The 72,089-nt window shown below is 42.3% G+C and overlaps 1 protein-coding gene across 7 annotated transcripts; it reads left to right on the top strand.

The window, feature by feature from the left end:
* The first annotated feature begins 21,745 nt into the window (after positions 1–21,745).
* On the top strand, positions 21,746–66,528 carry LOC139386005 (kelch-like protein 25). 7 transcript variants are annotated; one of them, XR_011629001.1, is made up of 4 exons: positions 21,746–21,974; positions 25,990–27,844; positions 59,063–59,141; positions 59,480–61,171. XR_011629001.1 is itself a non-coding variant. In XM_071131724.1 (3 exons), the coding sequence occupies exon 2, from the start codon at positions 26,037–26,039 to the stop codon at positions 27,804–27,806; it is 1,770 nt and encodes a 589-aa protein (XP_070987825.1). In that variant the 5' UTR covers positions 21,746–21,978; positions 25,990–26,036; the 3' UTR covers positions 27,807–27,844; positions 49,808–49,842. The 7 variants fall into 7 exon arrangements, 4 of the variants coding, with proteins under 4 accessions (XP_070987825.1, XP_070987748.1, XP_070987599.1 ...); XR_011629010.1 differs by lacking the exons at positions 59,063–59,141; positions 59,480–61,171 and adding exons at positions 53,020–53,253; positions 53,358–54,142 and having other exon boundaries at positions 21,746–21,978; XR_011628998.1 differs by having other exon boundaries at positions 21,747–21,978.
* The last annotated feature ends 5,561 nt before the right edge of the window (positions 66,529–72,089 follow it).

The raw sequence follows: 72,089 nt of genomic DNA, 5'->3' as shown, positions 1-72,089 counted from the left end.
GAGGCTGGGGATATCTGGTCCCTTATTTGTGATATTCCTACTGATATTTGGAGTAACCCTAGGACTTTCACATGGTTAATTGAACAACTATTTCACCCTGCCACATCACGTACACCAACCCCTACACATGTCCCTAACTCCTTTCCTGATATCACTCCCTCCAATCACTCCCGTCCCAAACGTAGCACTACACCTACAGACCCACCATGCAAACCAGACAAGGTTAGGAGCACCACCTTATGTATACCCACGATTGCAACCGCCACCTTTCTGCTATAGTTTTCACGTCTAATAGACGTGAAGAGAGGGATTTGTTATATAAGTATTCATACACATAGCTCATATAAACAAAGACATTCCGTCGTAAGAACACATACACCCAGCCACAAGACTGACCCCCTCTATTGGTCGGATGCTCAGGATAAGGCTCTGCTGTGCACCAATGGGGCTTCTGCTCTGGCTAGAGCAAGGCCCGCCTCCAACCCTCCGACCAGTCAAGAAGACCGAAACGACAAGACTCCACCTACTTTATTCTATGTATAAAAATGAATGTAACCGTTGTATAGGCTCTCTTTTTCACCTGGCTCCTTGCCGAGTTATGTGAACTAGGTCCGTGCACGTAAAACTGCGGGACAAGATATCTCTGACTCATTAAAACTGTCTTTTGTTACAACTGAAATCCACTCTGTCCAACGTCCGTGATTTGGTCTCAACTCTCCAGTTTTTGAACACTAACACTCGTCCGGACCCGCAAAAGGCAACTAGGAAAGCTGCCATTACCGTCAATATTACTCGCCAACATGCAATCATTGGACAATAAACTAGACTAGGTACGATCACGAATATCCTAACAACGGGCCATCAAAAACTATAATATCCTATGCTTCACGGAATCGAGGCTGAATGACGACATGGATATTCAGCTAGCGGGATGCACGCTGCACCGGCAGGATAGAACAGCACACGGTAAGACGAGGGGGGGCGGTCTGTGCATATTTGTAAACAACAGCTGGTGCACGAAATCTAAGGAATTCTCTAGATTTTGCTCACCTGAAGTAGAGCATATTGTAATAAACTGCAGACCACACTACTTGCCTAGATAGAGAGTTCTCAGCTATACTTTTCGTGGATGTTTATTTACCACCACAGACAGATGCTGGCACTAAGACCGCACTCAGTCAGCTGTATAAGGAAATAAGCAAACAGGAAACCACTCACCCAGAGGCGGCACTCCTAGTGGCCGGAGACTTAATGCAGGGAAACTTGAATAAGTTCTACCGAATCTCTATCAACATGCTAAATGTGCAACCAGAGGGAAAAAAAATCTAGATCACCTGTACTCCAAACACAGAGACACGTACAAAGCTCTCCCTCACCCTCCATTTGGTAAATCCGACCACAACTCTAACCTCCTGATTCCCGCTTACAAGCAAAAATTATGCCAGCATCTGTCTGTGGTGGTAAATAAACAAACAAAGCTCCGGAGTGAAGGGCGATTCTGGCATCGCCTGGCTGACTGACGGCTCTGGCGGCTCCTGGCTGACTGACGGCTCTGGCGGCTCCTGGCTGACAGACGGCTCTGACGGCTCCTGGCTGACTGACGGCTCTGGCGGCTCCTGGCTGACTGACGGCTCTGGCGGCTCCTGGCTGACTGGCGACTCTGCCGGCTCCTGGCTGACTGGCGGCTCTTGCGGCTACTGACAGACTGGCGAATCTGGCGGCTCCTGGCTGACTGGCAGTTCTGGCGGCTCAGGACAGATTGGCGGCTCTGGCGGCTCAGGACAGACTGGCAGCTCTGGTACGTGGAGGTGGCACCGGACAGACCGGACCGTGAAGGCGCACTGAAGCTCTTAAGCACCGAGCCTGCCCAACCTTACCTGGTTGAATGCTCCCCGTAGCCAGGCCAGTGCGGCGAGGTGGAATAGCCCGCACTGGGCTGTGCTGGCGAACCGGGGACACCATGCGTAAGGCTGGTGCCATGTACACCGGCCCGAGGAGACGCACGGGAGACCAGATGCGCTGAGCCGGCTTCATGGCACCTGGCTCGATGCCCACTCTAGCCCGGCCGATACGAGGCGCTGGGATGTACCGCACCGGGCTATGCACACACACCTGCCCGGTCCCTCTCTCTCTCTGGTAAGGTCTCCTACCTGCCTTCGCCACACTCCCCGTGTGCCCCCCTGCCTCTCAGGCTTCCAGCCGCGCCGCCGTGCTGCCTCCTCACACCACCGCCTCTTGGCTTTCGCTGCCTCCAGCTCAGCCTTGGGGCGGCGATATTCTCCAGCCTGTGCCCATGGTCCCTTGCCGTCCAGAATCTCCTCCCAAGTCCATGAGTCCTGCGATCGCTGCTGCTGCCCGTTACCACGCTGCTTGGTCCTTTTGTGGTGGGTGTTTCTGTAAATAGAGATAGAGAGGAGGACCAAGGTGCCTGCGTCATCCTGGGATAAGCCGTACCATCACCTGCCTGTCTGAGAAGTACTGGTGGCACACCTTGGCTAGGGACACCAGGATTGAAGTCTCTTCCTGCTCCATCTGTGCTCAGTCAAAGACACCCACACACCTTCCTTAGGAAAGCTCCTTCCCCAGCCGGTTCCACAATGACTCTGGTCTCACCTCACGGTGGACTTTGGCACTGACCTTCCCCCTTCCCAGGGGAACACCACCGTTCTCGTCGTTGTGGACCTGTTTTCCAAAGCTTGTCGCCTCCTTCCTCTGCCTCGGCTCCCATCGGCCATGCAAACTGTGGAGGCTCTTTTTACGCATGTCTTCCGGCACTACGGGATCCCGGAGGACATTGTGTCAGAACGTGGTCCTCAGTTCACCTCACGCGTAAGGAAGGCGTGAATGGAACGCCTGGGTGTTACGGTCAGTCTTAACTCCGGGTACCATCCTCAAGCTAATGGGCAGGTGGAGAGGGTCAATCAGGAAATGGACAGGTTCCTGAGGTGTTACTGTCAAGACCGGCCGGGTAGCGGGTGGATTTTCTACCTTGGGCTGAGTACGTGCAGAATTCCCTTCCGCCACTCCTCCACTAACCTCACTCCTTTCTAGTGCATGTTGGGGTATAAGCTGGCCCTGGCACCTTGGCATTCGAGCCAGACCGAGGTCCCTGCGGTGGAGGAGTGGTTTCGGCGCGCAGAGGATACTGCTGCGCACACTCGTCTCCAGCGGGCTGTGAGTCGGCACAAGGAACTGGCCAACCGCCACTGCAGTACGGCGCCCGTTTTCTTTCCAGGCAACCAGGTCTGGCTCTCCACCCGGAACCTGCCCCCCCGCCTGCCCTGCTGGAAGCTGAGCGCAAGGTTTGTGTGGCTGTTTTAAAGTCCTGACAAGGGTTAATGAGGTAACGTACCGTTTGCAATTCCCTGCTGATTACCGCATTAACCCGACTTTTCATGTGTCTTTCCTCAGGCCAGTGGTCCCTGGTCCTGTCGCTGAGTCTGGCCGCAGTGACACCTCACCTCCTCTGGATATTGAGGGAGGTCTGGCGTACTCCGTCGCTGAAGTTCTGGATTTGAGGCGTCGGGTGGGGTGTCTCCAGTACATCATCGACTGGGAAGGGTATGGCACAGAGAAGCCGTGCTGGGTTTCTGCGGTGGACATCCTGGATGCTTCGTGACCAGGTATTTTTTACCGTCGGTGGGTGGAGGGGGTACTGTCATGCATTCCCCCGGTACTGCTGCTCATTCCGTGCACCAGTTCTGGTGTACTTTAACGGCTTAATGACCTGAATTCATTACCACTAACCCGGACTGTCTTGTCTCATGTCTGTAGTGACACCTCTTGCACTGAGATGCCTTAGACCACTGAGCCACTCGGTCATAGTAACTTGATAATGCTATTTTCATCATCTGTAATGTGTATGGTCATAACGCACATGCTCCAAATAAGACCTTTTTGCCCAATTTACCATAAAATTACAGGATTTACGCAACAAATACTTGGATTTTAACGAAACACCTGATGACTGCTGATCATTTTCCTCCTAGACTGAATCAAAGCTCTCCAAATAGCAATATCATGAGAATATTGCGCAGGGATTTCTCTGTTGATGATGGCTGATATTACTTCAAAATGGATGCAAAGGGTTATACCAGGACCAACAAAGCTATGTCACGAAAATGTAGAATAGATTTATTCCTAATTTACCCCTTTTTGTTACAATTTGTTATAGATGTAGATCATCAGTTGGCTCCCTTTTCTGATCATCATTTGATATCACTGAATTTACAAGATACTGTCACGCCCTGACCATAGTTTGCTTTGTATGTTTATATGTTTTGTTTGGTCAGGGTGTGATCTGAGTGGGCATTCTATGTTGTATGTCTAGTTTGTCTATTTCTATGTTTGGCCTGATATGGTTCACAATCAGAGGCAGGTGTTAGTCATTGTCTCTGATTGGGAACCATTTTTAGGTAGCCTGTTTTGTGTTGGGTTTTGTGGGTGGTTGTTTCCTGTCTTTTGTCTTTGTGTCTATGCACCAGATAGGTGCTGTTTCGGTTTTTCACATTTGTTGTTTTGGTATTTTGTAGTGTTCACGTTTATGGTCTTTATTTTATTTAACATGTTGAACTCTAACCACGCTGCGCTTTGGTCCGATCCTTCGTCCACAGAAGAAAACCGGTACAGCTACTAAAAAATCTAAAAGGTATTCAAGGATATTGGAAATTAAACAACACAGAAAGATCCTATTTTCATTGGCAACATCAAATCGATAGCCAAATATATTTTTGCAAGAAAAGACTTGGGTCATGGAAGGAGATGGGAATTCTTCAAATATAATGTTAGAGTTGTTGCCATTAAACGTGCCAAAGAGCTGAAGCACCTGAAGAACCTAAGAGAAAAATATTTGAGGAGAAAGCTTGACAGTTTTCTAAAGAAAGATAATCTATTCCAAGAAGAAGAGTCCGTATTTAAATCTTTACAAATAGAATTAGAACAGCTTTACTCAGATCTGGCAAAGGGTGCCTTTGTCAGATCAAGAGCATAATGGTTTTAAGAGAGTGAAAGAAACACCAGTTATTTTTATACACTTGAAAAGAGAAACTACAAAATAAAATCTGTAATGGCACTCAAAATGAATGGTGTATTACACAAAGTTCCCAGTACAATATCAACATTTTGCAATTCCTTTTACGAAAACCTTTAAAAGTCACAATTTATACAGATACAGTGGGGAGAACAAGTATTTGATACACTGCCGATTTTGCAGGTTTTCCTACTTACAAAGCATGTACAGTGGGGCAAAAAAGTATTTAGTCAGCCACCAATTATGCAAGTTCTCCTACTTAAAGATATGAGAGGCCTGTAATTTTAATCATAGGTACACTTCAACTGTGAGAGACAGAATCTAAAACAAAAATCCAGAAAATCACATTGTTTGATTTCTAAGTAATTCATTTAAGATAAGAATAAGAATTTGATCACCTACCAACCAGTAAGAATTCTGGCTCTCACAGACCTTAAGAAGCCCTCCTGTTCTCCACTCATATTACCTGTATTAACTGCACCTGTTTGAACTTGTTACCTGTATAAAAGACACCTGTCCACACACTCAATCAAACAGACTCCAACCTCTCTACAATGGCCAAGACCAGAGAGCTGTGTAAGGACATCAGGGCTAAAATTGTAGACCTGCACAAGGCTCGGATGGGCTACAGGATAATAGGCAAGCAGCTTGGTGAGAAGGCAACAACTGTTGGCGCAATTATTAGAAAATGGAAGAAGTTCAAGATGAAGGTCAATCACCCTCGGTCTGGGGCTCCATGCAAGATTTCACCTCATGGGGCATCAATGATCATGAGGAAGGTGAGGGATCAGCCCAGAAATCAAATCAAATATATTTATATAGCCCTTCGTACATCAGCTGATATCTCAAAGTACTGTACAGAAACCCAGCCTAAAACCCCAAACAGCAAGCAATACAGGTGTAGAAGCACGGTGGCTAGGAAAAACTCAATAGAAAGGCCAAAACCTAGGAAGAAACCTAGAGAGGAACCAGGCTATGTGGGGTGGCCAGTCCTCTTCTGGTTGTGCCGGGTGGAGATTATAACAGAACATGGCCAAGATGTTCAAATGTTCATAAATGAACAGCATGGTCCAATAATAATAAGGCAGAACAGTTGAAACTGGAGCAGCAGCACGTCCAGGTGGACTGGGGAGAGCAAGGAGTCATCATGTCAGGTAGTCCTGAGGCATGGTCCTAGGGCTCAGGTCCTCCGAGAGAGAGAGAGAAAGAAAGAGAGAAAGAGAGAATTAGAAAGAGCACACTTAAATTCACACAGGACACCAAATAGGACAGGAGAAGTACTCCAGATATAACAAACTGACCCTAGCCCCCCGACACATAAACTACTGCAGCATAAATACTGGAGGCTGAGACAGGAGGGGTCAGGTGACACTGCGGCTCCATCCGATGACACCCCCGGACAGGGCCAAACAGGAAGGATATAACCCCCCCCACTTTTCCAAAGCACAGTCCCCACACCACTAGAGGGATATCTTCAACCACCAACTTACCATCCTGAGACAATGCTGAGTATAGCCCACAAAGATCTCCGCCACAGCACAACCCAAGGGGGGGGGGGGGGGGTGCCAACCCAGACAGGATGATCACATCAGTGACTCAACCCACTCAGGTGACGCACCCCTCCCAAGGACGGTGTGACTCAGCCCCTGGGTTAGAGGCAGAGAATCCCAGTGGAAAGAGGGGAACCGGCCAGGCAGAGACAGCAAGGGCAGTTCGTTGCTCCAGAGCCTTTCCGTTCACCTTCCCACTCCTGGGCCAGACTACACTCAATCATATGACCCACTGAAGAGATGAGTCTTCAGTAAAGACTTAAAGGTTGAGACCGAGTTTGCGTCTCTGACATGGGTAGGCAGACCGTTCCATAAAAATGGAGCTCTATAGGAGAAAGCTCTGCCTCCAGCTGTTTGCTTAGAAATTCTAGGGACAATTAGGAGGCCTGCGTCTTGTGACCGTAGCGTACGTGTAGGTATGTACGGCAGGACCAAATCAGAGAGATAGGTAGGAGCAAGCCCATGTAATGCTTTGTAGTTTAGCAGTAAAACCTTTAAATCAGCCCTTGCTTTGACAGGAAGCCAGTGTAGGGAGGCTAGCACTGGAGTAATATGATCAATTTTTTTGGTTCTAGTCAGGATTCTAGCAGCCGTATTTAGCACTAACTGAATTTTATTTAGTGCTTTTTCCGGGTAGCCGGAAAGTAGAGCATTGCAGTAGTCTAACCTAGAAGTGACAAAAGCATGGATTAATTTTTCTGCATCATTTTTGGACAGAAAGTTTCTGATTTTTGCAATGTTACGTAGATGGAAAAAAGCTGTCCTTGAAGTCGTCTTGATATGTTCTTCAAAAGAGAGATCAGGGTCCAGAGTAACTCCGAGGTCCTTCACAGTTTTATTTGAGACAACTGTACAACCATTAAGATTAATTGTCAGATTCAACAGAAGATCTCTTTGTTTCTTGGGACCTAGAACAAGCATCTCTGTTTTGTCCGAGTTTAAAAGTAGAAAGTTTGCAGCCATCCACTTCCTTATGTCTGAAACACATGCTTCTAGCGAGGGCAATTTTGGGGTTTCACCATGTTTCATTGAAATGTACAGCTGTGTGTCGTCCGCATAGCAGTGAAAGTTAACATTATGTTTTCGAATGACATCCCCAAAAGGTAAAATATATAGTGAAAACAATAGTGGTCCTAAAACGGAACCTTGAGGAACACTGAAATTTACAGTTGATTTGTCAGAGGACAAACCATTCACAGAGACAAACTGATATCTTTCCGACAGATAAGATCTAAACCAGGCCAGAACTTGTCCGTGTAGACCAATTTGGGTTTCCAATCTCTCCAAAAGAATGTGGTGATCGATGGTATCAAAAGCAGCACTAAGGTCTAGGAGCACGAGGACAGATGCAGAGCCTCGGTCTGATGCCATTAAAAGGTCATTTACCACCTTCACAAGTGCAGTCTCAGTGCTATGATGGGGTCTAAAATCAGACTGAAGCATTTTGTATACATTGTTTGTCTTCAGGAAGGCAGTGAGTTGCTGCGCAACAGCCTTTTCAAAAAAAATTGAGAGGAATGGAAGATTCGATATTGGCCGATAGTATTTTATATTTTCTGGGTCAAGGTTTGGCTTTTTCAAGAGAGGCTTTATTACTGCCACTTTTAGTGAGTTTGGTACACATCCGGTGGATAGAGAGCCGTTTATTATGTTCAACATAGGAGGGCCAAGCACAGGAAGCAGCTCTTTCAGTAGTTTAGTTGGAACAGGGTCCAGTATGCAGCTTGAAGGTTTAGAGGCCATGATTATTTTCATCATTGTGTCAAGATATATAGTACTAAAACACTTGAGCGTCTCTCTTGATCCTAGGTCCTGGCAGAGTTGTGCAGACTCAGGGCAACTGAGCTTTGAAGGAATACGCAGATTTAAAGAGGAGTCCGTAATTTGCTTTCTAATAATCATGATCTTTTCCAAAGAAGTTCATGAATTTATTACTGCTAAAGTGAAAGCCATCCTCTCTTGGGGAATGCTGCTTTTTAGTTAGCTTTGCGACAGTATCGAAAAGGAATTTCGGATTGTTCTTATTTTCCTCAATTAAGTTAGAAAAATAGGATGATCGAGCAGCAGTAAGGGCTCTTCGGTACTGCACGGTACTGTCTTTCCAAGCTAGTCGGAAGACTTCCAGTTTGGTGTGGCGCCATTTCCGTGCCAATTTTCTGGAAGCTTGCTTCAGAGCTCGGGTATTTTCTTTGTACCAGGGAGCTAGTTTCTTATGAGAAATGTTTTTAGTTTTTAGGGGTGCAACTGCATCTAGGGTATTGCGCAAGGTTCAATTGAGTTCCTCAGTTAGGTGGTTAACTGATTTTTGTCCTCTGGCGTCCTTGGGTAGACAGAGGGAATCTGGAAGAACATCAAGGAATCTTTGTGTTGTCTGTGAATTTATGGCACAACTTTTGATGTTCCTTAGTTGGGGTCTGAGCAGATTATTTGTTGCAATTGCAAACGTAATAAAATGGTGGTCCGATTGTCCAGGATTATGAGGAAAAACATTAGGATCCACAACATTTATTCCATGGGACAAAACTAGGTCCAGAGTATGACTGTGACAGTGAGTGGGTCCAGAGACATGTTGGACAAAACCCACTGAGTCGATGATGGCTCCGAAAGCCTTTTAGAGTGGGTCTGTGGACTTTTCCATGTGAATATTAAAGTCACCAAAGATTAGAATATTATCTGCTATGTCTACAAGGTGCGATGGGAATTCAGGGAACTCAATGAGGAACGCTGTATTTTGGCCCAGGAGGCGTGTAAACAGTAGCTATAAAAAGTGATTGAGTAGGCTGCATAGATTTCATGACTAGAAGCTCAAAAGACGAAAACGTAAATTGAAATTTGCTATCGTAAATGTTAGCAACACCTCCGCCTTTGCGGGATGCACGGGGGATATGGTCACTAGTGTAGCCAGGAGGTGAGGCCTCATTTAACACAGTAAATTCATCAGGCTTAAGCCATGTTTCAGTCAGGCCAATCACATCAAGATTATGATCAGTGATTAGTTCATTGACTATAATTGCCTTTGAAGTAAGGGATCTAACATTAAGTAGCCCTATTTTGAGATGTGAGGTATCATGATCTCTTTCAATAATGACAGGAATGGAGGGGTTCTTTATTCTAGTGAGATTGCTAAGGCGAAAACCGCCATGTTTAGTTTTGCCCAACCTAGGTCGAGGCACAGACACGGTCTCAATGGTGATAGCTGAGCTGACTACACTGACTGTGCTAGTGGCAGACTCCACTATGCTGGCAGGCTGGCTAAAAGCCTGCTGCCTGGCCTACACCCTATTTCATTGTGGAGCTAGAGGAGTTAGAGCCCTGTCTATGTTGGTAGATAAGATGAGAGCACCCCACCAGCTAGGATGGAGTCCGTCGCTCCTCAGCAGGTCAGGCTTGGTCCTGTTTGTGGATGAGTCCAGAAAGAGGGCCAATTATATACAAATTCTATCTTTTGGGAGGGGCAGAAAACAGTTTTCAACCAGCGATTGAGTTGTGAGACTCTGCAGTAGAGCTTATCACTCCCCCTAACTGGGAACTACATCGTAGGACCTGGTCAATGACCTGAAGACAGCTGGGACCACAGTCTCAAAGAAAACCATTAGTAACACACTACGCCGTCATGGATTAAAATCCTGCAGCGCACGCAAGTCCCCCTGCTCAAGCCAGCACATGTCCAGGCCCGTCTAAAGTTTGCCAATGACCATCTGGATGATCCAGAGGAGGAATGGGAGAAGGTCATGTGATCTGATGAGACAAAAATAGAGCTTTTTGGTCTAAACTCCACACGCCGTGTTTGGAGGAAGAAGAAGGATGAGTACAACCCCAAGAACACCATCCCAACCGTGAAGTATGGAAGTGGAAACATCATTGTTCGGGGATGCTTTTCTGCAAAGGGGACAGGACGATTGCACCGTATTGAGGGGAGGATGGATGGGGCCATGTATCGCGAGATCTTGGCCAACAACCTCCTTCCCTCAGTAAGTGCATTGAAGATGGGTCGTGGCTGGGTCTTCCAGCATGATAACGACCAGAAACACACAGCCAGGGCAATATAATGTTGCTCATGTTAATTTCCTTTTTCAGCTTCATACCAATGCCTATTCTCAGATGTAATTTTAGCATGTATATCTTGGTGGGGCCAAACCAAAAAATAAACAATTCAGATGCATGGCAGCAAACCCACTACACAATACTAAACAATACATTAATTGCACTATAATGGTGACAAACGGTGCCCACACACTGTTAGGGACTACATAAAGCTGTCCCAACAGCATAGTCCAAACATCTTACCACTGCTACACCTGACTATCAGCTGAGCCTTGTCTGGCAGCGAAACAGTTAATTCAGCCTTATTTATTGCTTTAAAAAAACATAGCTGATATGGATAACTTGCTTAAACAAATGTGGTTCCTAATGACAATTGAGATGTAGAAACTATGGCATAAGGAGACGCCTAGCGGATAAGAGGCAATCCGTCATTTCGATAAAGACAATGAGCGAGCTAGGATGGACGTAGTCAAAATAACTATTTGTTCAGCACTTTTTAAATGTACACCAACAGAATTAAGAACATGGGCCGTTCTTACAGTATTCTACCTGTACACCAAGTCAGAACCATAGGATAAAAAAGGGGCTTATAAGCAGACAATGAAAGCTCTTACAATATTCGATGATTACACTTCTCTTAAACAGGTTATAGGCTACATGTGCACCACCAAGTCAGAACAGTAAGCAAAATTAGGTTGGGAAACGGGACCAAATTATTAGGGTGAGGCACATGGGCTACTAACAGCTTACTACACAACATACACTTAGAATTCCTTTCTTAGCTACAGTATACTGTGTTTACTGTGGAGCCCCTAGTCCCACTCAACATGCCTCAGATACCTCTTTTGTCCCATCTCCCACACATGCGGTGACTTCACCCAGCACAACTAGTGCGTCCAGAGATGCAACCTCTTATCGTCACTCAATGCCTAGGTTTACCTCCACTGTACCAATACCCTACCATACCACTGCCTGTACATTATGCCTTGAATCTATCCTACCACGGCCAGAAATCTACTCCTTTTATTCTCTGTCCCCAACGCACTAGACGACCAGTTTTGATATCCTTTAGCCGTACCCTCATCCTACTCCTCCTCTGTTCCTCGGGTGATGTAGAGGTTAACCCAGGCCATGTGTGTCCCTAGGCACTCTCATTTGTTGACTTCTGTAACCGTAAAAGCCTTCATGCATGAAGCATGTTAACATCAGAAGCCTCCTCACTAAGTTTTTTTTACTCACTGGTTTAGCACACCCCGCCAACCCTGAGGTCCTTGCCATGTCTGAATCCTGGCTTAGGAAGGCCACCAAAAATTCTGAGATTTCCATCCCCAACTACAACATTTTCCGTCAAGATAGAAATGCCAAAGGGGGAGGAAGCCTGCAAAGTTATGTCATACTTTCCAGGTCTATAGCCAAACAGTTCAAGCATCTAATTTAATTTCCCTCCAGAAACAAGTTTCCGCTTGTTATAGACCCCCTTCAGCTCCCAGCTGTGCCCTGGACACCAGATTGGAATTGATTGCCCCCCATCTATCTTCAGAGTTCATTCTGTTAGGTGGCCTAAACTGGGATATGCTTAAAACCCCGGCAGTCCTACAATCTAAGCTAGATACCCTCAATCTCACACAAATAATCAAGGAACCCACCAGGTACAACCCTAAATCCGTAAACATGAGCACCCTCAAAGATATTATCCTGACCAACTTGCCCTCCAAATACACCTCGGCTGTTTTCAATTAGGATCTCAGCGATCACTGCCTTATTGCCTGCATCCACTATGGGTCCGCGGTCAAATGACAACCCCTCATCACTGTCAAACGCTCCCTAAAACACTTCTGCAAGCAGGCCTTTCTAATCGACCTGGCCCGGGTATCCTGGAAGGATATTGATCTCATCCCGTCAGTAAAGGATGCTTGGTCGTTCTTTAAAAGTAATTTCCTCACCATCTTAAATAAGCATGCCCCTTTCAAAAAATGTAGAACTAAGAACAGAAATAGCCCTTGGTCACTAAAGTCCATGGAGAATAAGGGCACCTCCTCCCAGCTGCCCACTGCACTGAGGCTAGGAAACACTGTCACCACAGAAATCGAGAATTTCAATAAGCATTTCTCTACGGCTGGCCATTCTTTCCTCCTGGCTACCCCAACCCCGGCCAACCTCTCCATACTCCCCGCAGCTACTTTCCCAAGCCTCCTCAGCTTCTGCTTCACCCAAACAAGATAGCAGATGTCCTGAAAAAGCTGCAAAACATGGACCCATACAAATCAGCTGGGCTAGACAATCAGGGCCCTGTCGTTCTACACTTATTCACCGCCATTATTGCAACCCCTATTACCAGTCTGTTCAACCTCTCTTTCGTATCATCCTAGATTCCAAAAGATTGGAAAGCTGCCGCGGTCATCCCGCTCTTCAAAGTGGGAGACACTCTAGACCCAAACTATTACAGACCAATATCCATCCTGCCCTGCCTTTCTAAAGTTTTCGAAAGCCAAGTTAACAAACAGATCACCGACAATTTCGAATCCCACAGTACCTTCTCCGCTGTGCAATCCGGTTTCATAGCTGGTCATGGGTGCACCTCAGCCACGCTCAAGGTCCTAAATGATATCATAACCACCATCGATAAAAGACAGTACTGTGCAGCCGTCTTCATCGACCTGGCCAAGGCTTTCAAATCTGTCAATCACCGCATTCTTATCGGCAGACTCAACAGCCTTGGTTTCTCAAATGACTGCCTTACCTGGTTCACCAACTACTTCTCAGATAGAGTTCAGTGTGTCAAATCGGAGGGCCTGTTGTCCGGACCTCTGGCAGTCTCTATGGGGGTGCCAAAGGGTTAAATTCTCGGGCCGACTCTTTTCTCCGTATATATCAATGTCTCTCTTGCTGCTGGATATTCTCTGATCCACCTCTACGCAGACGGCACAACTCTGTATAGATCTGGCCCTTCTTTGGACACTGTGTTAACAAACCTCAAAATGAGCTTCAATGCCATACAACACTCCTTCTGTGATCTCCAACTGCTTTTAAATGCTGGTAAAACTAAATACAGGCTCTTCAACCGATTGCTGCCCGCATCCGCCCGCCCGACTAGCATCACTACTCTGGATGGTTCTGACTTAGAGAATGCGGACAACTACAAATACTTAGGTGTCTAGTTAGACTGTAAACTCTCCTTCCAGACTCACATTAAGCATCTCCAATCCAAAATTAAATCTAGAATCGGCTTCCTATTTTGCAACAAAGGCTCATTCAGTCATGCTGCCAAACATACCCTCGTAAAACTGACTATCCTACTGATCCTTGACTTCGGCGATGTCATTTACAAAATAGCCTCCAACAATCTACTCAGCAAACTGGTGCCATCCATTTTGTCACCATGTACTACCCACCACTGCGACCTGTATGCTCTCGTTGGCTGGCCCTCGCTATAAATTTGTCGCCAAATCCACTGGATCCAGGTCATCTATAAGTATTTGCTAGGTAAAGACCCACCTTATCTCAGCTCACTGGTCACCATAGCAAAACCCACCCGTAGCACATGCTCCAGCAGGTATATGTCACTGGTCATCCCCAAAGCCAACACCTCCTTTGGCCACCTTTCCTTCCAGTTCTCTTCTGCCAATGACTGGAACGAATTGCAAAAATCACTGAACCTGGAGACTTATATCTCCCTCTCTAACTTTAAGCATAAACTGTCAGAGCTGCTTACCGATCACTGTACCTGTACACAGCCAATCTGTAAATAGCACACTCAACTACCTCATCCCCATATTGTTATTTATCGTTTTGCTCTTTTGCACCCCAGTCTCTCTACTTGCACATCATCATCTGCACATCTATCACTCCAGTGTTAATGCTAAATTGTAATTATTTCGCCTCTATGGCCTATTTATTGTCTTTCTTCCCTAATCTTCTACATTTGCACACACTATCCATAGATTTTTCTATTGTGTTATTGACTGTACATTTGTTCATGTGTAACTCTGTGTTGTTGTTTTTGTCGCACTGCTTTGCTTTATCTTGGCCAGGTCGTAGTTGTAAATGAGTTTTGTTCTCATCTGGCCTACCTGGTTAAATAAAAGTTTAAATAAAAAAATTGCAAAAAGCATTTCATGTTTAGCACACAAAGTAACCGGTGACCTAAAGTTTAAAGTGGAACTGTCAGCGTTTTAACTACTTGACAGATCATAATATCAGACAATCATAATATCAGTAAAAAATATAAAATGTCCAGGTCATGCTACAAAACCAACTTCATACAAGGTTTTAAAAATAGGTCATATTTGACTCAATGTTGCATGACGTACACTAAGGCAATGTTGGCAGAATAGATGGATGCAATTCAATGCATGCAATTCACCAATACATTTATTGGTAGTCCAACAAATATTGCTATCAGGTTGTAAACCACAGCTGGCCTGGTACATTGTTTGCTGCCTTCATTCGGGATGCACTGGCATTTTTTCTGCCTCCATGCACAGAATTCTCCTGGAAAACCAGAACACCATTGTCAATCACAAATATGAGAATCTGCTCACAAACTATGAGCCACGCCATGAAACCATTACGCAATAAACATTGTTTTCTGAAAAAAAGGACCATTGGTGCCAAATCGGCTGTATAATATGGCAATCAACGGTGCAAATACCCCTCCCAGCTGTTCAAATCTTGCCTACTTCCATAGATGTATTTTGATAATCCATCTGGTGCCAGATCACAGGCTGTTCTCAACACATTATTCAGTTTCACTGATAGGTATCAGACATCTAAATAAAGGACTGCTGCCGAACCACAACAAGCTCAATTACCTGAAATGTTCTACTTTACTATCAGCTGTGAGAAACACCCCACTCAGCACCCTGAACCTAACCTGATCCAGTATGGCTCTTAGAAGACTGCTGGGGCCATATGAAGACCAGCAACTTACTGTACTATTTGGGAGCACACCTCGGTCTGATACTACAGCACATATCAAGCATGGTTGTGTTGCAGGGGTCAGTGTGCTGCTAACAGCTTAGCTTACTCCACTGTCCGACTGCCCCATTCTGGGCTCGAACCACTGATCTTCTGCTTTGCAACACATGTGACCGCCCTCCTTGACAACATGTAAACAAAAAGTAACTTGTGCTTGGCTGCATCAGCGGCACTTCAAGCTAGCTGTGGAGTAATGCAGTTATGTTCTTAACTCTGTTACAGTTCCTCAGCTCCCATTAGCAGTTCCATCCAGTCTGCCAACAATGAAGAGATAGGGGTCCAAGGGGAAAGGTTGGTGTCTCCATGTCCTCAAATGTATCCTCAGTCATCGCCCTCCCCCTTCTATGTTTCTTCATGCTATAATGGCCAACCATTGAGGTTTGAAAAGGGCTTGGTTGTGTCCCACTGGACACACCACATCATTTCAACATGGACATTTGGGTAATACTTCGTTGAGACGTTTATTAATGAGATTTCAACCTTTATTCACCCACTCAAAAACACAGCCAGAAGTTTGTTGAATTACCAATGTGCTATCACTATGCTTTCAACGATCTAAAAACACAACCAAATTCCCAATCAAAAACAATGTCTGATTTTTGGTTTAGTTGTCACCGCGCTTTCAACCATTTAAAAGCAAAGTTCAAATGGGAATGCAATGTCAGATATTTTGTATGGATAGAACAACTTAATGTGCTTGATTTAATAGCACAACCAAATGACCTGGATGGATTCCAGTTGAGATTACATTCAAAGTACATAGGGCAAGTGATCAATACTGTTTGAGATACTGCACAGATATTTATAGCAATTACAAAAATCTCCACAGACCTCTAACCTGCTATTTTGAACATACAGGCTTCTATGATTACATAAGAAGACATTTATAGTCACAGTAACCTCAATATGTGGCCATGGATCAGTGGAGGCTGATGACTAGAAAAAGTGAGGAGGATGGGAGACCCACGGTATACGGCGGGAACGCACAGAGATGTCAAAGTGTGTTGCAAAAATCGTCTAAGAGTAATTATTTTAACATAAAGCATTTAATAAAGACATTTATAGCACAATATTATGGGGAATGGGAATGTGAGGGCTACTTACACCGTTTTAGGAAGGGATCACAGCAGTGATTGAATGAGGGTATGAGGAATGAGTTGAGGTGTTCAGAGGCTTGACTTAAGTGCAGTACAGGACTCTGGGAAGACAAAAAACAATAACACAACACACTACACAGTTAGACAAAAGAGCTAAGAATGACTTAGTTCGAGCAAGGAGTAAAATCATTGATGTGTAATAATGTGATTGTGTATGTGATTGACTACATACAGTAATGAGAGAAAATTGATAGGGGTATTCACAGTGCTTAAAGAGGAAACATTAAATGTAACAGTGGATGATCGGGCACATGAGACGTGGCTTCAGTTCATGTCAGGAGAGAGTTGACAATGGTAGTGGATTTGAATGGTCATCACTTCTTAAATCAGGGAACAGGAGGGGACTTAGCTGGAAATACAAATACATTCTATTATGCGCCACTGTAGGGTTGAACAACAAGTTTGTCCATGAAGTTAAACAAAGACAGCGCATCTCGCCTGCCTGACACATCAAAGTAGCCCAAGAAACGTTCCTGAAAAGAGCCCTGATCATTCACATACCTGACGATAACTGACAACAGCAAGCAGACTGGTGGCACCATAGGTCCCAGAGTTGGGGGCAATTTTTTCTGTCAAGCAACCTTATATTTGGACTAGGTAAGGTGGGAGATTTCCTCTACCCAGACACAGAAACAACAACTGATAAACAATAGAACTCATGGGCCTGAGCTTGCTTTATGCATGATTGCATCATGCAGGCCTATGCAACTGTAGGCCTCATGACTATTATCTTGATTGATTCATCCCAGTTAATAATTTTGGATTGAAAACGTATAGGCAGCCTAGCCAGCCCAATTTTGAATATAAACCAAATTTGATCACATTCACATGTTCTCCTGACACACAAATTGACTATAAATACATAACGTTACCATTTAGTTACCCTGACCAAATGGACAGCAAATGGATGCATCTGCTCTTATTAGTAGCCTACAGTTGATCACACAAAAAAATGCTCTCGTTTTCATCCCATATAGCAAGTTAAATCTCAAATGTTTAGGTGTAGCCTAGGCTCCTGCAACCTTTATTTAATGAGTTTTTGCTTGTGTCTGTCTGGAGTGATCATGTGTTATCTTTTTTAAACTTTTAATGGATGATGCAATGAAACTATCAAATCATTCTGAATTGATTTCGACATCCCAGAAAAGACAGTAGAAAGTTCCATATGTTCAGCAAGTAAAGTATCGTAACGTGCAATTACCGCTACAAGCTCATTGTGGTTGCACTTGTTAGCGGAACTTTCCTACGTCGTGTCCTCTTAAAGCCAATTATTGCATGCCCAAAAACTCAGTGGTGTTGATAAACTGCTTGAGAACATCCCTGTTTCTTCTTACTTCCTCGTTGTGTTGCGCATTTTGAATACGCAAACCTTCGTCATGATCGATACAGGTTTTTCCCAGAAACTTAAATCGTATATGCTCCCTGCTTTTGCCGTTTAGCTGAACGATCGATGTTCTTCAAGTCACTGTACCCCTCTTTCGCCCAAGGCTCAGACTTTCCAAAAAGCAGGCCAGGCCAGCAAAACAGGCGGATTGATAAAAGGCTCCCTGTTAATGAGGGCCCAACGCCCTCACCTTTTCATCTTACTTCATGAAACTGTTATCAGGCAGAGGTTGACTCTCGTTTTATTTGCACCTTTTCCTGTACCCCAGAGAATGAAAGTAGTTCAACAAAAATACCCCCCATAATGCTCTGCGGCACAACCCCAATGCAACGTACTATGTAAATCCTCATCAATCTACACACAATACCCCATAATGACAAAGTGAAAACAGGTTTTTAGAAATGTTTGGATATTTGTTACTAATACAAAACAGAAATACCTTATTTACTTAAGTATTCAGACCCTTTGCTATGAGACTCAAAATTGATCTCAGGTGCATCCTGTTCCCATTGATAATGTCTCTACAACTTGATTGGAGTCCACATGTGGTAAATTCAATTGATTGGACATGATTTGTCAAGGCACACACCTGTCTATATCAGGTCCCACAGTTTACAGTGCATGTCAGAGCAAAAACCAAACCATGAGGTCGAAGGAATTGTCTGTAGAGCTCCGACACAGGATTGTGTCAAGACACAGATCTGGGGAAAGGGTACCAAAAAATGTCTGCAGCATTGAAGGTCCCCAAGAACAGAGTGGCCTCTATCATTCTTAAATGGAAGAAGTTTGGAACCACCAAGACTCTTTCTAGAGCTGTCCGCACGGCCAAACTGAGCAATCGGGGGACTAGGGCCTTGGTCAGCAAGGTGACCAAGAACCTGATGGTCACTCTGACAGAGCCCCAGAGTTCCTCTGAGAATTGAGAAGCTTCCAGAAGGACAACCATCTCTGGAGCACTCCACCAATCTGGCCTTCATGGTAGAGTGGACAGATGGAAGCCACTCATCATTAAAAGGCACATGACTGCCCGCTTGGAGTTTGCCAAAAGGCACCTAAAGACTCTCAGACAATGGGAAACAAGATTCTCTGGTCTGATGAAACCAAGATTGAACTCTTTGGCCTGAATGCCAACTGTCACATCTGGAGGAGACCTGGCACCATCACTACGGTGAAGCATGGTGGTGGCAGCATCATGCTGTGGGGATGCTTTTCAGCGACAGGGATTGGGAGACTAGTCATGATCGAGGCAAAGATGAACAGAGCAAAGTACAGAGAGATCCTTGATGAAAACCTGCTGCAGAGCGCTCAGGACCTCAAACTGTGGTGAATGTTCACCTTCCAACAGGACAACGACCCTAAGCACACAGCCAAAACAATGCAGGAGTGGCTTTAGCACAAGTCTCTGAATGTCCTTGAGTGGCCCAGCCAGAGCCTGGACTTGAACCTGATCGAACATCTCTGGAGAGACCTAAGAATAGCTGTGCAGTGACGCTCCCCATCCAACCTGACAGAGCTTGAGAGGATCTGCAGAGAAGAATGTGAGAAACTCCCCAAATACAGGTGTACCAAGCTTGTAGCGTCATACTCAAGAAGACTTGAGGCTGTAATCACTGCCAAAGGTGCTTCAACAAAGTATTGAGTAAAGGGTCTGAATACTAATGTAAATGTGATATTTCAGTTTTTTATTTTTAGTAAATTTGCAAAGATTTCTAAACCTATTTTTGCCTAATACTTATGGTATATTGTGTGTAGATTGATGAGGGGAAAAGGACTAATGAAACAAAATGTGCAAAAAGTCAAGGGGTCTGAATACTTTCCAAACACACTCTAGATACATCTCCTTCAAATGTTGACATTTGGTTGCACTGACAACCAAACACAATTCAATATCCAGTTTGTTTACAAATTAATTACTGATATGTTGGATTCACATCTTTATCTCAACCAAAAATCTAAGTTAAAGGATGGAACCACATAAAATCAAACTTTAAAGGCACTTTAAATAAAGTTAATCCTATTCTTTAACTTAGATTTTTGGTTGAGATGGCGACATAAATCCAACATATTCATTATTAACGTAAATATTCCATTTCAAATCAACCAAATCTTGAAACCCTAGGCCTATATGTATTGTCTATTTTTAGTTGAAGTTTGGATTTAATTAAAACAATAGCTGTTAATGACTTCGCAAAATATATATATATATAGACCTTGTATCATTAAACTATAAGGCACAAGGGGGGGTATATGGCCAATTTACCACGGCTAAGGGCTGTTCTTATGCACAACTCAGAGTGCCTGGAAACAGACCTTAGCCATGGTATAGTGGCCATATACCACAAACTCCCGAGGTGCCTTATTGCTTTTATAAAGTGGTTACCAATGTAAAATAAGTGTTTTGTTATACCCGTGGTATACGGTCCCCTATAACACAGTTTTAAGCCAATCAGCATTCAGAGCTCAAACCATCCAGTTTATAATTCATGTTATATGACTTATAAAGTAAAGTTACATTTCATTTGCTCTGTTAAACCTACCCTTTGAAATGACTTCGATAGCAGTGAATCTATTTATTTATTAAGGGATCTCTCAGTAATCATTCTCACGATAGCACATAGGTAGTAGTCAGTGACAAATATCAAAGCTAAGCAGAGCTGGCCTTAGTTAAAACCCTGGATGGGACACCATAATGGATAGCTGTAGATAGATTAACTATCCAGTAGGAGGTGCTGCTCATCTTATTCTCTTTTATTCTGATAGTGGATATAACATTGAAGATCTGACCTTGTTTCAAAGGTCAAAATTAAACATATTTTATACAACGTTTGTTTGTGTTGAAAAAATGTTACCTTCAAAACAACAGCTTACATTGACTACTTGATCTCAAGTGTCCCTAATTAGCAAGTACCAGTATTAGAGATGTTTCTTTGCTGCGCTCTGGCATTCAAGGGGTATCATTGCAGTTCTATACTCTATATTGGAGTATTGGACTGCATAATGCACCTTGCTTGCTTACCTCCTTCTGAAGTGCCTTATTCATTCCCTTGGAGATGGCTTTTCTGTGAACAGAGAAGTTGTATTTACTCTAGGCTATATGCCACAATATCTGCAGTGGTGTACAGTTGTAGGCCTACTTCCACTAGAGGGAACTCTACACTAGACAAAGGCAAAATTATAGACATGAAGCCACACCAAGTTTTTTTTTTTAAGTCAATGTAGTGCAAAACATGAACCGAATGAGTAACATGTATTTTTCCTTGTTCAATGGTTGAACTTCATGTTCATTTTCATTGTTGAGTTTTTCTGGAAAATTTTACAAGACTTGCCTTTAGAGTAATATCATTGCTAGGGAGAGAGGGAGTGCACTCATCTTTGTGGGGAGACTTGAAAGAGGTTGAGGCAAGAGGGATTGGGTTAAATGCATTAGACACATTCATTGTGCAACTGACTAGATATCCACTTTCTCTTACAAATTATCTATGTACTGTAATTCATTAATTGTCAGTGGGCATGCTATTGTTTTGCTGTTACCACCAAGAGGAAGAGGGCGGACCCCATTCTGTCGTTTAATCCGATTGGTCTATTAGTTGTCAAAATCGCACCCAAAGATCTAATTTTATTGGTTGTTGTGCTGAATTGCATTAAATAGGTTGCCGGAATTGGGTAAAGAAACATACCACTGGATATGCATTTTTTCTTGATTTCCCACCTCAGACCGAACCCAGTTGCAGACAAAGTGGCGTGAAAGGACCTAAACTACTTAGAGTAAAAAAATGGTTTAATCAATCAACCAGAAACTATACACTTCTTGGATTCCCGTTTAACAACCATATGTATGTGAGTATGCAGTCAATTGTTATTAGGCTACTTTGCAAGTGTTTATCTGGATGTTGGCTAGCTTGTCATCTGAAGTCTTGACAGAAGGAGTAACTAGGTGGACGTCGTTACTTCAGCTAAAGTTTGTTTGCTAGTTAGTTAGCTGGCTTGGCAAATTAGCTGTTAAACTTATTTTCATATAACTAGCTAGTTAGCTTGACAGAACATAGGGTTAAACAGGTTTCTTTGATACCAATTGGTGGTACTCTAGAAATAGACAAAAAAAACAATAACGTTAACGAGTTAGCTAGTTTGCTAACTGGTTAGCTAGTCCTTTGGCGAAACCATCGATAATTAGCTAGCTAGCGTTAACGTGCAAGGCCTGACCAGATCATTCTGAAGATATTTTAGGGGGCTAAGACTGTCAGGTTAGCTTGCCTTAACAATGTGAGCGTTTCAATTAATTTCGCTATCGTCATAATCGGACTTCATTAGCTAGCCTACAATGCAACGTTTATTGGAATGCCAGCTTTGATGTCATGATTCCACATGTGGCTTGTGTTCAATTGTCTGAAGGAAATCGAAGCTATTTAACCACGCCACCTTTTGATGTCTTGAATTCAACTTGTTTGTACTTTCATAGGAGTTTTAACATTTTAAATTGATTTACTCAACAGCTGTTGTAGCCTAGGTGATACTTCGTTAACGTGATAATTATTTAAGTTATTTGTTTGAAAGTAGCCAGCCGCCCACCACCCAGGATTTCAATATGATTTATCAGCGTAGTTATATCTTGCTGGCTGGCACATAGGGGTGTATTTTGATGTCTCTGTTTAATAATAATCATAACACACTAAACAGGGTTGATTTCCATTCATAAATAAGTTTGAAAAAATAAATGTTATTTGGCACCCTACTGAGACGTTGAAAGCAAAATGCATAATTCCAGGGCTATAGCATAATAGGCTAGGAGTAAACTGGGACCTTGGTGACTAAAACAATTTTAAAGTTGGGCAGTAAAACAAAATAGCTTTATTAGACTTAGTTGTGGAAAATAAGTTAATTTACAATGACAACTTTTACAATTAAAATCTTCATTTTCCAAGTCTGACCAGACACATTAATAAATTCATCCCACTTTAGATGGCAGATTCAGTCCAAAATGTAACTCTTTGGCTTTTCTCTCTGGTCCATCTGGAACAGGATGGCAAAGTGGCCTCAAACAAGTGTTTCTCAGCCATAAAGGATTAACTCTTCTACTAAGAGAAGAATTTTCATCTTTGAATGCTCCTGGCTTGAATGTCCCTGACTCCCTGGAGCTGTTCTTTCAAACACTTTTTCATTAGACTCACTCACTGGCTTGTCAAAGTAGCGTGAGGGTTTGAACCCACATGCCCTCAGTTGCACAGACACCAGCCATTTCCCAATGGGCCATGTAGAGTCCCTATGGATTGACAGAAGCTCTTGGTTATTAGGACTGCAAACCAGCTGGTGATCCATTCAGCATCACAAATGCAGAGAAGTTCCCTGCTTCAGACTCCTGAACCCTCGGTTCTCCTCCATCCTCCCTGTGTCTAATAAAAGGGAGTAGCACTGGAATACAAACACCATGTGAAAAGATCCTGGAAAGGCTTTTAGTCAGAAGGGCTGAGATGTTTACGGAGGGAAGAAACAAGATGGGAAAATAGGGTCCTTTTCTTTCTAAGTTTCCTATTGGCAATCTAATTAAGAGGCCCCATTCATGTGTGAATGTCCTGGAAGTTTGGTATTTAGTCTCACAGAGAATGATTCAGCATCGTCCTGATCATGCTGGGCATGACTGGCAGTTATTATTGGCAGTAATAGCTGATTAACAGGTTCTATCTCCAGACCATTGAACTGCTAAACAGTCATCATTAGCTGGCCTCTGTCCAGTACCTTGGCCTGAACCTTAGACACTGTCACTAACCGGCTACCACTCGGTACTCTATCCTGCACCTTGGACTGCTGTCCTATGTACATAGTCAACACTGCTCACTTAAATGTTTACGTACTGTTTTACCCACTTTATTTATTTACTGTATTCTAGTCATTGCTCATCCTATATGACTACTGCTGTACACACCTTTTCTAGTCATACTGTCTATACACACACACACACACACACACCATTCACATATTTATATTGCGGACTCTGATATTGCTCGTTCTGATATGTCTTAATTTTTAAAGTTTAAATGTTGTTTATTGTATTGCTTCATTACTGCACTATAGGACCTAGAAACCCAAGCGTTTTGCTGCACCTGTGATAACATCTTCAAAACTGTTAGCCTGACCAATAAACTTTTTATTTTATTTGAGTAACATAAACCACCATCAGAACTCCTTTGGCCATTTTGTGGTTCCCTGGCCTAAGTAATGTACCAGCTCACAAGCTGCATAAAATGTTTCCTGACTACATGAAATATCACCCAGCCCTAATTTCTATCAGACCGGCCTCTAGGGGGAGCATTTTTTGGGATCTGATGCTGCCCCCCCCCCCCCAACCCTCTTCAGTCTGTGCCTGGATCAGCGGTTTGCTGTTGTAATTGGTACAGGACAATCGCACTGCTTTGCATTTACTACATTTCATGGTTTGCTGTGTGCCTCATCTTTTTTTGTGACTCACCTGCTGCATTGTGTTCCCTGTCAACCTGACATTGACATTTTTAAATGCCCTGCTGATGTGTGTATGCCTGCCTGTGCCCTCCAACCTTCCACAACTGAACCCAAACCTGTCTGCTATGGACCCCAAACTGCGTGTCAGCACACACATACTTGGGTTGCTACTATAAAATTAAGTTGCTGAAACAGGGCTTTTATATACTCTCGTCTGTTTCCATGCCATGTAGTTAAAAGAATACTTGATCCTTTTGGGATTGGAGTGTTGCTATGTGGTAGAAGTACTAACAGTGATTGAGCAGCAGTGTGCACCCCCACGATATTTCCCCTCTGTTGAAAAAGAAAAGCATTCTAATGAATATTGAGCGCAATGTCTGCTTGTCTGAGATTGGAATGACTTCACTAATCGAATGCTCTGTGGTATATAATGGTTTGAAAGCTCTGAATTGGTTTATATGAATTACTGTTAGTGTTTTGTGGACTTTGACAAGTGGGAGAGACCGTTTTAAAAAGGGATTCCCTGTGTTGACTGACCGTTATTAATAAGCCTGCTCAACTGCTGATATGCTATGAAACGTGCCAGGGAGTCTGCTTTATGATTTAATATGCATGTAGGCCATCGATAAGACATTACATAGGCTAGGAACTGCATCTACTACAATTTTAATAAATAGGATTTGGTTACTTTGAAAGGTTGATTTTGAAAGGCTTTCCCACAAACTCTTAACAATTAGGCTATGCTTTACTCAGGAGATTCATTAAGTGGCTTGAATGTGCAATTTAGCTGAGGGTCGCATTCTGGCCACATTACTCTGTGGGCCTTCTCTGCTGTGTGTGTGTGAGCTCCATTAATAAAAAATGCTGAGACTGCTGAATAATTTCAGACATCAAGTGATATCATAATGTTGTACCTACTAAGCACGGTTCATTTTCATGAGTGACTTTGATTTTTTTTTTTTAAATGCACTAATTTATTTAAATAGCCTAACCAAAATCATAGGCCTAACTTGTTTGATTCAATAGGCATATCCACTTTAGGATGATCAATTTTCTGCAATTAGGCTTAGAGGTGTTGTAATAGGCATTATTCCAATGTAGGAATGGCATTCAAATAAGCAGCACGTTATCACATGATCTAGATGTTGCCTAGTAATTGAATACATTTCCCCCATTTGGTTGTCTATGATCAGTTGGATAAATAATACTTTTTTTTTCAAATTATATTTTAAGTCTGCCCTTAACTTTGGGCCAATGAGTAGATGTAAAGAATCTGTTAAGTTTATTTGATTTAACAATAAATCCCCATTGAGCTCAACTTTAGAAGTATATTGTATGTTGGGAAAAATATCCACCAGTTTGTTTTGCATCTCATTTTCTGTTTTTGTTTTTCAGTAGTTGGAGAAATTAGGACAAACGACTCCCTGGAGGTCTCTGAAACCATGTCAGTCAGCGTCCATGAAAACCGTAAGTCCCGGACCAGCACGGGCTCCATGAACATCTCACTGTTCCATAAGCCCTCGCATCCAGACAGCGTGCTCACTCACCTCAACACCCTCCGCAAGCAGTGCATGTTCACTGACGTGACGCTGTGGGCGGGGGACCGCTCCTTCCCCTGCCATCGGGCGGTACTGGCTGCATGCAGCCGCTACTTTGAGGCTATGTTCAGCGGCGGGCTCCGTGAGAGCCTGGACAACGAGGTGAACTTCAGAGACAGTGTGCATCCAGAGGTGTTGGAGCTGCTGCTGGACTTTGCCTACTCGTCACGTGTCATCATCAACGAGGAGAACGCGGAGTCGTTGCTGGAGGCGGGAGACATGCTGCAGTTCCACGACATCAGAGACGCTGCTGCGGAATTCCTTGAGAAGAACCTGCACTTGTCCAACTGCCTGGGTATGATGCTACTGTCTGATGCCCACCAATGCAAACAGCTGTATGAGCTCTCCTGGCGGATGTGCCTGGTGCACTTTGAGGCGTTGCGGGACACAGAGGACTTCTACGGCCTCAACAAAGACAAGCTGCTGAACCTGATCCTCAGCGACGAGCTGGAGATCGAAGACGAGCATATCGTGTTCAATGCTGTGATGCGCTGGGTGCGCTACGACCTGGACGGCCGCAGAGACGACCTCCCTGAGCTGCTGGGTGGAATCCGCCTGGCCCTGCTGCCCTCCGAGTGTCTGATTGAGGCGGTGGCCTGCGAGGAGCTGGTGATGTCAGACAAGAGGAGCCGGCAGATAGTGGAGGAGGCCATGCAGTGCAAGAAGAAGATCCTGCAAAACGATGGGGTGGTCACCAGCCCATGTGCCCGGCCCCGTAAGGCAGGCCACACGTTGCTCATCTTGGGAGGACAGACCTTCATGTGTGATAAGATCTACCAGGTGGACCACAAAGCCAAGGAGATCATTCCCAAGTCGGTCTTGCCCAGTCCCAGGAAAGAGTTCAGCGCCTGTGCAATTGGCTGTAAGGTCTACGTGACTGGGGGGAGGGGTTCTGAGAACGGGGTATCCAAGGATGTTTGGATCTATGACACAGTCCACGAGGAGTGGTCTAAAGGAGCTCCCATGTTGATAGCACGGTTTGGCCATGGTTCAGCTGAACTGGAGAACTGGCTGTATGTGGTGGGTGGCCACACTGCCATAGCAGGCATCTTCCCAGCCTCCCCCTCAGTCTCCCTCAAACAGGTAGAGCGGTATGACCCACTCACCAACAAATGGACCATGATGGCGCCACTCAGAGATGGTGTTAGCAATGCAGCTGTGGTCAGCGCCAAGCTAAAGCTGTTTGTGTTTGGTGGTACCACCATACACAGAGACAAGGCCTCAAAGGTGCAGTGCTACGACCCTCTAGAGAACCGCTGGGCCATCGCAGCAGAATGTCCGCAACCGTGGAGATACACAGCCGCTGCTGTTCTGGGCAGCCAGATCTTCATAATGGGCGGAGACACTGAGTTCACCGCCGCCTCCGCCTACCGCTTTGACTGTGAGACCAACCAGTGGTCTCGTGTTGGGGACATGACTTCTAAAAGAATGAGCTGCCATGCAGTGGCCTCTGGGAACAAACTGTACGTGGTGGGGGGCTACTTTGGGACGCAGCGCTGCAAGACTCTAGACTGTTATGACCCCACGTCTGATAGCTGGAACAGTATAACCACAGTGCCTTACTCACTAATTCCCACTGCGTTTGTAAGCACCTGGAAACATCTACCTGCCTAGCAACCTTGACATGAACAAGGAGTGGTCTCCAGAACTGGGTAAGTGTTAGATGAATTTAGTTCTTATGTGTTCATTAACCAATTTAAAATACTCTGTCAGTTTCTAAGAATTTGTAAGATCCTTATTTGCATAAAATGGACAAAGACCAGTCAACCGAAATTGGCCAATAGCGTTTATTCTTGAGAGCACTGGTCATAATACCATGTACATTGGTTTAAATACCTCACATTTTGTCATAGCGTCTTGAATGCACCTCCTGCTCTCCGACAAGGACAAAGCTGCTTCTAAAGTCCATTCCAACCCACTAGCGCACATACATTACACACTATATCTGGATTATCTCCTGAAGTCTCACCACAGTATATTACCACTTGACAGTTCCAGTCCCCCCCCAGATATGGAAAACTCTCGCTCTCGCTGTCTTATTTTATCTCCAGAGTTATAGCCGGGTCGGTTCAAACCGGTTAAGGATTCTATTTGCTTACTTTAGACACATACATTCCTTCTTCCACAATGGTTATCATTTACAATTACCCCTTGTCCATGCCACACAACCTCTTTCTTATGAACTAACATTATTAATCAGATATAATAAAACAGGGTAGAATTCAATTAGTTAAATGTATACATTGTAATCCTTTGAACATATTCATGGAGCACTTTCCATAAGATGTGTACTATATTTCCCCAAATTCAGATTTTAAAGGCTTTCAAGTGAAAGCGACTCAAGTCTGCTAGCTGTTGATATGTACACACTCGGCAGACTGATCTCAGGATAAGTGAACGCCAGACTGCTAAGCTTGTCTAAATTCTGCTTTTTAAAGTAGAGGTCGACCGATTTATAATTTTTCAACGCCAATACCGATTATTGGAGGACCAAAAAGGCCGATACCGATTTAATCGGTCGATTTAAAATAAAAAAATATTTAAAAAAACACTTAAGTTAAAATAAGTGTTCATTCAGTATTGTTGTAATTGTCATTATTTATTAAAAACAAATATATATATATATATATATAATATATTTAACACACAAAAAAAAATATATATAATATATTTAACACAAAAAAATATATATATATATATTTTTTTTATATATATGTTTTTTTCTGTTAAATATATTTAACACAAAAAAATATATATATATATAGATATTTGTTTTTAATAAATAATGACAATTACAACAATACTGAATTAACACTTATTTTAACTTAATATAATACATCAATAAAATCAATTTAGCCTCAAGTAAATAATGAAACATGTTCAATTTGGTTTAAATAATGCAAAAACCAAGTGTTGGAGAAGAAAGTAAAAGTGCAATATGTGCTAACTTTTCAGTTCCTTGCTCAGAACATGAGAACATGTTAAAGGAACCACCAGCTTTCATATGAGTCTTCAATATTCCCAGGTAACAAGTTTTAGGTTGTAGGAATTATAGGACTAGTTCCCTCAATACCATTTGTATTTCATTAACCTTTGACTATTGGATGTTCTTATAGGCACTTTAGTATTGCCAGTGAAACAGTATAGCTTCCGTCCCTCTAGTAAGCGCGCGCTAACTAGCTAGCCATTTCACTTCGGTTACACCAGCCTCATCTCGGGAGTTGATAGGCTTGAAGTCATACACAACGCCAATGCTTGACGCACAACGAAGAGCTGCTCGCAAAACGCACGGAAAAGCTGTTTGAATGAATGTTTACGCGCCTGCTTCTGCCTACCACCGCTCAGTCAGATGCTTGTATGCTCAGTCAGATTATATGCAACACAGGACATGCTAGGTAATATCGTCAACCATGTGTAGTTAACTAGTGATTATGATTGATTGTTTTGTATAAGATAAGTTTAATGCTAGCTAGCAACTTACCTTGGCTTACTGCATTCGCGTAATAGGCAGTCTCCTGTTGTGCAACGAGAGGCAAGTTGTTATTGTGTTGGACTAGTTAACTGTAAGGTTGCAAGATTGGATCACCCGAGCTGACAAGGTGAAAATCTGTCGTTCTGCCCCTGAACAAGGCAGTTAACCCACCGTTCCTAGGCCGCCATTGAAAATAAGAATGTGTTCTTAACTGACTTGCCTAGTTAAATAAAGGTATAATCGGCAACTCGGCTCCTGGAAATTCCGATTGTTATGAAAACTTGAAATTGGCCATTCCGATTAATCGGTCGACCTCTAGTTTAAAGTCATTACGGGAATCCGTATTGTATTTTGTGTGCTGAGGAGAGGTGTGGCTACTCAATGAAAGGGGTAGGGATGCACGATATATCGGTGAACATATTGGTATCGGAACATATTGGAAGGTGCAAAAGCAATGTCAAAGCTGCTGTGCATAACATAGGTACATGATTTAATGATTCCACGTAACAGTTTGTGCTCTAAGTGCAATACAGTAGTCCTAAACTAGCCAACAATGTCTGCTGTGTGAATTGAGCAGTCATTTGAAAGAGTAATAATTTCAGCGAGACCACTCGGGCGAAATCCGTTAAAAGCCAAGATGATGGAATTCATTGCTCTTGACAACCAACTGTTCTCTGTCGTGGGTGATGTTGGCTTTTGCCGACTTGTTGAGCACTGGTACACACTACCAGGTGCGGTATTTTTCAGATGTTGCACTACTGGAGTTACACAGTAATGATGTCACTGCTATTAGCTTCACGGCATACATACTATAGAACACTGTTTGTCTTTGCGTGTCACAAAAGATACAGTAGCACTGTCAAAGCTGTACAGAACAGTCTGCAAACACCGGCCACGAACGATGTGTTTACAATACCGCGTTGGTAATAAAGCATTTTGTTCGACCGCAACTTCTGGGTTAGCTAGCTTTAGCTTGGTACCTAGATAGCACCAATACAACCAGCCTGAAAACTATGACGAGTACAACCTGCAGTCATTCTCATTATTCTTAGCAATGATTTGGAAAAGTACAAACTCTGCAGTACCTGGATGAAGATGGTTTTTGGGTGTGGTAGCTAGTACTATAGTAGCAGTAAAGGCTAGAAGGTTTATCAGGGGGAAATCGCTGTGCCTCTGTCAGGATCAGCAGAGCAGTAAGCCACTCAGACATTTATTTGTGAGCTGCATTAGAGGTTTTCCAGTCAATTGGCTATTAGCCTATTGGAGAACATGCTGGGGCTCAATCGGTTTTACATGGCGTGACCAGAGAGCAACCAAGAGCTACTCTAATGGGGGTGGGTGCTGTTCAGTTGTGAAAGCCAGTAGATCCCAAATGTACCTTAACCCCATTAAATATAGTCTAAAGTACAGCCCTGTAGTTGTTTCCTAAACTGACATGATGTCCTGTTTTTATCAGGAATAAATGAGACCATCGCAGTTATTTACAGTTATGCATGTGCCTGAATTGTGCAATGTTATTTAACCCAATGCTATGGTTCTTATCTGAGAGGTAGGTGAGTGTGTTTGCTGGTGCTGAGCTACTATAGTGGGATTGGAGTATTGCTGAAAAGACCTTCAAACCCAATAACCCCTGTAGTCTTAATGGATGATGTTGCTACAAGGGACAGGGAGGCTCAAGTCAGTGTCCAGTCATCTACCAGGCTGGTGAGAACAGAAGCAACTAACTTAGTTCACATTACCCCTGTGCTGTGAGCTGAGGATTAGTCTCCTGTGTGTAATCATTAACACTCACCTTACAGCCAACATCATAGGGCTCCATTTCAAAGGAGCAGATGGCCCAGCTTCATAATTAGCCCCTGGGGGCCAGGCTAGAGAGGCTGGATCCCCAGGGTGGCTGCCCTTCCTCTCTCACTGACTGATGAGAGAGGAGACTGTAGCTGGGTGACTCTCTGGTTGTTGTGAAATTGTTAGATATTACTGCATGGTCGGAACTAGAAGCACGAGCGTTTTGCTACACTCGCATTAACATCTGCTAACCATGTGTATGTGACAAATAAAATTAGATTTTGATTTGAACTTACAGCTGCTGTTACATCCTCACCCTCTCCACACATCCATTTCTCCCTAAACACAATTTGTTGAATGACTGCAACCAACTTCCCCTGTAAAGGAGTCAGAGGTGAGGTGGTCACAGTACAGACACCCACATGCTTTGGTCTGTGAGCAGGCCAGTGAATCCTGTTTCAGTTATTTACTTTATTTTTTAAATATTTATTTTTACAACTACAGCAGGTTAAAGGGTAGAGTAGACTACCTGCCCGCATCTAGCCACACTCCACCTGCTATTCAATTATCTCTCTGGTTCTGCCCCTGAACTTTAAGACAGTCTCGCCTCCCCAGCAATATGGTTGAGCCATCGTGTTGGACCAAACCAGTGAACAGAAAAGCATGTTAGTACTCAGTAGGCACCTTTTATGCCAGAAGTGCGTATCCTAATCATTTTAGATTCGACTGGAGCCTCTTGTCAGACATTTTGGTACCCTCTTACTCTTAATCAGATGTCAGCGCTTGAAGCGCTCACATTTTAATGAGGACTTTTATTTATTTTTGTCCCCCTGACTAGAAGCCAGCCTGTGAGGACTAGGGTTACACTGGATGGTTTTGGGTGGTCGAATAGTCATGATTATTAATCCAATCCAATATGAGGAATGATTCTATGAAATATAATTTAGGAAATTAGAATCATTGGTCCATAATATTAAGCCTTTGATACTGTTGGGGTTCGTTTCCTTGTCAATCATTGGTGAAACTAGCATTATGACTATCTTTAATTAAATCATTAAAACCTTTAATGCAATTGCAGACAAGTTGACACTCAGAAACATGCGCTATGTTCCTGTTAAGTTCTGCAAAATGTAAAAGGTCCCCCAAGTTATTTTATTAAACCCGTAGTCCAGCGCTAGTGACGTCACTGCCTACGTCATTATCTTCTACTCCTGAGACCAAAACCATGCCTACTCAACACAAACTCTTGTTTATATAGCTATATAAAAGCTTAGCAGTAAATGTCCAAGTTGATTTTATAGTGGAATGTTTGACTAATCTCTTACACTCCACTGCAGAGTTCTGTCTTCATTCACACATTTCTCAGAAAGTTTCTTAAGAGGCAGAGAGCCTAGAAAACACATGTGGAACAATACTAAACCTCTATAATGAATATATATTGTTAATCTCTAGTCTAGGACCCTATAAATGTAAGGAGGGTGGGGTCTTATAACCCCTGCCCTTCTATTAATACAACATAAGCATAATCGATTATTATAATATATCAAATATTTGGTACAGCCCGTATCGTGAACCCTAGGTGAACCCTTTTCAATACCAACATGGTAGAAACACTGTATGGAAAATGTATCTGGAGTACTGATGTGCTTAATTTGCCCTGCCTGTGTGTCTGAAGTAGAGGTCGACCGATTAATCGGAATGGCCGATTTAATTAGGTCCGATTTCAAGTTTTCATAACAATCGGAAATCGGTATTTTTGCCCTTTTAAAAAAATAAAATAACTAGGCAAGTCAGTTAAGAACACATTCTTATTTTCAATGACTGCCTAGGAACGGTGGGTTAACTGCCTTGTTCAGGGGCAGAATGACAGATTTGAACCTTGTCAGCTCAGGGGTTCCAATCTTGCAACCCTACAGTTAACTCGTCCAACGCTCTAACCACCTGTCTCTCATTGCACTCCACGAGGAGCCTGTCTGTTACCTTGGCTTCTACTGCATTCTCGTAAGTTGCTAGCTAGCATTAAACTTATCTTATAAAAAAACAATCAATCAAAATCACTAGTTATAACTACACAACTTTCTAGCTTGTCCTGCTTTGCATATAATCGATGCAACGCTGGGGGATGATTTAAACAAAAGCGCATTTGCGAAGAAAGCACAATCGTTGGACGACTGTACCTAACCATAAACAATGCCTTTTTTAAATCAATACACAGAAGTATATACAGTGCCTTGCGAAAGTATTCGGCCCCCTTGAACTTTGCGACCTTTTGCCACATTTCAGGCTTCAAACATAAAGATATAAAACTGTATTTTTTTTGTGAAGAATCAACAACAAGTGGGACACAATCATGAAGTGGAACGACATTTATTGGATATTTCAAACTTTTTTAACAAATCAAAAACTGAAAAATTGGGCGTGCAAAATTATTCAGCCCCTTTACTTTCAGTGCAGCAAACTCTCTCCAGAAGTTCAGTGAGGATCTCTGAATGATCCAATGTTGACCTAAATGACTAATGATGATAAATACAATCCACCTGTGTGTAATCAAGTCTCCGTATAAATGCACCTGCACTGTGATAGTCTCAGAGGTCCGTTAAAAGCGCAGAGAGCATCATGAAGAACAAGGAACACACCAGGCAGGTCCGAGATACTGCTGTGAAGAAGTTTAAAGCCGGATTTGGATACAAAAAGATTTCCCAGCTTTAAACATCCCAAGGAGCACTGTGCAAGCGATAATATTGAAATGGAAGGAGTATCAGACCACTGCAAATCTACCAAGACCTGGCCGTCCCTCTAAACTTTCAGCTCATACAAGGAGAAGACTGATCAGAGATGCAGCCAAGAGGCCCATGATCACTCTGGATGAACTGCAGAGATCTACAGCTGAGGTGGGAGACTCTGTCCATAGGACAACAATCAGTCGTATATTGCACAAATCTGGCCTTTATGGAAGAGTGGCAAGAAAGCCATTTCTTAAAGATATCCATAAAAAGTGTCGTTTAAAGTTTGCCACAAGCCACCTGGGAGACACACCAAACATGTGGAAGAAGGTGCTCTGGTCAGATGAAACCAAAATTGAACTTTTTGGCAACAATGCAAAACGTTATGTTTGGCGTAAAAGCAACACAGCTGAACACACCATCCCCACTGTCAAACATGGTGGTGGCAGCATCATGGTTTGGGCCTGCTTTTCTTCAGCAGGGACAGGGAAGATGGTTAAAATTGATGGGAAGATGGATGGAGCCAAATACAGGACCATTCTGGAAGAGAACCTGATGGAGTCTGCAAAAGACCTGAGACTGGGACGGAGATTTGTCTTCCAACAAGACAATGATCCAAAACATAAAGCAAAATCTACAATGGAATGGTTCAAAAATAAACATATCCAGGTGTTAGAATGGCCAAGTCAAAGTCCAGACCTGAATCCAATCGAGAATCTGTGGAAAGAACTGAAAACTGCTGTTCACAAATGCTCTCCATCCAACCTCACTGAGCTCGAGCTGTTTTGCAAGGAGGAATGGGAAAAAAATTCAGTCTCTCGATGTGCAAAACTGATGGAGACATACCCCAAGCGACTTACAGCTGTAATCGCAGCAAAAGGTGGCGCTACAAAGTATTAACTTAAGGGGGCTGAATAATTTTGCACGCCCAATTTTTCAGTTTTTGATTTGTTAAAAAAGTTTGAAATATCCAATAAATGTCATTCCACTTCATGATTGTGTCCCACTTGTTGATTCTTCACAAAAAAATACAGTTTTATATCTTTATGTTTGAAGCCTGAAATGTGGCAAAAGGTCGCAAAGTTCAAGGGGGCCGAATACTTTCGCAAGGCACTGTATTTGTTAACCTGCATATTTAGCTAAAAGAAATCCAGGTTAGCAGGCAATATTAACCAGGTGAAATTGTGTCATTTCTCTTGCGTTCATTGCACGCAGAGTCAGGGTATATGCAACAGTTTGGGCAGCCTGGCTCATTGCGAACTAATTTGCCAGAATTTTACGTAATTATGACCTAGATTGAAGGTTGTGCAATGTAACAAGAATATTTAGACTTGGATGCCACCCGTTAGATAAAATACGGAACGGTTCCGTATTTCACAGAAATAATCAACATTTTGTTTTCGAAATGATAGTTTCCGGATTCGACCATATTAATGACCAACGGCTCGTATTTCTGTGTTATTATGTTATAATTAAGTCTATGATTTGAGCAGTCTGACTGAGCGATGGTGGGCAGCAGCAGGCTCGTAAGCATTCATTCAAACAGCACTTTCGTGTGTTTTGCCAGCAGCTCTTCGCAAGCACAGGCTTGAAGTCATAAACAGCGCTATCAGCCTAATGGCTGGTGTAACCGATGTGAAATGGCTAGCTAGTTAGCTGGGTGTGCGCTAACAGCGTTTCATACGTCACTCGCTCTGAGACTTGGAGTAGTTATTCCCCTTCCTCTGCAAGGGCCGCGGCTTTTGTGGAGCGATGGGTAACGCTGCTTCGAGTGTGGCTGTTGTCGATGTGTTCCTGGTTCGAGCCCAGGTAGGGGCGAGGAGAGGGACGGAAGCTATACTGTTACACTGGCAATACTATAGTGCCTAATAAGAACATCCAATAGTCAAAGGTATATGAAATACAAATGGTATAGAGAAATAGTCCTATAAATACTACAACCTAAAACCTCTTACCTTGGAATATTGAAGTCTCATGTTAAAAGGAACCACAAACTTTTATATGTTCTCATGTTCTGAGCAAGGAACTTAAACGTTAGCTTTTTTACATGGCACATATTGCACTTTCTTCTCTAACACTTTGTTTTTGTATTATTTAAACCAAATTGAACATGTTTCATTATTTATTTGAGGCTAAATAGATTTTTATTGACGTATTATATTAGATTAAAATAAGTGTTCATTCAGTATTGTTGTAATTGTCATTATTACAAATACATTTAAAAAATCGGCCGTTTTTTTTAATTTTTTTTTTATATTTTTTTTAATCGGAATCTGCTTTTTTGGTCCTTCAATAATCTGTATCGGCGTTAAAATCACAATCGGTCGACCTCTACTGTGAAGAGTTCTGTAAAGAGGGATGATGCCTCTCTTGGCTTCGCTGTGTCCTAGGGGTGGATTCTCCTCAGTTCAACATGGTGACTGTACAAAGGCCTGTATCCTCTTCTCATTCCTGACATTTGTTTGTGAAAGTCACCCACAGGGCCTTGAGCTTATGGTTTTTATTGGCCTGAGTGTGGCTTACAGCTGACTCCTTCCTGTATAGCGTGATAGTGGTTGGTTGTGGGAGGAAGAGGAAAAAATAGTGTTAAAGCTATGAAGAGGTGTCTCTGTCTTGCTTGGCTTGGAGATGGGGGTTTTCCAGCTCAGTAGTTAGGCTCCACAGTGAGTTCAGATTTAATTGAATTACGCCCGAGCAGAAAATAAGGGGATACTATAACATCGTGATCGCTTTCACTCTCAGCAAACTAAAGTAACCTATTTACAGTACTCCCGAGTGGCGCAGCAGTCTAAGGCACTGCATCTCAGTGCTTGAGGTGTCGCTACAGACATCCTGGTTCGAATCCAGGTTGTATCACAACCGGCGGTGAGTCCCATAGGGCGGCGCACAATTGGCCCAGCGTCGTCTGGGTTTGGCCGGTGTAGGCCGTCCATTGTAAATAAGAATTTGTCATTAACTGACTTGCTTGGTTAAATTATACAAAATAATACTGTATGAATAATTTGCTCCCACCCAATGCTATTATATTTTAAAGTATGTATTTATGAACCTCAGACCCAGAGGCAACTATATAATGGTTGACCATAATTCTGAACAGATATACAGTAATGGTGTCTTTCATTAATGAACCAATCTGAGTTTACCACTGATACCCTGGGCAATTTGACGAAGTTGCAGAGATGTAGGATAGATGCCCAGCACCCAGTCAGTCATATCAGACATCTGAGCTCCACTACAGTAAAGGGTCCTCGGAGGGAGCCTGCCAGGCTGCAACACACCTCAGGCTACAGTCTGCCTGTTCTTTCACCAGAACTTTCCACCGCAAGCAGTCACACTGTAGAGAATACTTAATGGCTGTACTAAATGGGCAACGTTAAACACATGACCATTTCCTCTGCTTTAGTTTTGCTGTTAATGCTTTTTGAGATTGGTTCGGTTTCTGTTCTATATTTTATAACACTTTGGTTAGAAAAGATAAAAAATAAATTTAAAAAGTTACATGCGCTCTTATGTGGGCTGAATAGTGTAACGCAGAATAAAACAATTAATAGTCCCATGATGGCAGTGACCACTTATCACTTATTAATCATAATTCATTCACATTACTTTACCAAAATGCCTCCGTGTCTATATTAGATTTGTTTCATGACTTCATTATTTAATCTCATCTCTGTAGATTTCCTGTCTGATCGGGATAGGCATTTGACCTTTTGACTGTTCGAGTACCCCCCCCAAGTACTCTGGGAAGGGTGAAGAAAAATAAACACGTTTGTGTATGCCATTTTATGATTAAATTATTGAAACCGTAATATCAACTATCAATATCTTCCAAAAGGTAGTAAACTCAGCAGTGTGGCCCTTTTAATTTGGCAGACAAAACACTTGTTTCCTGGACTCCTATGGTCAAGACTCCTTTTTTATAGTAAAAAAAAACAATAGAATAGTGCGTTGTGATTCATGTCTCATGTCTCAAGCAGTTATTCTCAGTGATAATTTGAAACTGGGCTTAATTTGGCAAGTTGAGGGTTACAAACCAAAATCTCTTTTCGATATACAGACATTCAATTTAGTTTAAGCCCATTCCTTGGAATTTTCTAAATTGATCAACAATTCTACATTGAACGCTGCATGGGCATTAATTACCGCCGCATCTGAGTAGGCGTGCATTTTTATTTTACCAGTCCTGAACCTGTGACCAGGAACATGCTACGTAGGTCCCAAACGTGCTCAATGGGATTGAGATCCGGGCTCGGTGCTGGCCATGGCTGAACACTGACATTCCTGTCTTGCAGGAAATCACACACAGAACGAGCCGTATGGCTGGTGGCATTGTCATGCTGGAGGGTCATGTCAGGATGAGCCTGCAGGAAGGGTACCACATGAGGGAAGAGAATGTCTTCCCTGTTACGCACAGTGTTGAGATTGCCTGCAATGACAAGCTCAGTCCGATGATGCTGTGACACACCGCCCCACACCATGACGGACCCTCCACCTCCAAATCGATCCCACTCCAGAGTACAGGCTCCGGTGTGACGATAATCAGGAATCCTCATGCTTCCTTGCAGCATGCCTAAGGCACATTCACGCAGATGAGCAGGGACCCTGGGCATCTTTCTTTTTCAAAGTCTGTAGAAAGGCCTTTTTTAGTATCCTAAGTTTTCATAACTGTGACCTTAATTGCCTATTGTCTTTAAGCGGTTAGTGTCTTAATGACCATTCCATAGGTGCATGTTCATTAATTGTTTATGGTTCTTTGAACAAGCATGGGAAACAGTGTTTAACCTGTTATGGCTGCATCCCTTTGTTCTCAATTTCCGCCTGAAGACATACCCTAATCTAACTGCCTGTAGCTCAGCCCCAGGGGCAAGGATATGCATATTATTGGTGTCATTTGAATGGAAACATTCTGAAGTTTGTGGAAATGTTAATTGAATGTAGGAGAATATAACATAGTATATCTGGTGGAAGAAAATAGAAAGAAAGAGCATACGTTTTCAGTTTTTTTTATTGTTGTAGCATGTACTACATGCTACAACATGTACTAGAAAGGATGCTGGAGATTAATTTTGATGGGATACACAAGAGGGCAACTAGGTGTGCAAAGTTTCAGACTGATAACTTCAGGAATGGGTGAGCTACATGACATTTAGCATGAAGTCACTCAGGTGTCCCACACAAGTTGCCCAAATGTACCCAAGTGGTCGACTTGGTGAAATGACCTATAACTAATACAACAGTGCAAATAACTATATACAACATATCAAAAAACAATTCTAACACACACACACAAAAAAATGTTGAAAAAATATATATATATTTTTAAACAGTACACTCTTTGGAAGTCCTTGACACAATGATTTGCTGCCTGTGCCATATCCCATAGCAGTCTCTTTCTGATGTAAAGCAGAGGCAAACTGAACAAGTAGTGCAGTTCATGCGACACAGAACACGACGACGCCTCCATGCTGTGCCCTTTTGGCCCCGAGGCACAGTCATACCTGCACTAATGAACTGTGGCATATGAACACCACTGGGGGTAGAGGTAGAGCGGGCAGCTTGGCACCGGGGGCTCCCAGTCGGAGTCGCTATCACTGTGAAAGAGAACATTTAAAAAATATATTTGTGTTATATGAGCCTTTTATCATCACATAAAATAAACATATGTATAGAGCAGAGGGAACAGTCACTAAGGTGAAGTGCTGTTCCATTCAACTCTGGCCATTGTTGTGGGCCTGCCCTCCCCTGAACAGCACCCAATGGCTATTTCATATGGAAATGGAGAGGAGTAGCAGGCGCAGTGGCCATATGTGTTTGCTGTTCTACTCCATTCCATTTTAATAAAAATATGGAAAATATAATCTGTCATGGAAAATATATATATATATACACACACACACACACACACACACACACACACACACACACACACACACACCAAACAAACACCACACATTTCATTGCAATTTTTTATGTATATTTTTTTGTTGCAAAAACGGCATTAGCACTTACCCGTCCAGAAGTACGTCCTGTCCTTGCAGAAACAGATTCCTCAAACAAAAAATCTCTCACTTTCACTTTTTCACTTGACTTTGACTTCGCTTTTCCTGATTTATTCGCCATGATATCTTCAATGAAATCGTTGAAAATACAACTTTCCGAAATACTGCTGCCCGTAACAAGCCTTTACAGCAACTCCTCTGATCGTCAAGGCGAGAATGGAGTTCGTTACGCGTGCGATTACAAACAATGGTGGTCCAACCCAAAACCATTACATTCTGCCGTTTACCTCAGCTCATTGGTTATCTACCCAGCTAGATTTCAAGAAGATCATTGGGCAGAAATACAGTCCATCAACGAAGCATTGCTAAAATGATTGGTGCGCAAGGAAGTCATTGCTCGTCTTCAAATCCGTTCACTTCGGTCAATACTCCCGGCAAAAAAAACAATGACGTTTGGCTGTGTTGCAGACATCCAGAGGCATGCACTGAAACCAACCATGACTAGATAAACGATGGTTTACCGTGTGTAATTACGTCGAATGCTCCGTAAAAAATTGATAGATGGAATTCACGGCACAAACGGGTTACAAAATGTTTCGATTTAGGCTATAAAAATGGATTTTATCAAAGAAAACTGCACTTCATTTGATCACTGGGACCCTCAGGAAGAGAAATAAGAGCAAGATATGAGAATGGAATTTGCAAATACATTTATTAAAAATCCTACAATGTGATTTTCTGGATTTTTTTTTTGTCTGTCATAGTTGAAGTGTACCTATGATGATAAATTACAGGCCTCATCTTTTTAAGTGGGAGAACTTGCACAATTGGTGGCTGACTAAATACTTTTTTGCCCCACTGTATATCTCACTAGGTCAGGGTTTTTCAGCCTCCATATATCCACTAGTTCTAATGTATCCATGATATTTGTGATCTCCATAAGTGCATGAGAGTTATTTCTTTTAAGATCCATTGAGGTCCCTAACCATATCTCACCACAATAATTGATTCAGTCGTTGCTTGTGAGCCCAATAGATTTATAAATTCTGGGATCCCGGGTGGCGTAGCGGTCTAAGGCACTGCATCTCAGTGCAAGAGGCGTCAGTCACTGCAGTCTCTGGTTTGAATGCAGGCTGCATCACATCCGGTCTATTGTGACGCCTCTAGCACTGAGATGCATGGCCAAAATTATGTGAACACCCCTTCAAATTAGTGGATTTAGCCATTTCAGCCCCAGCTGTTGCTGACCTGTGTATAAAATCGAGCCCATGCACTCTCCGTAGACAAACATTGGAAGTAGAATGGCCCATACTGAAGAGCTCAATGTGGCACCATTATAGGATGCTTCCTTTCCAAGTAGGCAGTTTGTTAAAACCTTTCCAAAGTGAATGACTGGGGCGAGTTCTCCTTTTTTAAAAGCTGTACAATCTCTGTTTTGCAAGTATCAATCATTTTGTCTGACCATACTATTACAGATGGCTATGAGAACTGTCATAGTATCTCTGCCTTTTTTTGAAAGGTATTACTTTCAGCTTTGCTGTGTTATGGCTCATCGCAAGGATATCAGTCAATTGAAATTGGGAGACTGGCTTACGCACTGGGGAGCAAGGCCCAGCCAATCCAATTATTATTTTTCTTTGCCCACACAAGGGCTTTATTACAAACATTCTTCAGTTTCATCAGGTGGCTGGTCTCAGAAGATCCCGCAGATCAAGAAGCTGGATGTGGAGGTCCTGGGCTGGTGTGGTTACACATGGTCTGGTTGTGAGGCCGGTTGGACGTACTGCCTAATTTTCTAAAATGACATTGGAGGCTTCTGGTAGAGAAATTCTGGCAACAGCTCTGGTGGACTTTGCTGCTGTCAACATGCCAATTGCACGCTCTCTCAAATCTTGACATCTGTGGCATTGTTACAACTGCACATTTTTAAAGTGACCTCTTGTCCCCAGCACAAGGGGCACCTGTGTAATGATCATGCTGTTTTAATCAGCTTCTTGATATGCCACACCTGTTAGGGGGATGGATTATCTTGACAAATTTGTGCACAAAATTTGAGAAGAATAAGATTTTTGGGCATATGGAACATTTCTGGGATTGTTTATTTCAGTTCAAGAAACATGGGACCAAAACTTTACATGGCACTGGTGGAGCTTTGCTAGTTAGATGCACTATGCAGAAATTGCTCTGCCATTTCCTGGTTGCTAAAATTCTAATAGTTCACCTAATTTCAGTTTGATTAAAAAAGCAAGCATCGTGTAGAGCAGGGCTCTCCAGCCCGGTTCCTGGAGAGCTGCGTTCCTGTAGGTTTTCACTCCAACCCGACTCTAGCACACCTGATTCTAATAATTAGCTGGTTGATAAGCTGAACCTGGTTAGTTACTGTGGTTGGACCAAAAACCAACAGGAAGGTAGTTCTCCAGGAACCGGGTTGGATGACAATTTGTTCTTAACCATGACAGAATAATTCATTTAGACATTTTTATGCCCAACATAGGTACAAGGCCATCAGACTGTTAAACAGCCACCACTAACATTGAGTGGCTGCTGCCAACATACTGACTCAACTCCAGCCACTTTAATAATGGAGAAATTGATGTAAAAAAATGTATCATTAGCTACGTTAAACAATGCCACTTAATATGTTTACATACCCTACATTACTCATATGTATATAATGTACTCGATACCATCTACTGCATCTTGCCTATGCCGTTCTGTACCATCACTCATTCATGTATTTTTATGTACATATTCTTCATCCCTTACACGTGTGTTGTGTGTGTGTGTGTGTGTGTGTGTATAAGGTAGTTGTTGTGAAATTGTTAGGTTAGATTACTCGTTGGTTATTACTGCATTGTTGGAACTAGAAGCACAAGCATTTTGCTACACTCAAATTATCATCTGCTAACCATGTGTATGTGACATTTGATTTGCACCATGTAAACCTCTGTGAAATATATTTTCCAGCTGTTTTTACTTTCAGTTTTTTAAGCCAGATTAAGACTCAAACTAGACTTAACGGGAAGCATAGAAATGGCGCTTATGTTGCTTTCAATGAGAATTAAAGATCTATAACACTTCTATGTGAATTTGGTCGGGATGCCCAAAAATTAGCATATTGCTGCTTTTAAACCAAAATTGCAGCTCCATGTGTGTCCCAGTCCCACCACGTGACATTGTGTTTGAAAGCATGGTACACTTATGTTACTGCTTCTCTTACCTCCAGTCCAGAGGGATTGTATTGGGTAGCTGCATTGTGACTGTGCCTAGATCAGTAATCCAGTTAATTTGCCAGAACAAGCAGTGACTCCATGCCAACCAGTACCCCCTGCTTCCAGAAAAACTAAACCAGCTAATTGTGTGGCTGTTGAAGAGGCACTACATCAGATTTTGTGGATATTAATCTGATCTCTCTGTGGCACATGTTACTGTCGCAGGAAACATGGTGTTTTGGCCCAATGTACTGGTGCTCCAACTGTAACGCCATGCAGCTGGTAGCTAGACACAGGGAACATAGAGAGTACTAGACTCTCCCTCACAAATCTACATACATTAAACACAGCTTCCTCTCCCCAGAATAGGGGGTGGCGAGGCTTTGCTTGTTCAGCCTGCCCTAATTACACTGCTCAAAAAAATAAAGAACACTTAAACAACACAATGTAACTCCAAGTCAATCACACTTCTGTGAAATCAAACTGTCCACTTAGGAAGCAACATTGATTGACAATACATTTCACATGCTGTTGTGCAAATGGAATAGACAACAGGTGGAAATTATAGGCAATTAGCAAGACACCCCCAATAAAGGAGTGGTTCTGCAGGTGGTGACCACAGACCACTTCTCAGTTCCTATTCTTCCTGGCTGATGTTTTGGGCACTTTTAAATGCTGGCGGTGCTTTCACTCTAGTGGTAGCATGAGACGGAGTCTACAACCCACACAAGTGGCTCAGGTAGTGCAACTCATCCAGGATGGTACATCAATGCGAGCTGTGGCTAGAAGGTTTGCTGTGTCTGTCAGCGTAGTGTCCAGAGCATGGAGGCGCTACCAGGAGACAGGCCAGTACAACAGGAGACGTGGAGGAGGCCGTAGGAGGGCAACAACCCAGCAGCAGGACCGCTACCTCCGCCTTTGTGCAAGGAGAAGCAGGAGGAGCACTGCTAGAGCCCTGCAAAATGACCTCCAGCAGGCCACAAATGTGCATGTGTCTGCTAAAACGGTCAGAAACTCCATGAGGGTGGTATGAGGGCCCGACGTCCACAGGTGGGGGTTGTGCTTACAGCCCTGTGCTCTTCACAGATGGAAGCAGGTTCACACTGAGCACATGTGACAGAGTCTGGAGATGCCGTGGAGAACGTTCTGCTGCCTGCAACATCCTCCAGCATGACCGGTTTGGCGGTGGGTCAGTCATGGAGCGTGGAGTGGCATTTCTTTGGGGGGCCGCACAGCCCTCCATGTGCTCGCCAGAGGTAGCCTGGCTGCCATTAGGTACCGAGATGAGATCCTCAGACCCCTTGTGAGACCATATGCTGGTGCGGTTGGCCCTGGGTTCCTCCTAATGCAAGACAATGCTAGACCTCATGTGTCTGGAGTGTGTCAGCAGTTCCTGCAAGAGGAAGGCATTGATGCTATGGACTGGCCCGCCCGTTCCCCAAACCTGAATCCAATTGAGCTCATCTGGGACATCATGTCTCGCTCCATCCACCAACGCCACGTTGCACCACAGACTGTCCAGGAGTTGGCGGATGCTTTAGTCCAGGTCTGGGAGGAGATCCCTCAGGAGACCATCCTCCACCTCATCAGGAGCATGCCCAGGCGTTGTAGGGAGGTCATACAGGCACGTGGAGGCCACACACACTACTGAGCCTCATTTTGACTTGTTTTAAGGACATTACATCAAAGTTGGATCAGCCTGTAGTGTGGTTTTCCACTTTCATTTTGAGTATGACTCCAAATCGAGACCTCCATGGGTTGATAAATTTGATTTCCATTGATCATTTTTGTGTGATTTTGTTGTCAGCACATTCAACTATGTAAAGAAAAAAGTATTTGATAAGAATATTTCATTCATTCAGATCTAGGATGTGTTATTTTAGTGTTCCCTTTTATTTTTTTGAGCAGTGTATATTGGCAGTAGTCTGAACAGGCTGGCATTGCACTGAACTTCCCTTTCCTGAAATCCACTGGCTCGTTGCTATCCCTACCCGCCCTGAAATTTCAAACCTTATTGCATTATGCAGCAGATCTATGTTCATTCTGCTCCAGTCTTGACCGGTGTCCAGATAAGGATATCATGAGCCGTTACACAGCACACTAATAGGAGGCTGAGATCCTTCATCATACAATTACCATGAACCGGTGATATGCCAAATCCGCTATTGTTTCTTCTTTAAAGAAAATTGCCTGCCTTCCACACCGTGTGGGGTGTGAAGCAGGATGTGCAGAGATGTTAAAAATACAAAGCATTGAGACTTGTTAAGCAAACCTTATTGGTATCAACTTCCAGGGCATGTTCCATATTGTCTGAGAGCCTTACACAATAGTAGGCTGATACAGAACAAGTTAAAAGGTAATTGCCTGTCCTCCGCCTTTTACTAATTTTGAATTAAAAGGAATGCGGTCCAGCGTCTGACAGTCTACAAACTTTGAAGGTTAAATCTGCAGGATTATTCATAAATATTATCCTCAAGTGCTTTAACCTATTTCATCAACAGAAAAAGCTAAACTCATCGTAGTCTCTTGTTCGACGCTGTTTAAGTAGGGATGGGCAGTTATTCGCATACCCAAACGGACGTTAGTATTTGATTTACTTGCGAGACTAATTTGAGTACATAAATGCCTATTTTAATTAAAAGGCTTTGTCTAAAATTGTATTAAGTTCTGTGACATTGCTTCATTACATACAAGGAAATACTATGCATTTCTAAATAGCTTGTTATTGTCACTTTATGATTTTCCAACGCCGATAGCGAATTATTGGAGGACCCAAAAAAGCCGGTTCCGATTAATCGGACGTTTTTATAAATATAACTTAATTTTTTCCCCTTTTCATGACAATTACAACAATACTGAATGAACACTTATTTTAATACATTAATAAAATCAACTTAGTCTCAAATAAAAAATAAATCATGTTCAATTTGGTTTAAATAAGGCAAAAACAATGTGCCATGGAGAAAAGAAAACGTTTAAGTTCCTTGCTCAGAACATGAGAACATATGAAAGCTGATGGTTCCTTTTTAACATGAGTCTTCAATATTCCCAGTTAAGTTTTAGGTTGTAGTTATTATAGACTATTTCTCTATACCATTTTGTATTTCATATACCTTTGACTACTGGATATTCTTATAGGCACTATAGTATTGCCAGCCTAATCTCGGGAGTTGATAGGCTTGAAGTCATAATCAGAGCTGCGCTTCAAGCATTGCGAATAGATGCTGGGAAACGCAGTAAAGTGCTGTTTGAATGAATGCTTACGAGCCTGCTGCTGCCTACCACTGCTCAGACTGCTATATCAAATCATAGACTTAATTATGATATAATAAACACACATACGAGCCTTAGGTCAAATCCGGAAACTCATTTAGAAAACAAAACGTTTATTTTTTTCAGTGAAATACGGAAACGTTCTGTATTTTATCGACCGGGTGGCATCCAGAAGTCAAAATATTGCTGTTACATTGCACAACCTTCAATGTTATGTCATAATTATGTAAAATTCTGGTAAATTAGTTATGGTCTTTTGTTAGGAAGAAATGGTCTTCAGACAGTTCAACGAGCCAGGCAGCCCAAACTGCTGCATATACCCTGACTCTGCTTACACTGAACACAAGAGAAGTGACACAATTTCCCTAGTTAATATTGCCTGCTAACATGAGTCTTTTACAAATATGCAGGTTTAAAAATATATACTTGTGTATTGATTTTAAGAAAGGCATTTATGGTTAGGTACAATGGTGCAATGATTGCACTTTTTTCACGAATGCGCTTTTGTTAAATCATCACCTGTTTGGTGAAGATGGAAGTAGGCTGTGATTCGATGATAAAATTAACAGGCACCACATTGATTATTTGCAACACAGGACAAGCTAGTTAAACTAGTAATATCATCAACCATATTTAGTTAACTAGTGATTGTTAAGATTGTTTTTTATAAGTTTAATGCTAGCTAGCAACTTACCTTTGCTCCTTGCTGCACTCTCATAACAGGTGGTCAGCCTGCCACACAGTCTCCTCGTAATCGGCGTCCAAAAATGCTGATTTCCGATTTAAGAGAACTTGAAATCGGCCCTAATTAATCTGCCAAGCCGATTTAAATCGGTCGGCATCTAATTGTCACTTAGTCAAAGCAGCTCTGTCAGAGGCTCCATTTTGAGCACGCGACGTGAGAGATTTGTAAGTAATGCAACATTTTATTATAATTACAGAATTAAGTTGGCTAAATGAGTATGCTAGGGTGATTCTCACAATCTTAGTTTCAAAGATTTCAAACATTAAATCTTTAAAGACATGCATCAACAAATGTCCTTTTTAGGCATTAATATCAAGGTCTGAAGTGTTTGAGCATTAATTTAAAACATTTACTGACAATTTAACACCTTTTTGAACATATTTTCCAAAACAAGTCCTTAATCTCATTACATGAACGGTCTGAAAACGTCAAGACCATTAGGAAAGCTAATACATTTTCACATAAAAAAATAAAAAAAAGATTTGTTACTTGAAACTCTGAAATAATATATATTTCTAAATTAAAATGTTTATTTGATTTTGACTGACTTCTCTCATTACCGCAACACCTTCCGCAATCTTCAACCTAATATTTTTGATATTTCATTGACACCTGACATATTTTCAAAATGTGGCAAGCCTGAAAGAACGTGACGTATAGATTCTGCATATGCATTTAAAAGCAAACTTTTCCATTCATTAAATTAACATTAAATGGACACAGGTTCAGAAATGAGGTTGATTTTGGTAATGATACTAAGACTGAGGTATAGTTAAAAACATGACATTTTAATGTAGAAAATGAGATCATATTGGCACAACCATGGATTTAAGTTCAATCAATTTCATTTTGCAGTGCTTCAAAAGTACATAACAAACAGGCTAAAAACAAAACACATACAAAAAACATTAGAGCACATATCACTACACACACTGGCCTGTACAGTGTCCCTTGGGATGACGTTTCTATGACCCCAAGCTCTGGTGCAGCTTCTTTAAGCCAAAGTTTTCATGTGTTTTGCAAACACATGTTTCTGTCTGACTCTTTGCTGGCCAATCCAAAGTGGCTTAAGTTTAAAGATTTTTATTTTTTATTGCACCATCATTTAACCAGGTAGGCCAGTTGAGAACAAGTTGTCATTTACAACTGCAACCTGGCCAAGATAAAGCAAAGCAATGCGACAAAAACAAGAGTACACAAACAAACGTACAGTCAATAACACAATAGAAAAATCTATGTACAGTGTGTGCAAATGTAGAAGATTAGGGAGGTAAGGCAATAAATAGGCCATAGAGGTGAAATAATTACAATTTAGCATTAACACTGGAGTGATAGATGTGCAGATGATGATGTGAAAGTAGAGCCTTGGAAAGGTTGTGCCTTGGATTCTCAGACTTCTATGAATATTTGCCATAGTGTCTGGCTCTTTTCCGAATTTCTCCGGATTCCCATTTATTACAGTGGAGACTTCATCTTGATGAAGGAAGCGGCTAATGAGTTTGCGCATTAGTCTTCTCTGGCTGTTATTGAATAATGTTCTCTGATGACCTCTCTTTGTAGTTTTCTTCTGGACCTATCTGCCTTCCATGTTGTCAATTACCTGCTTCCTCTTGGCCATCATCTCAAGTCTTTTCTTTAGGTTGACAATCTCTTTGGTCCTCTCCAGCAGCTTTTCTGTGTAGCGCAACTTTGACCTCAATTTGGATTGTTTTCATTCTTCGGTTCTTCTTTCTGGGTGACTTTCTTGGTGCTTGTCTCTTCTTTTAGGAGTTGAGTTGATGGCAGGGGCATTTACTTGCTGAGGTGAGAATGGCAGTTCTCTTGAGGAGGCTGTCTTCTTGAAGACTTTGAATAACTTCATTTTACCTCTTGAACATGTTGAAGTGTATTGTCTTCCTTGCTTGATGGTATTATGTCCAATACAGCTTTTAGATGTTTATTTTTTCTGTAATACCTCTTGAGTTTTCCTGCCACTTGTGCTTCGTTTATGTTGCTGCTTTGTCAGATCTGGAGTTTTCTTGATTTTACAATTTTGCTTTTGTTTTTGATATCTAGAAATGGAAAGGAAGCATGAAATGAGCATGTCTCAAAACATGGGGGAAATCGTACTGTTATGGACACGTCATCTTATAGTAAAGACTGAATGGCTTACTGACGTGTGTGTACATCCTATAGTAGTGACTGAATGGCTTACAGACTGTGTGGACATCCTATAGTATCTAAATGGCTTACTAATTCTGTGTGTGGTGGATGTGTGCGCGTGCATGTGTAGACTTCTAAACACTGTAGGGTATTGACTTCTTATAGACACTGAGGGCATAGGCTTCCTATAGACCTATATGCTAATTACTTTTGCTGTAACTTCTCCAACCCCTAACCTCTTGTCTTCTTTCTGTACTCTTCCAGCAGTTCTGGGTTGGTGTAAGCTTTCTCTGAATTTTGTCAGCCTACGGTAAAGCTTTCTTTTTGTCACTTGCTGATTGTCTGCAATTAAACAGGACATAAAGAAAAATATCAACAGTTAGTAAATCATATTTTAATTAATAGTTCATTATATATTAAATAGTCTGTATGATTCAATTCTCATTACTGAAACAGAAGTTCTCTCTACCACAACTAGCCTTAAATTGCAGTGGTAAGTGAGAATGGTGTTGCGGAGGATGAGGAACCGTAGCATGTTTTGCTAACAATGGAGAAGACATGATAACTAAGCACATTTTTATCACTCAATGTACATAATTAGACATTAATGAATTATATTTTAATAGATTTAAAAACGTAACGTTTTCCTAAATTTTGGAAACTACCTGTATCGGTAATGATAATCAATACTGTCGTGTACGCGGTCTGACGAGATTGTTTAACTTTTAACTGGAGAAATATAAAGATCTGCTTACCATCTTGAAGGTACTGGCAGATTTGTTGCTTAATTCAAAATCAAACTTTATTTAAAATTCTCTGTGTAAACAGTCCAAATGTTGCGTAGGATGAGAACATCAGTCATGGACACCATTTTTCCACCATTTTTTCATTATTATACATGAATATTCGGTTAATAATTTATCATTTGAAAACATCTATTATAGCATCCATTTATTTTTTTCAGGATATTTTAATTTTACTCCGTTTTAAATTACAACATAACAACATACATTCAGACAGAGCTGGACGCGTTGTGGTAATTAGAATTGCAGCAGAAAAGTCAGATCCGTAACATGCTGCTGTTTTCCAATAAATATGCCAACATGAGGGAAACCTTATGGCTTTATTCTTGTGTGCGAACAGATTTGAATGACATGAAAATAACAGCCCTCCATACTTTCTGTAGATTTATCCTTCTAGATATCTGGATAGCCAGTACACCGGTGTGCTCTGAAATTGTTTGATTGCTGATATTTATAGGAAAATATTTTTATTTAATACATTACAAGCATCGTTACATGTACTGTAGTGAAAATACACCCGCTAAATCACTTAATATCTTACCGTTTATTTTATAAAACAGCATTTTCTTTACCCTCCAAGATTGTGCAATCCTCTCCCCAAGCTTCCTCTGCCTTTGCAGTTTCCTACATTTACCAGAAATCCTCGCAACATTCAGCTCTCTCTCCCCTGGTTGCCACAGTCAGAATTGGCTATATCGTAAACATTCATAAAACAATTTGCTTTTTGGGCTTAATTTAAGGTTAGCAATGTCGTTAACACGGGTGTGTTCATTATACAGTGGTCCCTGCAGCATACTCTCAAACTTGTGTGATTAGAACGCTTATTTAGAACATTGTTTCGAAACGTAATGTCCTAAATGTGACCAGTTTATTTTTGGATGCATGCAATGTTCAGACATCCTCAGAAGCTGTGTCCGCATAACACAATCATCCAAACCGGAAAATGTATGCTGCATTATTCTTAGCGTTATCTGAGGAAAGAATGACTTAACACAAGCGGTCATATTTGGGTTGACAAACCATAATATGAATTGGCTAATAGCAATTACAATTTACAATTAATCACATCACGGGTGAGCTCAACATTGATCAAAATAATTTTAAAAATCTAAAATGTAACTTTTTTTTCTTCCCCGAGTCAACTTAAGATAAGACATGAGTTTCGTCTGTTTGCAGTATCCATGTTGAAGAGGGTGTGTCTACGATCATTCCCTTCCCTTCATTCAAAGATGAGTGAACCGTCCCTTCACATGAATTTGTTATAACATCTTTGGTCTGAGATGTTTACGTGACACCCAGAATGCATGGTATAATGTCAACAAACATGGTGCCACACGTAGCTGGCGAACAGCTTCGGGTTAGTACAACTGTCAAAGTATTTTACACACATCCATTACAATCTATGCAAGAATTGGAACGCATCATTTTTCACCAGTACTTAAAACTAAATATATTATGCTCCATACATGCATACATTTGGTTATGCTACCGTAGAAACAACATGATATACAGAAAATAAGGCATACACTTTGATAGGAACAGACATGTCCAAAGTTATTATTCCTCTTAGGAAAACATAGTCAATGTGTGCGCCAACCATAAAATGCCTTCTGGAACATATGAACTTTCATGTGCCTTTTTAAACTATGTAATCTCTAAATACGAATAAAATTGTTAAATTACGAGCCTAGTTGGTTTAGCCACAGAAAGACGGCAACCTTCCCACTAGCCATGATTAGCTGAGATAACAAGTGGGCTGGACATGCTGAGAGATGAGTGTGGATTGGTCTGCAGTGTTGCATCTTGTCTATATAATGAGCTGCTCGTCATGCCGTTTTCGAAAGATATAACTTTAACCACGGAGAACTGCAAATATTTTGCTGCTGCTCTCAATAACATTGCTGCCCTGAATTTATCAGATGCTATCGACAAAGGTCAGTGGGGAAAATTTTCTGGATGACGATCGTGCCATGCAATGCTGACTCTGAAAATAACACGTTTTGAAATCGGTGGAACGCAACCGGCCAAACAAGCTGTGTAAACTAAACAGAAACACAGGGGTTGTAGTCTGCCATGACGCTTTCATCCATGTATACAGGTAAGAATCTAGCTACAGATTCAGACATTATATGTTTCTAATTTTGTTAACATTTTCATTGCAGGCTAAAAGCTTGCTGTTAGCTAGCCAGCTGGAGTTTGATGGCTGGCTTGCTAACCAAATAACGTTAGTTTCATTTAACTTTAGCTTGCTATGACAATTGGTTTGTATTGCTAGTAACGTTACTCATTGGATTGGGATTATATTTCATATTTTAGCTAGTTAATGTGACTAAACAAAAGACCCCAAGTTAAAGCTTGCTGTTAACCTCAGCTGACGTTAGCTAGCTAAGTGGCTAGCTAACATTAACGTGTGTGTGTAACGTTAGTGTAGTTCTCAGAATGCCGTTCTGCATTGCTAGTTATAGCCTAATGTTAGCTAGCTAACATTGAACCTATTGGGTTAACTTTAGCTAGCTATGACAATCGGTTTGTATTGCTTGCTGTTAGCTAGCCAGCTGGCTGGCTAGCTACAGTAGCTAACATTCCCTGTATGAACTGTGTAGTGATATCTCAGAATGCCATTTCGCATCTATATAATAAGGCTAAAGTATTTATCTGGAATTTGTCTTTCAGCATCAATCAGTAGAATACGCCTGACTCTAATCCACCAGTCATACAGTTACCAAAACTCACCAAGTTTGCCCCCGACTGGTGCTTCGGCCTTATCAAGTGGCGCTTCAGAAAGACCAGAGTGAACACAGCTGGTTGGACTGGAGGATGGTACGGTGCTGGTGGAAAGCTATGGCTGGCAACAACACCTGACTCCGTACTTCAGGCTGCTGCCACAGAGCAAGCAGAGCGCATCAGGTAAAAAAATATGTTCATTAAGGTTATTCTTATCAATACTTGGGAGGTGAATTGATCTTGTGCAGGGTTGTGTCTTCTGATTTTTGTTATTCCCTGTTTTACAGCTTCGATGCTCTGGTGCCTGGTGTTGTCACCAAGGAGTTTCCGGGAGGTCGGGAACATGTTTCAGCTTCTGCGCATCCTTCCTCACATAGTCTGCCTATAAAATCACCATCTGGACTGGACACAACTAGACAAATGTATATTTTTAACAAGATCAGGGAGTTTTGCAACGAAGAAGCCATGGACATCACATGCCCTGCACCAAAGTCAAGGGCAAGACCGAAACAGGCTCTCCAAAATATACATTCTCTTGTTCATGCGTGGTTTGGACGGACCAGTCATCAGCACTATCTGCAGTGCCTCTATTCACATGACTCTCTCCTAACACACACGCCATACGTTGCTGCTAATATTAAATGTTTTTATCCTGCTTCTCACCCACTTTACCCCTGATTGTATACATATAACTAACTACCTCATCAATCACTGATAGATAGTGTTAATATAAATGTATATTTCTGATATTGCTACTATGCAAGTAACCATTTGGCTGCACAGTTTACACCGTCTGTAGAGACCACCCACTTAGCAAAATATTGGTATGTGTGGTTGTAACATACCACAACAATATTGTGTGACCGTATCAAGTGTCATTTACAGAAATATTTGGCGCATGCATCTTTATGTACTGTACATGAGTAACTCACTCAGGTTGCATGGCCTTAACTTATGTATGGAATACTGTGAAACAGTTTATAAAGTATGTAAATGTACTGGTGTGAAAGAATTTGGGCAGTGGTGTGAAGTATTTTTATTAAAGTACTTTTTTTGTGGTACCTGTACACTATACTTTTTTCTATATTTTTTGGGGCTACTTTTACTTCACTACATTCATAAAGAAAATTATTTTTACTCAATACATTTTCCTTGACACCCAAACTACTTGTTACATTTTGATAGAAATTGTCCAATTCACACTTATCAAGAGAACATCCCTACTGCCTCTGATCTGGCCCACTCACTAAACACAAATGCTTTGTTTGTAAATTGTCTTGAGTGTTGACAAGAGCCAGGGGCACACTCCAATAAATTGAATTGTGCCGTCTGGTTTAATATAAGGAATTTGAAGTGATTTATGATTTTACTCTGGTGACAGTTTAGTTGTTTTTTTTACCACTGAATGTGGCTGGGGTTTATAGCATTTATTTCACATAACCCATCAATTTATACAATTGTGTCTGGGTAAGTGTCTATAATATTTATCTGGACACTGTTTACCTGGATGTGTTCCTTATTGTAGGCTACTATTACCTTTTTAGTCTTTACTACACTACTCACTGTTTTAACACATGACCTCATGTGAATCCTTAAAGAGATGGGTGGGGCTGGTTTAATTGGGTGTGAACAATGCTGAATGAGTGTAGACAAGCGAGAACTCCCAGTTGGTCCTTTTCTCAAAAGTGAGTTTACAAGTTGATCAACTTTCAAAGCAGAATTACTTGCCCATTGTTCATAATTGCAGTGTATGATATACCATTTTGTAGCTCTGAGTCTCTACTTTTATTCAATTTCAAATGGTGCTACATAAGACCGATTTGAACTGGTCAGTCACATTTTGGAACAGTGAGTGCATTGAAAAGGTAAAGATATTGTAGAACTAGGTGGGGTTCAGCTGAAACTCATACTTTGTGGCTGTGGTAACTAGTGACTACCCTCACCCCTTCTATCTTAATAAGGGCTTGTATGTATATTTGATGAAGGTTGGGTTGTCGAGTTTGTATTCATCCTCCTGCTTGCTGGCGGACATAAGTCCCCTCGTGGGAGAGAGAAATCCAAAAGGATAAGTAATAACACTTCCAACTGTAAAACATTTATTCACCAAATTATGTTAATGTTTAAATTATTTCATATTTCCAATGTTGAGTCACTGGTGTTTATCAGCCTGTTGTCAAGCTAGCTAGCACAAGATCCGCGTTGGGGACGATGAAAAAACGGAAGCCCATTTTTAATGACTGAAGCGAAGTGGGCGATGGAACTGTTGGACGATGTGAGCGGCGAAAATGGGAGATGGACATAAACAGGGCGGGGCCATAGTTGGGGGAAAGCTGAAATTTATGCAAATACTCCGACATCCTTTTGCTATTGACCAATCGAAGCTCAATATAATTGCCAGATCCTACTGGATTGGCTTATAGCTAGCCTGCTTGCTAGCACCAACATGAGTGCGAAGCAAGTGTCGTCATCTGAATTTACGCGTTAAAAAGAATCTCGGACGTATCAGACGTGAAAGCTATGATGAACAACTAAACTAACTAATCAAACAAATTTAATCCAATGTATTTATATAGCCCTTCTTACATCAGCTGATGTCACAAAGTGCTGTACAGAAACCCAGCCAAAAACCCCAAACAGCAAGCAATGTAGAAGCAATGCAGGTGTAGAAGCACGGTAGCTAGGAAGAAACCTAGAGAGGAACCAGGCTATGAGGGGTGGCCAGTCCTCTTCTGGCTGTGCCGGGTGGAGATTATAACAGAATATGGCCAAGATGTTCAAATGTTCATAAATGACCAGCAGGGTCAAATAATAATACTCACAGTGGCTGTCGAGGGTGCAACAGATCAGCACCTCAGGAGTAAATGTCAGTTGGCTTTTCATAGCCGATCATTCAGAGTATCTCCACCGCTCCTGCTGTCTCTAGAGATTTGAAAACAGCAGGTCTGGGACAGGTAGCACGTCCGGTCAGGGTTCCATAGACGCAGGCAGAACAGTTTAAACTGGAGCAGCAGCACGGCCAGGTGGACTGGGGACAGCAAGGAGTCAACAGGCCAGGTAGGTCTGAGGCATTGTCCTAGGGCTCAGTTCCTCCGAGAGAGAAAGAAAGAGAGAAAAAGAGTGAGCATACTTAATAAATTTATAGTACGAATTTTGATGATCCTTGGTTGGGATCTAAGCAGATTATTTGTTGCGATCGCAAACGTAATAAAATGGTGGTCCGATAGTCCAGGATTATGAGGGAAAACATTAAGATCCACAACATTTATTCCAGTTAACAAAACTAGGTCCAAAGTATGACTGTGGCAGTGAGTAGGTCCGGAGACATGTTGGACAAAACCCACTGAGTCGATGATGGCTCCGAAAGCCTTGGAGGGTGTCTGTGGACTTTTCCATGTGAATATTAAAGTCACCAAAAATCGGAATATTATCTGCTATGACTACAAGGTCCGATAGGAATTCAGGGAACTCAGTGAGAAACGCTGTGTATGGCCCAGGAGGCGTATAAACAGTAGCTATAAAAAGTGATTGAGTAGGCTGCATAGATTTCATGACTAGAAGCTCAAAAGACAAACATTTCAGGGTTTTTTTGTAAATTGAAATTTGCTATCGTAAATGTTAGCAACACCTCTGCCTTTGCGGGATGTGTGGGGGATATGGTCACTACTGTAACCAGAAGGTGAGGCCTCATTTAACACAGTATATTCATCAGGCTTAAGCCATGTTTCAGTCAGGCCAATCACATCAAGATTATGATCAGCCATTAGTTCATTGACTATAAATGCCTTGGAAGTGAAGGATCTAACATTAAGTAGCCCTATTTCGAGATGTGAGGTATCACAATCTCTTTCAATCATGGCAGGAATGGAGAAGGTCTTTATTCCAGTAAAGATTGCTAAGGCGAACACCGCCGTGTTTAGTTTTGCCCAACCTAGGTCGAGGCACAGACAGTCTCAATGGGGATAGCTGAGCTGACTACGCTGACTGTGCTAGTGGCAGACTCCACTAAGCTGGCAGGCTGGGGGAGTTAGAGCCCTGTCTATGTTCGTAGATAAGTTGAAAACACCCCTCCAGCTATGATGGAGTCCTTCACTCCTCAACAGGCCAGGCTTGGTCCTGTATGTGGGTGAGTCCCAGAAAGAGGGCCAATTATCTACAAATTCCATCTTTTGGGAGGGGCAGAAAACAGTTCTCAACCAGCGATTGAGTTGTGAAACTGCTGTAGAGCTTATCACTCCCCCTAACTGGGAGGGGGCCAGAGACAATTACTCGATGCTGACACATCTTTCTAGCTGATTTACATGCTGAAGCTATGTTGCGCTTGGTGACCTGACGGTTTCATCCTAACATCGTTGGTGCCGACTTGGATAACAATAACCCTATTAGAGGTCGACCGATTATGGTTTTTCAACGCCGATACCGATTATTGGAGGACCAAAGGGGCCGATATCGATTAATCGGACGATAAAAAATAAAAAATATATTTGTAATAATGACAATTACAACAATACTGAATTAACACTTATTTTAACTTAATATAATACATCACTACAATCTATTTAGCCTCAAGTAGATAATGAAACATGTTCAATTTGGTTAAAATAATGCAAAAACAGGCCTCCCGGGTGGCGCAGTGGTTAAGGGCGCTGTACTGCAGCGCCAGCTGTGCCATCAGAGTCCTGGGTTCGCGCCCAGGCTCTGTCGTAACCGGCCGCGACCGGGAGGTCCGTGGGGCGACGCACAATTGGCCTAGCGTCGCCCGGGTTACGAAGAAGTTTTAGGTTGTAGTTATTTTAGGACTATTTCCCTCTATACCATTTGTATTTCATTAACCTTTGACTATTGGATGTTCTTATAGGCACTTTAGTATTGCCAGTGCAACAGTATAGCTTCCGTCTCTCTCCTCGCTCCTCCATGGGCTCGAACCAGCAACACAACGACAACAGCCACCACATCGAAGCAGCGTTACCCATGCAGAGCAAGGGAAACAACCACCCGCTCAGAGCTAGTGAAGTTTGAAACGCTATTAGCGCGCACTAACTAGCCAGCCATTTCACTTCGGTCACACCAGCCTCATCTCGGGAGTTGATAGGTTTGAAGTCATAAACAGCGCAATGCTTGACGCACAACGAAGAGCTGCTGGCAAAACGCATGGAAGTGCTGTTTGAATGAATGTTTACGCGCCTGCTTCTGCCTAGCACCGCTCAGTCAGATACTTAGATACTTGTATGCTTGTATGCTCAGTCAGATTATATGCAACACAGGACACACTAGATAATATCTAGTAATATCATCAACCATGTGTAGTTAACTAGTGATTATGATTGATGGTTTTTTATAAGATAAGTTTAATGCTAGCTAGCAACTTACCTTGGCTTACTGCATTTGCGTAACAGGCAGTCTCCTTGTGGAGTGCAACGAGAGAGAGGCAGGTCGTTATTGCGTTGGACAAGTTAACTATAAGGTTGCAAGATTGGTTCCCCTAGCTGACAAGGTGAAAATCTGTCTTTCTGCCCCTGAACGAGGCAGTTAACCCACCGTTCCTAGGCCGTCATTGAAAATAAGAATGTGTTCTTAACTGACTTGCCTAGTTAAATCAAGATTAAATATAGGTGTATAAAAAAAAAATGGCAAATCGTCGCCCAAAAATACAATTTTCCGATTGTTATGTCCTGACGAACCACGTCCAGATAAAGTGTCCGGGGTGGAAAAAAATGGAATGAAAAAAGTCGAGCAAGGAGAAAAAATTCAAATATAAACGGTAATTAAAAAATAGAAACCGTGAAGTTGGCAGGTAGCAAAGTAAGGTGAGCAACAAACCGCACAGCAGCACGTAAACAAGTCTACAAATTGTGACCAGAAATTAACACTAATCGTAGATTCAGTAGTGTTAATTGTGAAGACCCAGACGTTATTTAATTTTTTTATCATGAATTGTCTAATTTGCTAGCCAGCTAAAGACATGTGGCAAATTAGTTTTCCCATTTGTTTTCAGGGACTAAAGAGGGCACCTGATTGGCATTTCACGCAATTGGCTTAGCAGGAGGAAACAGTTATGCTTGACTCGTTTGGAGGTAAGACATTTCAACATCTGATGGAAAAATGTAAATGCAGCCAGTTGTGTTCTGTTCAATCTATGCTTGCTTGCCAGCCAAGTTATTTGTGCATTCTGTTGAGTCTGTTTACCTAACGTTTGCTGACTTTCTCTTACGATATTGTGTTGTACCGTTGGGTTTGTCTTTACTAGTTAAAATTAGAGGATAAGTTATTTTACTACTCTTAATGTAAACAACTTGATCAAGTCTATAAATATGCAAAACTTAACAAAACAATTGCACATTAAGAGGTTGTACCTGCACTGAAATTTGAGCAGTGAGGTTAATATCTCCCCTCTTATCTGTGCTTGTTCCAGGTTGAAGGATATCCCACCCTGACACCTTGGCAGATGTAAAGAACTTGAGAACCCCCCAGCCACCAGGACAATCACCATATCCCAGGATTTGTTTCAGGGGTGTGCAACATCACAATGTTAGATACTTACTGTACTGCTGGAGCTAGAAGCATAAGCATTTCGCTGCACAAGCTATAACATCTGCTAATCTGTGACGTGACCAATAAACTTTTATTTGATTGTCATGCAGATTGTTCAGGTCATTGTAATTTATGACGCTCATTCTAAAATACAGATGTGACTTTTGGGGGATTGCACTGTGTGCAAGTCTTACATTTAGACCACAATTAGTTGATTGAGGTGTTGGTAAAGGGCTGGAACAAAACCTGTAAACTCCTATGTGTAAAAACATTTTAAAAACCTGTGGAATTTTCTAAGCTATTTAAAGGCACAGTCAACTTAGTGCATGTAAACGTCTGACCCACTGGAATTGTGATACAGTGAATTGTAAGTGAAATAATCTGTCTGTTAACAATTGTTGGAAAAATTACTTGTGTCATGCACGAAGTAGATGTCCTAACCGACTTGCCAAAACTATAGTTTGTTAACAAGAAATTTGTGGTTGTTGAAAAACGAGTTAATGACTCCAACCTAAACTTCCAACTTCAACTGTATTTACCCCATACATACAATTATCTGTTGGGTCCCTTAGTCGAGCAGTGAGTATCAAACACAAAGACCAGGGAGGTCTTCCAATGCCTCACAAAGGGCAGCTAAAAATTAATGCAGACAATGAATATCCCTTTTGAGCATGAAGTTATGAATTACACTTTGGATGGTGGATCAATACACCCAGTCACTACAAAGATGCAGGTGTCCTTCCTAACTCAGTTACCGAAGAGGAAGGAAACCAAGAGGAAGGAAAGAGTTAGAGTAAAATTGGCTGTGATATGACAAAATGGAGGATGGATTAACAACATTGTAATTTCTAAACTATACTAACCGAAATGACAGTGTGAAAAAGAAGCCTGTACAGAATAAAAAATATTCCAAAACATGCATCTTGTTTGAAATAGGGCACTAAAGTAAAAATGCAAAACATGTGGCAAAGAAATTCATTTTATGTTCTGAATACAAAACCTTATGTTTGGGTAAAATCACTGAGTACAACTTTTCATATTTCCAAGCATGGTGGTGGCTTCATCATGTTATGGGTATGCTTGTCATCGGCAAGGTTTTTTAAAATTTTTTATTTAAATAAACCGAGGTAAGCAGGCAAAAGATGCATGAAGATGTCAGTTGATCTGCTCTACGACGCACACAAGCTTCAGGGGATTCATCTGAAGGTAACCCAGGACCTGGCTGTAAAAATTGCGAAAAGGGCCTATGGGATAAATGAGGCAAAAATAATGTGACCAAACCTGAGTTTTATTATATCTCTCGGATATAGGACAGACACTTCAAAATCTTGTTCCTTATTATTTATTTATTTTACTGTGTTTTGCTATTTATGAATTATTCAATGCGTTTCTATGGGCTCTAGCAGTAAATCAAATCAAAGTGTATTTGTCACGTGCGCCGAATACAACAGGTGTAAACCTTACAGTGAAATGCTTACTTACAGGCTCTAACCAATGGTGCCAAAAAAAAGGTGTGTGTGTGTGTGGGTAAGTAAAGAAATAAAAACAACAGTAGAAAGACATTTGAAAAAAGAGTAGCAAGGCTATATACAGACACCTGTTAGTCAGGCTTATTGAGGTAGAATGTACATGTAGGTATTGTTAAAGTGACTATGCATATAAGATAAACAGAGAGTAGTAGCAGAGTAAAAGAGGGGTTGGGGTGGGACACACAATACAAATAGTCCGGGTAAGCATTGGTTACCTGTTCAGGAGTCTTATGGCTTGGGTTAAAAACTGTTGAGAAGCCTTTTTGTCCTAGATTTGGCACTCCGGTACCGCTTGCCATGCGGTAGTAGAGAGAAGAGTCTATGACTGGGGTGGCTGGGGTCTTTGACAATTTTTAGGGCCTTTGTAAGGGCGTTCGTCTGTAGGAGGAAGAGAAGCGGACCAAAGCGCAGCGTGGTGGTTATTCATGTTTTAATAAATCGCTACACATGAACAAACTAACAAAAACAAGAAATGTGAAAACGCAAAACAGTCCTATCCTGTGACACCAAACACAGTGACAGGAACAATCACCCACAAACACACAGTGAAACCCAGGCTACCTAAGTATGATTCTCAATCAGAGACAACTAATGACACCTGCCTCTGATTGAGAACCATACTAGGCCGAAAACATAGAAATGCCCCAAAACATAGAAAAACAAACATAGACTGCCCACCCAACTCACGCCCTGACCATACTAAATAAATACAAAACAACAGAAATAGAGGTCAGAACGTGACAGCCTTCCTCTGACACCGCCTGGTGTAGAGGTCCTGGATGGCAGGCAGCTTTGCCCCAGTGATGTACTGGGCAGTACGCACTACCCTCTGAAGTGCCTTGCGCTCGCAGGCCGAGCAATTGCCATACCAGGCAGTGATACTCTCGATGTTGCAGCTGTAGAACCTTTTGAGGATCTCAGGACCCATGACAAATCTTTTTAGTTTCCTGAGGGGGAATAGGCTTTGTCGTGCCCTCTTCACGACTGTCTTGGTGTGTTTGGACCAATCTAGTTTGTTGTTGATGTGGACACCAAAGAATTTGAAGCTATCAACCTGCTCCACTACAGCCCCGTCGATTAGAATGGGGTCGTGCTCGGTGCTCCTTTTCCTGTTGTCCACAATCATCTCCTTAGTCTTGGTTACATTGAGGGATAGGTTGGTATTCTGGCACCACCCGGCCAGGTCTCTGACCTCCTCCCTATAGGCTGTCTCGTCGTTGTCGGTGATCAGGCCTACCACTGTTGTGTCATCAGCAAACTTAATGATAGTGTTGGAGTCGTGCCTGGCCATGCAGTCGTGGGTGAACAGGGAGTACAGGAGGGGACTGAGTACGCACACCTGGGGAGCTCCAGTGTTGAGGATCAGCGTGGCAGATGTGTTGCTACCTACCCTCACCACCTGGGGGCGGCCTGTCAGAAAGTCCAGGATCCAGTTGCAGAGGGAGGTGTTTAGTCCCAGGATCCTTAGCTTAGTGATGAGCTTTGAGGGTACTAGGGTGTTGAATGCTGAGCTATAGTCAATGAACAGCATCCTCACATAGGTGTTCCTTTTGTCCAGGTGGGAAAGGTCAGTGTGGAGTGCAATAGAGTTTGCATCATCTGTGGATCTGTTTGGGCGGTATGCAAATTGGAGTGGGTCTAGGGTTTCAGGGATAATGGTGTTGATGTGAGCCATTACCAGCATTTCAAAGCACTTCATGGCTACGGGGGTGAGTGCTATGGGTCTGTAGTCATTTAGGCAGGTTGCCTTTGTGTTCTTGGGCACAGGGACTATGGTGGTCTGCTTGAAGCATGTTACAGACTCAATCAGGGACATGTTGAAAATGTCAGTGAAGAAACCTGCCAGTTGGTCAGCACATGCCCGGAGCACACGTCCTGGTAATCTGTCATGCCCTGCAGCCTTGTGTATGTTGACCTGTTTAAAGGACTTACTCACATCGGCTACGGAGAGCGTGATCACACAGTCGTCCTGAACAGCTGATGCTCTCATGCATGCCTCAGTGTTGCTTGCCTCGAAGCAAGCATAGAAGTGATTTAGCTCGTCTGGTAGGCTCGTGTCACTGGGCAGCTCGCAGCTGTGCTTCCCTTTGTAGTCTGTAATAGTTTGCAAGCCCTGCCACATCCGACGAGCGTCAGAGCCGGTGAAGTATGATTCAATCTTAGCCCTGTATTGACGCTTTGCCTGTTTGATGGTTCGTCGTAGGGCATAGCGGGATTTCTTGTAAGCTTCCGGGTTAGAGTCCCGCACCTTGAAAGCGGCAGCTCTACCCTTTAGCTCAGTGTGAATGTTGCCTGTTATCCATGGCTTCTGGTTGGGATATGTACGTACAGTCACTGTGGGGACAATGTTCTCAATGCACTTATTGATAAAGCCAATGACTGATGTGGTGTATTCCTCAATGTCATCGGAAGAATCCCGGAACATGTTCTAGTCTGTGATAGCAAAGCAGTCCTGTAGTTTAGCATCTGCTTCATCTGATAATTTTTTTATAGACCGAGTCACTGATGCATCCTGCTTTTATTTTTGCTTGTAAGCGGGAATCAGGAGGATAGAGTTGTGGTCGGATTTACCAACTGGAGGGCGAGGGAGAGCTTTGTACACGTCTCTGTGTGTGGAGTACAGGTGATCTATAATTTTTTCCCTCTGGTTGCACATTTAACATGTTGATAGAGATTTGGTAGAACTGATTTAAGTTTCCCTGCATTAAAGTCTCCGGCCACTAGGAGCGCCACCTCTGGGTGAGTGTTTTCCTGTTTGCTTATTTCCTTATACAGCTGACTGAGTGCGGTCTTAGTGCCAGCATCTGTCTGTGGTGGTAAATAAACAGCCACGAAAAGTATAGCGGAGAACTCTCTAGGCAAGTAGTGTGGCCTGCAGTTTATCACAATATACTCAACTTCTGGCGAGCAAAATCTAGAGACTTCCTTAGATTTCGTGCACCAGCTGTTGTTTACAAATATGCACAGACCGCCCCCCCTCATCTTACCGGAGTGTGCTGTTCTATCCTGCCGGTGCAGAGTGTATCCTTCTAGCTGAATATCCATGTCGTCATTCAGCAACAATTCCGTGAAGCATAGGATTTTACAGTTTTTTTAAGGCTGTATTCAATGTTAAATGTTTTTTTTTATACCTACATAGGTCCTAAAAAATTCTAAATCAAATGGCTAAATGATACATTTTTATGACCAACTTATAACAATTCCATACGTTAGCTTAGTAGATATTGTGATCTAAGGACTTAAAGCTACAGGGGGTTTAATTGCACATACAGAACTAACATTAACAATATGCATGCCAGTCATTCCCGCTTTATTTGACCTTTATTTAACTAGGCAAGTCAGTTAAGAGAGATGAACTGCTTCTCCTAGTTTTTATGAGAAATATTACTGTGATGAAAATTCCAGATTGTCTGCATAATCAAATAACATACAGCTCAGACACCCATATAGACCCCACAATAAATGCCACCAGGGGTCTCTTCACAGTCAAAGTTCAAAACGAATTCATGCCAACACACAGTATTTAGTATACAGAGCCATGATCGCATGGAACTCCCTTCCATCTCCAATTACTCAAGCAAAATGACCATTAAAAATGTATAAAACATCTCATGGCACAATAGGGACTGAAATTATGCACACACTAACAGTCTACACATTCTTTAGTTGTATTGTTTGTATATCGTTGTATTTTACATTTGTGTGACCGTTCTTGTCTATCAGTGTATCTGTGGAAGAATAGCTGCTGCTTCGGCAAAATCTAATGGGGATCTGAATAAACCAATAAGTTGAGTTGATGTCTTGAGTCTGTATTCCTCATTGGCGCTGTTTTGTCTGTTTCAGTGTTTTGCCTCTGAGACATGAGACTTTGGTTTCACTGTGTATCCATCCGCCTCTCTGTTCACAGATGTCACATGTTTCCGGCCATAGTGACTAGCAGAGGCTTGCCTGCCTGTAGACCAACGAGATGTGTCAAGCGAGTGAAGGGTTTGGTTCCGCCAGGGTCGCCCAGCTATAGCTGTTACGCCAAACACCCCCTTGGAGGTAAAGACTGTTCCAGATTATCTGAGGGGTCCAACGGCAGAACACAAGGTCCTCCAAGAGGGATGCCATTTGCTGGATCTTCTCCCTCACATAACAATGAGACATCCATACCATGCTTCCTAACAGTCTTATTCATGACCATGGAGAGAAACAGACCCTTTATAGACAGACAACCGATTTGGGTATTATTGCTCAGTATTTCTATAGTATAGTATCCCCTATTAGATCATCCCAGCTTTGAACCCAGGCGATGTAGTCTTAAGGGGTGATTGTTTTTTGTAAATGACAATTAATTAACTACAGTAAGCAGGAACACTATCCCTTCCATCATAAAATGTGGTGCTGTTTGTTAGCTCTTTGCTGTAGGCTCTCAGCACACACTGTTAATGAGCCTCAGCAGACACTCAGATCCAACAAGCAGCCCTACACTACATTGCAAGTCAACTCTTTAAAACAATGAGATACTGTATATCAAAGAAACACAATACGTATCATCTAACTTTCAGGGGAAGTACATGTTAAAGTATAAGCAGTTGTACTGTATTTACTTTGTATCTATGAATTCAGCCTGGGACTCCTGTCAACACCACAGCACAATTTGCTATTGTTGACCTCTTATCATTGAAGCATTTCTTGAAGGTATGAAACGATACCCATTACTCACTGGTTTAATCAAGATTGTTTCCATGTCATTTTAACCCCCAAATTAAATGTGATTACATTGGAAACATGGAAAACTGATTTGGATTAGCAAAAAGTAATCAACGTAGGGGAATTGTCTTTTTTTCACCCACCTTTTAACCTAAATCCAATGCACATGGTGACATTTCTTGTTGATTTCAAGTTGAATTCACATTTGTTGACAACTTAAATTTAAAATCAAAACTAGATGTTGAAATTGCATCTGTACCCACTGGGTACATTGTGGTTGATGTGTGTTTTAGTTATACAACCTTGGCACTATACATTTGATAATATGTCAATGAGGGTACTAAGCTTTGATATTGGGATTTTTCCAGGGGTGAATTTGGTTTATATCTGTAGTTTATTTGTGGAATGATAGCTGCCCAGAAGCTACAACCTTTTTCTTCAGAAGCCCCGTAGGAGGGGGGATTTTTTTTTTTTAAATGATAAAGACTTTTTTTAAACTACAGTTACTTTTCCATGTGGGGGGTGCCTTCAAGGACTGTAATAAGGCCTCCTTGTGAACTGAATTCCTTGTGCCTAATACTGGTAGAAAGGTTTGTCATAAATTCACTCTGTTAAAGTGTTTGAATAAATTACTTTTTAATTCACATTGACTACTGGTTGGTTCCATAAGTACAGGGACGGGGATTAATTGAGTGCCTCAGCCTGCCGTCCTGATTTGTCACACCTCTAATGCAGACATTCCAGAGGGCTTTGAAGTAGACAAAATCATTTTATGATCGTAATTAGAGTTAGATTAAGAGCAGTGGGGATTTATTCCGGAATTTCATCCTTTTTCTGATGTGGTTAGTCTGATGAGAACGTTAATAGAAGAGGTAATAGGCACAGCTAAGTCAGCCTAGTAGTAGAAGTAGTCGAAGGAGGTGTCCACTTCACTGGCTGTAGCAACAACAATGCAAGAAATATGTTCTCTTGAAAGCTAAGATTCATTATTTAATGCAAGGTTTTTTGGAAGCACAGTTCGGTCGATATTTTTTATTTTACTTTAGGATTCAAAACACTTACTCTTGCAGTATGCTGCATCAAATTACCCATTCTGTATTTTCACTTGTATATAGAATCCCTCCTTCATGAGCACCAATATAAAGACCCTAAAGCTAGCCTAGTGAAGGCAACAGTAACAATAAACCTCGCTCTGCTGAATATGTTGTCTGCCTAAATCAATTATTTAGAGTTCTATTTATAACTGTTTGCCTTGCAACCCTCTCTTTCCCGGGATACAAGGGTCTTATCCTGTAACGTTTGCTCTGCTACAGCGAGAAGCTATTAGCATGACCCATTAGGCTGGGAGTGACAGGTGTGGAAGCGGACCACAACAGAGATATTTCCAGCTCAGTCCTGGCCCCTCAGGGAAAATAAATGCAAACTGTAGATTTCACAGATTATTTTTTTTAGCTGAAAGGAAAGTTTAAAAACAGAAGTATTGTCCCCGGCCACTTTTTAAGTAGTGGAAATAGGAATATTCGAGATGTCCACTCATCCTTATACCCATCCAAATAATAACACCAACCCACTCACCAATCTCTCAACCTGACACTCAGAGTGACAGTATGTCCACAAGGTTGTTGCAACTCTGTTTTTAGCTCATTACAGACACATTTACCCTCACCTCTAATCTGCCTGTGTGGCTGTCAGCCCAGAAGCTTTAGGAGGAGTTCCAAAGGCAGCCAATGAAGGGCACAGGCAGGCATCGCCAGGAAGCGTAGCAAGTCCTCTGGGCAGGTGGAAGGTGAGTCTTCTGCCAGGAGACGATCCCACCTGCCTCTCAGCCGTCTGGACAGACCACCTGCTGCCCTTCATCATCGCTGATATCCAATATCATCCAAGATCACCCTCCCTCCAACACATACTTTAATGCCCTTAGGGTTTTACAAGAGAAAGCAAATATCACATTCCTTTTTCATTTATTAATTTATGTGTACAAGGATGTGGGCTTGTCCTGCATGTTAGATTGGGATGGCACTGTTCATAAAACTAGTTGATTTTCCATGTAATCAATTCCCACTATATGCTGTTTTCCATCCTGAGATGGTGGCACTCTGCACCAGGACGTCCCTTGTAACCCCCACACAAATTGACTCCTGACTACAGGTGTTACCATATAATAAAGTACTATACCTAACTACTTTCAGGCTGCATACTTCCAAACTGCTACATGAAATGGTCTGTGTATAGCCCTAATAGCATGTTAGCATTCACAGGGAGGTTGCTCACTAATTGAAATGCAGCATCAGAGTTGTTACATGTGTTTTCATAAGCTGCTTCATAATTGAGCAATCCTGGATCTTCACTTATGTATATTTTAGCATATCCACCCCTCTCTTCCCAGTTCAGAAAACCCTCAAGCAACACTTAAGTCTTGCTAAACTTTACAGGATTTCAAAATGCAATGAATGCCTACTGTTTTGAATAAATAAATATCAACAACCTTTCTCACTGTTCAGAGAAGGGAACAGAAAATGCTTTGTTTCAGTGTCCTTTCATGTTTTCTAACAGAATACTTATGCTTTGGCATTGCATTTGCTCAATGACTACATGCTACAGTACATCCCCACCGATAATACAGCCAGACGTATATGGCAGGGTCTACAGGAAATCACTACAAAAATAAAACCAGCCACGTCACGGACACCGATGACACACTTCCAGACAAACTGAACACCCTCTTTGCCCGCTTTGAGGATAATACAGTGCCATTGTCGCAGACCTCTAACAAGGACTGCACCCCCCCTTCTCCGTGGCCGATGTGAGTAAAACGTTTAAACGTGTTAACACTCGCAAGATTGCTGGCCCAGACGGCATCCCTAGCCACGTCCTCAGAGCATGCGCAGACCAGCTGGCTATCAAGGACTGTGGGCTCTCCTTCTCCGTGGCCAACGCGAGTAAGACATTTAAACGTGTTAACCCTCACAAGATTGCCGACCCAGACGGCATCCCTTACCGCGTCCTGGTGGCTGGTATGTTTACGGACATATTCAATCTCTCCCTATCCCAGTCTACTGTCCCCACATGCTTCAAGATGGCCACCATTGTTCCTGTACCCAAGAAGGCAAAGATAACTGAACTAAATGACTACTGCCCCGTAGCACTCACTTCTGTCATCAAGAAGTGCTTTGAGAGACTAGTCAAGGATCATATCACCTCCACCTTATCGGCCACCCTAGATCCACTTCAGTTTGATTACCGCCCCAACAGGTCCACAGACAAAGCAATCGCCATCACACTGCCCTATCCCATCTGGACAACCTATGTAAGAATGCTGTTCATTGACTACAGCTCAGCGTTCAAGACCATAGTATCCTCTCAACCCGCCTTGTGCAAATGGGGCCTGGACTTTGATGGGTCGCCCCCAGGGGGTGAAGGTAGGAAACAACATCTCCACTTCACTGACCCTCAACACTGGGGCCCCACAAGGGTGCATGCTTAGCCCCCTCCTGTACTCCCTCTTCACCCACGACTGCGTGGCTATGCAAGCCTCTAAGTCAATCATCAAGTTTGCAGACAACACAACAGCAGTGGGCTTGATTACCAACAACAAGAAACAGCCTACAGGGAGGAGGTGAGGGCACTCAGTGTTTGGTGTCAGGAAAACAACCTCTCAGTCAATGTCAACAAAATAAAAGAAATGCTTGTGAACTTCAGGAAACAGTAGAGGGAGCACTCCCCTATCCACATCGAAGAGACAGCAGTGGAGAAGGACGAAAGTTTTAAATTCCTCGGCGTACACATCACAGACAAACTGAAATGGTCCTTCACACAGACAGTGTGGTGAAGAAGGTGCAACAGTGCCTCTTCAACCTCAGGAGGCTGAAGAAATTTGGCTTGTCACCCAAAACCCTGACAAACTTTTACAGATGCACAATCAAGAGCATCCTGTCGGGCTGTATCACAGCCTGGTACGGAAACTGCACCACCCTCAACCGCAAGGCTCTCCAGAGGGTGGTGCAGACTGCACAATGCATCACCAGGGGCAAACTACCTGCCCTCCATGACACATACATCACCCGATGTCACAGGAAGGCCAAAAAGGACAACCACCACACGAGCCACTGCCTGTTCACACCTCTACCATCCAGAAGGCGAGGTCAGTACAGGTGCATCAAAGCTGGGACCGAGAGACTGAAAAACAGCTTCTATCTCAAGGCCATCAGACTGCTAAACAGCCATCACTAACTCAGAGAGGCTGCTGCCTACATTGAGACCCAACAACTGGCCACTTTAATGAATGGATCACTTGTCACTTTAACTAATGCCTCTTTAAATAATGCTACTTTCATGTTTGCCTTTCTTACATTGCTCATATCATATGTACATAATGTATAACATCTACTGTACATACAGTACACCATTATACCATCTATTGCACCTTTCCTATGCCACTCGGCCATCACTCATCCATATATTTATATGTACATATTCTCATTCACCTCTTTAGATGTGTGTGTATTAGGTAGTTGTTGGGGAATTGTTAGATTACTTGTTAGATATTATTGCACTGTCGGAACTAGAAGCACAAACATTTCGCTACACTCACATTAACATCCACTAACCATGTGTATTTGACCAATACACTTTGATTTGAGTTGAGCTACTGCTAGCAATAAATATGTATTATCCGACAAGGAGCAATTATCTGGGTACATTCATTCATGTCAATCCTGTCCTTTAGTGTTACCATGAATCCATTTTAGATAATTGGCATAGGAGAACTTTGTTTGGCAGCTTGTAAATCTCTTCTGAAATGATTCTGTTCATAAGACTTGAACATGAACAATCCCAGCTTTAGAACTCTGGGTGTCAACTAGTCTGATTAATCAGACTGTAATACACAATTCATTGGTACAGTTGAAGTCGGAAGTATACATACACTTAGGTTGGAGTCATCAAAATTAGTTTTTCAACCACTCCACAGATTTCTTGTTAACAAACTATGGTTTTGGCAGTTCGGTTAGGGCATGTACTTTGTACACGACACAAGTCATTTCTCCAACAATTGTTTACAGACAGATTATTTAACTTATAATTCACTGTATCACAATTCACTAAGTTGACTGTGCCTTTAAACAGCTTGGAAAATTCCATAAAATGATGTCATGGTTTTAGAAGCTTCTGATAAGCTAATTGACATCATTTGAGTCAATTGGAGGTGTACCTGTGGATGTATTTCAAGGCCTACCTTCAAACACAGTCCATCTTTGCTTGACATCATGGGAAAATCAAGATAAATCTGCCAAGACCTCAGAGAAGAAATTGTAGACCTCCACAGGTCTGGTTCATCCTTGGGAGCAGTTTCCAAATGCCTGAAGGTACAACGTTCATCTGTACAAACAATAGTACTCAAGTTTAAACACCATGGGACCACGCAGCCGTCATACCGCTCAGGAAGGAAGGAGAGGCGTTCTGTCTCCTAGAGATGAACGTACTTTGGTGCGAAAAGTGCAAATCAATCCCAGAACAACAGCAAAGGACCTTGTGAAGATGCTGGGAGGAAACAGGTACAAAAGTATCTATATCCACAGTAAAACGAGTCATATGTCAACATAACCTGAAAGGACACTCAGCAAGGAAGAAGCCACTGCTCCAAAACCGCCATTAAAAAGCCAGACTACAGTTCGCAACTGCACATGGAGACAATAGAACTGTTTGGCCATAAGGACCGTCGTTATGTTTGGAGGAAAGGGGGAAAGGCTTGCAAGTCGAAGAACACCATCCATCCAGCAATGGGGTGGCAGCATCATGTTGTGGGGGTGCTTTGCTGCAGGATGGACTTCACAAAATAGATGGCATCATGAGGATGGGAATTTATGTGGATATATTGAAGCAACATCTCAGGACATCAGTCAGGGAAGTTAAAGCTTGGTCGCAAATGGGTCTTCCAAATGGACAATGACCCCAAGCATACTTCCAAAGTTGTGGCAAAATGGCTTAAGGACAACAAAGTCAAGGTATTGGAGTGGCCATCACATAGCCCTGACCTCAATCCAATAGAAAATGTGTGGGCAAAACTGAAAAAGCGTGTGCGAGCAAGGAGGCCTACAAACCTGACTCCGTTCCACCAGCTCTGTCAAGAGGAATGGGCCAAAATTCACCCAACTTATTGTGGGAAGCTTGTGGAAGGCTACCTAAAACGTTTGACCCAAGTTAAACCATTTTAAAGGCAATGCTACCAAATACTAACTGAGTGTATGTAATCTTCTGACCCACTGGGAA

This window comes from Oncorhynchus clarkii, chromosome 1 (genome assembly GCF_045791955.1).
Source record: "Oncorhynchus clarkii lewisi isolate Uvic-CL-2024 chromosome 1, UVic_Ocla_1.0, whole genome shotgun sequence".
In the NCBI taxonomy this organism is placed as follows: domain Eukaryota; kingdom Metazoa; phylum Chordata; class Actinopteri; order Salmoniformes; family Salmonidae; genus Oncorhynchus; species Oncorhynchus clarkii.
The sequence above is the reverse complement of the archived record's forward strand: the minus strand, read 5'-3'. Positions and strand labels throughout refer to the sequence as shown.

Excerpts from the sequence above, each read along its gene's own strand:
- LOC139386005 (XM_071131498.1), top strand. The coding sequence starts at position 26,037 with ATGTCAGTCAGCGTCCATGAAAACCGTAAGTCCCGGACCAGCACGGGC.